Raw genomic sequence first — 67910 nt, forward strand, 5'->3', positions numbered from 1 at the left:
GCGAGTAGGTATATCAAAAACAATTTAAGGGTATTTTAAGGGGTCATGTTATGAGGAATCAAAACTTTCTTCAAAACTTAATCCCCAATGTAATAAAAGCATTTATTGAAACCAAGCTGACAAAACACCCTATTCTCTACTTCCATAATATTGTGATGTCACAAAGGGTTCTCATTAATTCATGACTGCCTCTACAGCAACAACATCAATGCCTACTTTACATCATGGCACCCTTGGCCCCGCCCACTGGGACTCAGTTTGTAGAGAGAGAGAGAGAGCAGGCCAAACAGGCCTAGTGTGACTTAACTGTTCCTGAACCACCCATCTGTGCAATTTTTAATTGTTGGTGTATTTAAACATGCACTAAATGGATGTCTTTGACCCTTTTGATTCGTTTCCATCGATGTGCATTTCAGCACAGGATGATGGTAGAAAATGGATATGTGCATTGGACTATGTGATTGCATCATGTGGATGTGTCTTCAGCACATTTCAGTATGGATTGCATGTTTTGTCGACTCGTATCACAGTGATTGATGTGAACCAGTCATAAAATTATTCAAGATTTGTTAAGGAATTGTTGATGAAGGATGGGGAATTTAAAACACTTATATAAAACATGATTAAAAACATAAGTAAACAGTTCCATTCATGAATATTTCGAATGTCATGACTGTTTGATATTGTCATGTATTACCCTGTCGTGTTTCACCTTGCTCCTTAGTTTTCACTTTTGTCCATTATTTAACTCCATAGTCTCCTTGTTAGCGTTTGTGTTCACTGTCATTGTTCTCACCTGTGTCTTGTTTGTAATCATCCTGCCTTGTGTGTATATAACCCTGCCCGTTCCTCCATTACCTTGTCGTTTGTTGAACGTTCGCTTCCATGCCCGTTCCTAGTTGTTCCTAGTTCCAGTGTTCCAGCGTTTTTGTGTTTTGCTTTCATTTTACCCATCGTGGTTGTTTTGTTTGCTCCTGTTTATCAATAAACCTGCTTTTGGATCCTCAACCTTTGTCAGCCCCCTTCCTCAAGCGTAACAGATAGTTTATGGTGCTGACACACTGTTTCTAGGGGGGGCATCCTTTGCCCCGTCAAATATGGATGAATTTGAGGGGTTGCATGACGTTATTGTCACAGAAATCCAGACTTGATGATGGTGTTGAACCTGAAGGCAGGTGTTTATTGACACACAACACTAATAGTGAAAACAGGTGTGTGGTGAATAAGCAGATCTTTGCAGATGTGATGAACTGAAACCTGATGATGTTCGTGTTGATGCAGGTAGTGATAATCCTTGGGGTGACAAACACCAAATTTAAAAGCATTTCATGATCTCTTTAAATAAAATAAAAGACTCCATCTGCCGAAAATCAATATCTAGAGTCTCAAATAAATAATTTATCATAAGTTGATTTTGTCGATTTCTACGATTGTTTTTAAGTAAAGTGTGCTTTAAGAGACACAGGGGATTGACTTCATTGCTTCAGAGATGTCATTTTATTCACAGCTGATTGGTTCAGTAATTGTTAGTGATCTGTTACCCGGAACAAAACCTGCTACAGAGCGTGTGCTGCTATGGCGATGAACACCTGTAAAGGCTGACCCACTTTCATGGTACCTAAAACCCAGAGTTGATGCAAACTAAATTAAAACATACCTGGCTAGCCACCGTAGCAGGCTTCATGATACAGGCCACAGGGAAGTGCATCACAAGGTTGCAGTAGAGCCACAGGGAAACATAAACATGTTTGAATTGAGGCTAAAATGTACGATAGGGTATTACTTATGTCAGTAGTTCAGCAGAATGGTGTATATCTCAGGGTATGTGAACATTTGAAAGAAAAGATCATGTGTTGAGCACCTTTCAGAATTTAAATGAGAATGTCTTTAAAGTTCAAATGATTTGGTTGCAAACAAAATATAAATAAATATATCATATAAACTCTGCAAGTATAATAATAATAAAAAAACAAAAGAAACGTGCACACATCACACAACATATGGGGTACTTTCAGAAACACTAGAAGATAGTAATAACCAGTGTTTGAAATGTGCATTTAGTTTATACTATACATATTTTATAAATGAATTCTTATAGACCACAGTGGAAGACTTCATTTCCCAGAATGTTCCAATTCACTCATGTGTAATATAATGTAATAGATGAAGTTACTCAGGGCCATTTCTGAGCATAAAGGGACCCTAAGTGAAATCCTACTTGGAGGCCCCCCACAAAATCTGTCTTTGAATAAGTTACTTTCTGCAGTTAAAATAAGTGCAATCTATATTGAATATATGCATACTGAAAATGTTAAATGTCAAATTATATTATGTACTCTATGTGAACCAAAAATGTATGCAATGAAGACTCATATTGCATGTGTCCTGTTAGTTTAAATTTTTAATTTCGTCATTTTTCAGGCAATAGAAATGCCTTTATCATGTGAGGATGTGTATTCATTAACCTGTTACATGTCTGACTAATTCATACAGGAATATTGAACCAAAATAAATCTGGTTTTGACGATAGTTCAAAAAGATCTACATACTGTAGATTATTTTAACTGTAAACCATTAGATATACCTTTATAATAACTTTATTAACATAAACTTTAATGCTTAACATTATTAAAATCACAGCACTGTCCATATCCACCACTGAAAGCTGCTACATTAAAAGAACCCTGAAGCACGGTTGTTGGCTGTGTGACATCATGATACTTTTATCTATCTTTTTTGTTTTCCTGTATGGTGAAATTATATCTGTTTGGATGGCAGTGCTAATTGCTTCAACAGTAATGAATGTGTTCTCTAAACTTTGTTTAGAGAAATATGTCTAATCAGTTGACCACCAAACCCCCTCCAAATATATTAGGCAATAAAGAAGCATAATTAATCAAAACATTAATATTAATTTTGTATATTTAGTCTGAAAACTTGTTTTGAACTAATGTTATACAGTATATTTCTGCTTTGTGACTTTGCAATTGCAATTACAATTAAGTACATTTCTCTTCTTGATATTTTAATGCAAAATTCTTAATCCAATTCAACTTCCTGTGGGACATGGCCAATGCAATTTGAAGTCCAACTCGTAAATTGAAACAAAGCCAGTTCTTAAATGCTGAGATGGAATAACTTTGATAAACCTTACAAAAATCTAGAGTTCTGCCAGACTTGTCACAAACTCTTCATTGTTGCCAAAGGATTGCTGCAGGTTCACCACTACTGGTGAAAAGCTGCAAACTTCTGGCAAACATTTTCGGCAAATAGCAAGCTCATTTGCATGTGAAAATAATGAGTGGAAATGTTGCAGCAAGTTTGTCAGCACTTTAGATTTTTTGTAAGGGAATTTAATGAAACATTCTGCAAATGCATTGTTCAAGCCACGGCAATCTCACATTCATTCCAATTGGAAGTTCTGCAGAGCTTGTCAGAGTGAGCAACAGTAACCAAATGGGGCGGAGCTTAACGAAGGGTCAGCTGCATTCAATTTAGATTTCAATTTTGTCCTCCCAACCAGTAGAGGGCATTGTTCTCACATCTCTGGGTAGCAGACAGAAGGACGGACTCTTCCAAATTTCATGAGAAAGTCATCTTGAGCCCGTACAAGTGCTTCTTCATCTATATAGACTGCCGCCCTCCTGGCGGTGAGGTAGTATTGTACCTTCCTGAGACTCCAGCCTAATACGTATATCAGGAGACCGCACACTACCACAGTGGAACGACCCACACCTGCGTTACAATGAACATAAACTGTGTGATGATTCTCCAGAAGCCCATAGAGCAGGTATACCGCCTGGGGCAGCATCCGTATACGACCTGCAGCGAGAGACATACAACTATTACAATAACCATAATTTGCTATGCAATTTATACACATGTTAACTTGGCAATCTAAACAAGGAAATACAAACATAACTTTTATAAAGCTAATTACGACAGACTAACCCTGAGAGTGGTGGTGGCGTAGTGGGCTAAAGCACATAACTGTTAATCAGAAGGTTGATTGTTTGATCCCCACAGCCACCACCATTGTGTCCTTGAGCAAGGCACTTAACTAAAGGTTGCTCCGGGAGAATTGTCCCTGGAATAAGTGCACTGTAAGTCGCTTTGGATAAATGTGTCTGCCAAATGCATAAATGTAAATGTAACCCAACCCCTATCCTTGCACTACGCTACCCTAATTCTATAGGACGTTTTTGTCAGATTTACCTCACTCGTAGGGACAGTGTTGTCCCCCAAATTATAGGTAAGTAAACCCACACACCCTCTGTGCTCATGTCTGGGGTGGGCATCCAGATGTATGCCAGGTCACAGTCTCTGTAGAGGTGCACCATTGTCTCTGTGGTCATGGGGTGACTGGGGTCACGCCTGCAGCCGTGCGAGTTGTTTACGACATCCCATTCTGTCTGAAAGTTCATCACTGTCGTAATACCCAGTTCGTGTTTCAGCTTCAGGGTCACATGTTCGACCTGACGAGGGCAGCTTCCCAACCAGACTCGTGGCAGAACCCTGAGGAGAAGAGAGAAATGCTTAGCTGAAAGAACAAGGGGGTGTGTGTGTTTTTGTGTCTGCAGTTAAAACCCAGTTAAAAAACAATCACTGTAGAGCTTAATTGGTAAATGATGTATTACTGTATTATACAGTATACTATAGTCACTATTATTTCTCTATGGATAATAAAAGCTTACATTGAAGGAGGGATTCAAGCCATATCTAAAGAAGAATATTTTAATGACATGACCCAGTGCAGTTTTAAAAACCCTGGGTTAATTTTTTTAACCAATAGTTGGGTTCCACATACTGAATTTTTAATACAACCCATTCAGTTGGGTTAAATACAGGTTTTGCTTCAGTGACAGTTTGAATTGTAATGGTCCAGTTTTTACCGAAGCTGCAGCTTGATTGTGAAAGGCATCATAACATTTTATAATGTATATCATTCTTGAAAAGTCAGTTATTATGCATAAATTCATTATATAAGCTAAAATAAGTTATAATGCCACTGTAAGTTTTATTCAGTAATTGTGAGAAGAATATTAATGTAGCGAGATGACTATACCTGCTAGCTAACATCAACGTAACTAACATCAATAAAACATTTATTTTTTTAATTGAATGAAAGATTCGTACAGAGGTGTTTTATATAACGCTGAGAGAAACAAATACCTAAGCTAGTACAAACTCTTATCAATCACCAAAATCAGCCTCTAGCATTAGCTGTGGCTAGCTAATTCCTGTGTTTGTCTCAGGACTTCAAAAAAAGTCCTCGGTGCCATGAATTTACACTATCCATATGAACTTCGTGAGTGAACTTCTCTAGCATTATTGAAGTGTAAAGTAAAGGAATTAGTAAATTTCATATTAACATAATTTATTTAATATATTAAGTCTTTGAATGTTTGTATGTAATAACTCACCATATTAATTAATCTTAGGCCTATTTATGGCGATGTTTGCTTGTGAGTCTGAGCAGTGTTAATTGTTCACTTCTTGATGAGCAATCATTAAAAGTCTCAGTATCATCTACATTCTCCAGAAATCATGAGCGAAGATGTGCGCTGATTGTCACTGATGTCCCTTGATCTTTCCCCCGGCCTCTTCTGTCAAGTGTCGCGTCCGTGTACCAGAGCAACAGTCGATGTGAGGGCTCTCCCACGAAAGTGTCTGTTTCAGCCCTATTTCTCTCAATTTATTTTCCACTCTAATCTGTAATTATAAACAGTGACAACTGTATGTGAAACTGATGCATATGCAAACATATGTATAGCCTAAATATTTCTGTTCGGATAAGGCATTAACATATGGGACAAATTGTGTTCTGTATTGATTTAATATGAAATACAGTTCTGTTCCCTTTAGTAGCCTACTCAATGATTTCATATTTGTGACGGTTTATACAGTATTTTGAAGAATGAAAGAAAATGTTAGTTTCTGATTCGCTATTTGTTGAGCGCTTCTCACAGAATGCACATTTGAAGAATTTCTCTCTTCTGTGTGTCAGTGGTCTGAAAACAGTTTGCAAGAATTTTGTCTTTTTTGTGACAGCTGCAAATAATCTCAGACCATCTTGGGAGGTGCTCGCAATTTAATTAATGTTAAATCCAAAGATTACAATTTTACTGTACATGCATAGCCTAGTGGTATATCATCCACTAAATGTTTGAATCCACAGTTTTCCTGAGCAATTACTGGGCGGTGCCATGATGATTCTAATTGCCTGTTTTCTGTTTCTGGTCTTGAGACGCAATGTAAAAACTACCAAAACAAGTGGTCCAAATGGAGAACAACATCATTTCTTTAAAGAGTAAAAATGTATTTTAGGCTCAACTTGTACAGTTGTTGGCTGTTATATCAACTCAAAGTTGTTAATAATATCAGCATAACCACATAACCAATCTCGTATCATCACTTCATGTCATCTACTCACTCTGTCAATAAAACGGTCAATAAAAAAGTTAATCTCGACTCTTTATTTGGAAAAAAGTGGCTTGTATGTGGGGATTAAAAAGCTGACAGTAGATATCCAAAAATCCAAACGATTTTGTGAGGAACAGACAAGGCAAAAATAATGTGTTCATATCAAAATATAACAAATGAAATAAAACAGAATAACAATAAATAAAACTTTTGTGAATTATTACGTGTACCATTGTGGTATTGTATAAGGTATATAGTGGTATTGTGTAAGGTGTTTTTTGACTGTTATAGACAAAATGCTGAACTTTATTTATCACAAATGTGTAGAAACTAGTGCTGTCAATCAATTAACATTTCATTATGTGACAATAATTAATCAAATTGATTGCATATATAACTATTTGCTGAGAAAGCCCCTAAAATTACAATAACTCAGATAACAATATATAATGATCAAATTATTATAAATTGTAATAATTAAATATTATAAAAATAAGGGAGAAATGTGATGCCATGCGGTGATCGGACATGTGAACGGTGAGCTCTGTGCATTTTGCTAGTTTTAATACCTTTTATGACATAAACCGGTAAGATTTGATACATTCTGTTCCATAACTGTTCTAGGAGGACAATATGTCAAAAAATTCAAAATCCTCAGCCTCTGGAGACATTAAAAGACACTTACGTGCTCAAGCTGACACCCCTGAGCAGGCTGCAGGCCCGGGAGTCGATTTGGTCAGAGAGATGCTGGAAATGCGGCTAGAGATATTGAACATGCCGGCAATGCTGACGAAGGTCATTACTGACTTGCAGGATCTTGCTGTGATTCGTCGATCATCCACTGCCATGGAGGCGAAATTTACTGTTGTGGTCACAAGAGTGGGGGATGTCAAGAAACAGTCTGGAGTCATTGGAGAGGGAATTATCTGCTAATCTGCTAGCTACCAAGGTGGATTTGGAGCATGTCTGGGAGAAATTGGAGGACATTGAAAACCGCAGCCGGTGGAATAACGTCTGTATCATGGGAGTCCTGGAGGGATGGGATATGGTGGAATTCCTTGATGGGCTCTATCCAAGTCTGCTCGACATAGCAGACCATAAGCTGGAAATCGAGCAAGCTCACAGGGTTCCGGCTCAGCGATCCGCTGAGGGAGACAGGCCCCGATCAATTCTGGTCAAATTTCTGAGATCGTCCGATAAAGATCTTGTGTTATGTGAGGCGAGGAGGCAAGGAAGGCTTTCTTGGAATAACCACAGCATTTTCTTGTTCCCAGACATTGCAAACTCGACAAGAGAGAAATTTGATAAATTCAAGGAATGCAAGAAATCTTTACATCAACAGAAGATCGCTTTTGCACTGATATTCCAGGCCAAATTGAAGACAGATGCTAAGGATGGATGTACAACTTTTACATGCCCACAGCAAGCGATGTCCTTCATAAAGTCAATGGAGTGATTAAGTTATCTTGTGGTACTCAAGTTGCAGCCGAATGGACCGGCTAACTGAACATTTGCTTAACTGTTTGAAGATTCTGCGTGCTCTTTTTGTGCTGGTTCTGACTAGCCGCTGGAGTTAATTTTGTAGAGCAACACACCTTCCGGACGGTTATGTGGATGAACCTACACATTTAGAGTTTATTTTATGGAGAATTTCTTGCAAAGTCTTTCGAGTAAGTAATTTGCTTGTACTCATTTTGCAGCTAAGTGGACAGGCTTGCTACACATTCATTTGACTGTTTGAAGAATCTGTGCTTTCTTTTTTGTGCTGTTCCGCCTAGTGGCTGGAGTTTATTTTGTAGAATAACACACCTTCAGGACAGTTTTATGGATGAAGTTATATGCTCTTTGTGTTTATTCTGCCTATTGGCTGGAGTTTGTTTTGTAGCATGGACTGTTTGAGTTTGGAGGGATGGACGCCAGTTGGCACTGTCATGCGTGGGGTTAATGCACATGTTTTGTCTTCTTTCTGTTTTTTTTATTTTTGTTATAGGGGATGTTCGGGGTTTGATTGTTCCCCTAATGTTGGAATGTTGTCTTTATTATCTTATCTTTGACACACAATCTATTTTTACTTATATGTCAAAATGTCAAATGTTAATATGAGTGGATTGTCTCCCTCCACGTGGACTGTGAATGGGTTGGGGCACTCCATAAAAAGAAGGAAGGTAATTTCTATTCTTAAGTGTAAGAAATATGATATAGTGTTTCTTCAAGAAATGCACCTTTCTCCGCAGGAACTTGAAACATTTGGAAATATATGGGATGGAAATGTTTTTTATAATGCTGGCTCAAGTAAGAGCAGGGGAGTCACAACACTGATAAGTGATCATCTACAATTCAAATGTCTCAAATAGAGTTAAATCAAAGATAAATTAGGAAGAGTCATTATTGTTTTAGCTGAAATTCATGGACAAATTCTTATTTTGGCTAATATTTATGCACCTAACATGGATGATCGGGGCTTTTTTATAGATCTTGTAGGGATGTTGCAAGCCGCTGGCACCCCTCATGATATAATATTGGGGTGAGACTTTAATCTTTTGATAGACATAGTGAAACAAATGTGTGCAATCCCCCTAGAGCAACACTGATGCTTCACAGAATGAGTAAAAATCTTGGTCTTACAGATATTAGGAGACTTTTGAACCCATCTAGTAGGGACAATATATTTTTTTCATCAGTCTATAAGATTTACTCTAGAATAGATTTTCTTTTTATATCTAAGTCCCTCATTTCATCTATCATTGATTGCTCAATAGAAACATTTTAGGCTCAGATCACGCCCAGGTGTGTTTAGATGTGTTGCCACATATGGAGGGAAGGAAATCATATAGTTGGCGCTTTAATGTATCCCTCTTGCAAAATCCTGAATTCCAACAAATGCTAAAGACTGAAATCAATGTCTATATGGAGACCAACTGGTCCTCAGTATCCTCTGTGGGTGTGGCTTGGGAGGTACTTTAGGCAGTTCTTAGGGGTGGATCATACAATATGCCGCTTTTACCAAACAATAACAAAACAAAAATACTTGTGGAATTGGAAGGGAAATTAAGAGTGCAGAGGCAAGGCTGAAGCACAGAATGCCGTCTAATGGCCTCAGAGAGTTGACAGATTGAAATACAGATATAACACTATTTTGTCATGGAAGGTAGAGTCTAACATCTGGTTAGATATATAAAACAGAGAGAGTCTTTTTCTACCATTCCCTCAGTGAAATCTGCTAGTGGTGAAATATTTACCTCGGCCACTGATATTAATAATATCAAAGAATTCTATCTGGATCTTTATAGTTCTACATCTTCATCTACTGAAGAGGATATTAGGAAATTTGTGGAACCATTAGAACTTCCTAAAGTGTCGGCTGAGCAAAATAATTCTCTTGATTCTGAGAACTTTAGAGGAGCTTGGTGAGGTAATTAAGTTCTTGCCTACAGGTAAGGCTCCGGGGCCAGATGGCTTTGCTGCTGAATTATTAAGATCTTATGCTACAGAACTAGCTCCACTTTTGCTCGAAGTTTAGACAGAATCATTAAAGAATGGAAAGCTTCCACCAAACATGACACAAGCCCATTCTTAAAAAAGTGAAAAAGAGTGTAAGGGTTTCCATCCAATTAAAATATTGTCAAAATTTTTGGCTAACCGATTAAGTAAAGTTATGACATCTCTTATACATATAGATCAGGTGGGGTTTTTTTCTGTTCCGTAGCTCTTCTGATAACATTAGGCGTTTCATCAATATCATGTGGTTAGTGGCGAATAATCAGACTCTGGTCACTGCCATCTCACTTGGTGCTGAAAAGGCTTTTGATATGGTAGAATGGGATTATCTTTTTAAGATTTTGGAAATGTACACTTTTTTTGGATGGATTAAGTTACTTTATAGGCACCCGGTAGTGGCTGTACAAACAAATGGCGCCTTCCAGCGGCCCAAATACGGCACTAAGTATTTGGGTATTTTATTCCCAGCAAATTTGTGTGATTTAGATTTTGAGCAATGCGGGCAGGTGGGCTCCATTACATTTATCTATGATTGGGAAGGTTAATGCTATTAAAATGAATTATATTCCAAAATTCAACTACCTGCTACAGTCTCTCCCTATAGATATCCCTCTCTCTTATGTCAAGCAATTTGCTAGCATAGCGAAGTCCTTCATTTGGAAAGGTAAATGTCCCCGATTACATTTTAGTAAGTTGCATAGGCCGATTGACAAATGTGGGCTAGGCCTACACAAGATTTAGTTTTATTATTGTGCCTCCAGTCTCAGACATTTGGCTCAGTGGTTCCATCCATCCCGATTTTGTATTGAACAGGAAGTTCTTGCCCCTATTTCGCCATTATCGCCATTTCATTCAGATATTTTTTAAATGTAAGACTGCGCTTTGCCCATATAGCTTGAGTTCCCTTTCATGGAACTCGAGCTGCGTATGATCACTATGGGGACACCGTCCATGTGTCACGTGGTCTGAAGCCCATATACAATCACACCAATTTATTGGATGTTGGCACTTAAGTGACGGAGTTATGTCACAGGCTCCATAAAGGAGCTCACTTTCGGGCCATCGAGTCAGATTTTCTGTTCTTCAGTGCATAAATTGTCTAAGGCTGTGTTTGTTTATAGTGACTCATGTCACATGAGTCTGACGGCACATATCCCTTGTTATTTACCTCTTTATTTAAACCCCTCTCATTTTTCTTGTCCTTGGCTGAATTATTTTGTTTGTTTGTGAGTGTATTGATTGGTCTTGTAGAATATTAGATGCAGAAGAATTGCAGCAATATGACTTGGATCTAGAAAACCCAAACTTTTAATCCTGGAATTCCTCAAAGTCATAAATTAAAAGACTAAGGCACCAACAAGTCTCACATCTGGCCAATAAAACTAAGAAAGAGACTTGTCCAGATCACACATGACTTGAGAACCTCTCGCTAAGAGGCCCTAAGTGCAAAGGTTACGGGCAATAAAACACAGTGAACACACTCCCTGGAATTCCCAAAAAAGATTCAGAACACACTCTGTTTTTTCCTCTGATATAAACCAATTTGCTACACTTAGACTCATCAGATCACGAGACATCGTGATTATTGTACAGAAAATGTACAGAATGTATTTAAACCCACAATGTACACAATACCTAGCCTTGCTAGATCATTCTGAAAATGACTCTATGACCTGTGATCACTGTTATAACTGACAAATTAATGATTAGAGCCTGATGTACCTTTTAAAATATGTGTAATGATTTGTAATCAGTGATTTACATGTTTTGTTACTTTCACGTATAATATGTAAATGCGTGCTTGCTTACAAAGAGAATGTTGATGACAACGAATGTCATGTCTCTTGTACTGTTGTCAAGATATAAAAATAAACATGCACTATTTTTGAGTGGGAGTTTGTAAGAATCCTCCACAAAGGATTGTAAATCAACTCTGAAAAGGGACAGATCAGTCAACCATGTGACTCTGGAAAGTCACTTCTGATTGGCTCAGGACACCTTTAGGGTGTGGCCAATTTCAGTTCAAAACTTTCCTACTCAAGGAAGAACTTTCTTCACTTCTGAACTCTTCTGCTCTTGCAACGGTCTCTTGATCTCCTGTCTTGGGCTCTCTTGCTTCTTCTAGATCCTCAGTGCCATTTAGAGTCCAAGGAAAACCCGGGACACCAAAAGTCCTGAGGAAGCCTCTCACCCTCTGCTCTACGGTTCACACATCCAACGGGAGTCATGAGTCCTCCTTGCAGAAGGCCTTGCTTCATCCAGACAATAACTATCTCTGACAGGGCGGAGAGGGATAAAGGCCGACTGCGGACAGTGTTGCGAGAGAGAGAGAGAGAGAGAGAGAGCATTTACGGGCAGCTGTCCGTCATGTGTTTTTGTGTGGTTTAAGTTCTTAATTAAATATATTTATTTTGTCAAGCCGGTTCTCACCTCTCACACTGGTACCGAAACCCGGGAAGGAGGAGGGATACACCGTAGTGGAGTTCACCGCAATACCATCCAGCCCAACGGAGCGGCCATGGCCATCTGCCGGGGGACGGAGTGGCCCGGCCGCCTGGAAGCAGAGGAATGGCCGCCGACCGCAAGGGGAGAAGGGGCTCCTAGCCGACCGCCTGTAGCGGTCAGGGCCGCTGCCAGGGGCAGTGGGAGACCCCTACCAGCCGCCAAACGCTGCAGGGTTAAGAAAGGACCACCGACCGAGAGCGGGGAGGGCCTCCCGACCGATTGCCTGGAGCGGGAGAACCGCTGCCAGGGGTGGGGGAGACCCCTTCTGTTCCCTAAGAATGCGGCGGGGCGTTCCATCCACCAGGGGCCGGAGGACTGCCTCCGATCTGCCCGGGGAGGCATGGCTGTCATCCGTTAGAGGGTAGAGGAGTGGCCGAGGACCAAGCTGCAGAGTTTTGGAGAACCGGCGAGTAAGTGTTTTTTTTCTCTCTCCACTCTCTCCCACTGCATTGGCCTTTTCCCTCTTTTTTAAATTTTGGTTTTTGGTTGCCAGTATGTCACAATGACCTTTTGATAATGGTAACAGAACTATTAATAATTGTTCAAAATAAATAAATGTTAGCAATTCACAATTGATGTAATTTTAATGTAATTTTGGTAATACTTAATAAAAAGGTTTCATTTCTTTAACATTAGTTAATGCATTAGGTATCATGAACAGACAATGAACAATATATTTTTACAGCATTTGTTAATCATAATGTTAGTTAATAACAATATAATTGTTTATTGTTTTTTCATGTTAGTTCATAGTGCATTAATGTGCATTAACTAATAAAACTTTAGTTTTTGTGGCAAAGGGCATCGGTATTGACCTTCTTAGTGTTAAAAAATCGGAGATTGCTATCGGCCTCAAATTTCCTGATCGGTGCACCACTACTTATAAGTTCAGTTGATATGTTTTCTTTCAAGTTCAAATATTAAAAAATAAATAAAAATAATAATAATAATCACATATTCATAATGTAACGAATGTAGGAGTGAAGGCAGACGAGGAGGTGCGGATCCAAAAGCAGGTTCTTTATTATAAATCAAAGTGAGGGCAAACAAACAGGAACAAAGAAATATCCACGAGGGGGAAAACAACATGAACATGAAAAACATCCACAGGCAGGAGAAACAACCATAACATTCACATACAACAACATTCAATGACCGACAAGTGAATGAAGGAACAAACAGGGTTTAAATACACAAGGACAAGGGTAACAAGGCCAATCAACAAACAGAACTCTGAAACAGGATAACGAGATAATTAACTAAAACCAATGACAAACAAGAACTGAATCAAGGTAATCAACCAATGAACCAATAAAACCCAGATACAAAACATGGAGGGAAAACAGGATGTGACAAAACTAGGAACTGAACAGGAATTTTCAAAATAAAAGTACACAAAAGAACAAAGGACAACAATGAACATGACACATAAAAATTTGTACAAAATTTTGCATCATTAAGAGAGGCTGATGAGATTTAAAATGTACCCCCCTCACTTTACTGCCTGAAACAATAGCTGGTTTTCCACCATCGGGCTGAACAGTTCTCATCGCAAAACCGTACCATTCCGTGCCGATCCAGGCTAGCTGGTGCTGTTAAGGTTTCTTTTTCTGGACTTCCAGTTCCTGTTGCTGACGGCATGCAGCACAAGTGTTTGTAGCCTGCTTTTATCCTTTGTCATTTTACCATGTGTTTCTGTTTTTTCCACTTTTCTACTGTTTCATCTGTGTGTATTTTACCTGTTGCTGCTAGCGCCTAGCTCAAGTCTGTGTTTGTAGCCTGCTAGCTGTTTTAGCACCGCTTATCTATCTGTTTTAAGATTTTAATCCTTAACATTTTTCAGCATGCATCAGGTTTCCCCCGACATCACGATTCAACTGCGTAGCTTTTCCGCATGCATCAGCTTTCTATATTTATTGCAATTAAACGCCACGCATTTTACAGCGCACACACGTTTTTCTCCTCTGTGTTACACAGATTATTGCATCCATCTCAAAGCAAAACTTATCAAGAACAACCATAACAACAAATAATTGCATGTGGGATTCACAATGATCTCAACCCCTCACCGCTCAGGAACAACCAACAACAACAACAAACGATTGCTTAAGTCATGGCATCCACTCATGTTATTTCTTCCTGCATTGCATGTCACATGTTTACTATAGCTTCTTCTGTCAGCAGTAAGGGATTCACATGTGATAAATGTAAGGAATTAGTCAGGCTGACAGAGAAGGTTAATGAGTTAGAGATACGCACCCAAACACTAGTGGAGTTCAGTGAGAAGTGTTAGTGTTAGTGTTAGACCCAATACAAACTAAGCTCTTAAAGAGGTATTCCTTGTAATATCAGAACCTCTTCTTAATATTATAAACTTCTCGCTATCCTTAGGGCATCCTTTAATATGTCAGTAATCAAACTACTTATTAAGAAGTCACAACTTGATCCTAAATATTGTAGCGAGTGTGACGCGCTATGGCGTATGATCGCATATCCCAATGTTTAGAATTGTTTTTTCAGCTGGCTTTACTCTGTTGATCATTTGCTGAGGGCTTGTGTTTGCAACCAGACACGAACATGCATAAAGGGAAAAGACTCGCTAAAAAGGATATTTATTTACAAAGTGTTATAGAATTATTATATGAAAATAGTAGAAAAATAAATGTAGTCGACAATACTAGTTAAACCATCATAATATAATAATGAAGATACACTAAACCCATTGTATCAGGATGGTTGAAAACAGTTGAGTAAGGTTAGCTAACCCAGCCGAGAATTCTGGAATGAGAACCATTTTCTAACGTGCCGTACTGAACCATGCTCTAGTGGAAAGTTACTGTAACCGTGCATCCGTACTGTGCACAGAACCCATTGGCCCTATGGTGGAAAATAAACGTTTGTCTATGTCTGTGTGCATTAATTACTAAGTCTAATTCATGTCAAATAGAAGCCTTTATAATGGTTACACATTATACATAATAAATCCTTTTTTTCACATATCCCAGCTAAACTGGGGTCAGAGTGCAGGGTCAGCCATGATACAGTGCACCTGGAGCAGATAGTGTCAACGGCCTTGCTCAATGGCCCAACAGTGATATCTTGGCGGTGCTGGGGCTTGAACCCCCGACCTTCTGGTAATAACCCACCTTAACCGCTGAGCCACCACTCCCTCAAATGGAGAGTGTAAAATAAATTTGGGCAGCTGAAATAACAAAGTCTGCAGGAACAATACAAGGATCGTGTGTCTCCAGAATCAATTAGACCTTGTAAGATCAGTTGACCACTAGTTAAACAGAAGCTCACAACTCTGTTCAATTAACTATGCACTACAAGTACCTACTTATAACACAGTGCTCAAATACAGACCCACACAAACTCACTTTTCAATGAAGGAGTGCATCACACCTGTTATTATATACAGTGGCCCTAAAATGTATTTGGACACTTCAGTCACACTTGCAAATATATGAATGCCATTGCATTATGTGAAACAATATTAAAACAAGTGGCATATTAAAGATATTTAGCACAAACACACTTTGTATACAAAACATTTCAGAAAAAAGATTGTTGGATTTTACATTATATCAGCTAGATAGATGGACGGACAGACGGATGGATGTTGACACAGCAGCTCTGCAACAGAATCAATGTACCCTCTTTAACACTTTAAATATGTCATTACCATTACCATAATGGATTCCCTTGCGCCAGACCCAATGACCAGATCTCTACATGACTCTTCTCTCTCTCCTCTTCTTCCAGAGTCAGAGGTCAAACAAAACAAGCACTTGGAACTCTATGCTAGAGAAGCCCAACGATCTCTGTTAAAGCCAGACAAACAATTAAAAATAGAGAGAGGAGAATACCCAATCAAATGCTTCTGGGTAATTGGATGTTGTATTTGTTGAATCTGTGCATTTGAGACTTGTACGTTTTTAAATGGCAAATGCTTTGACTTAAATGGAATTTGTACAGTAAATTAATCTTTAGTCTGTTGGTAATTGAGACTTGTCACGATTAATGAGTTCTCCACATTGATGGAGCATTGATAGATTTATGTGTATTTGTAACCTCCCAATATTATGAAGAACCATTTCTTCACATTTAGGATTTAAAAGTAATAACAAGCATGGAAAAACATCAAAAAGGAAATACAAGTGGTGTTAAATGTTTTTCTAAAAGTATGTCGAAGTAACTTACATTGGCTTACAGTGACACCTAGTGGCCTGGATGCTGCATCATTCAAACTCAGTAGTTTTAAATTACCAATGCCATTGTCGAAATTTACTATGCACAGTAAACCAGAATTAATTTAATCCATGAATTAAGCAAGATTAAGCATGTAGTATTCAGCTTGTCATGTGATCCTAAAAGCTTTTATAAGGTTACTGAAATGACTGAACTCTTCATCTCTCATGAGTGGTCATGAATTCATACATATGTTTCATACATACAAAAAAAATTACAGAGTGCACATTTAACCTGTACAAAACTCACTACCTTAATGCTTGGGTGTTGTGGGGTTTCAGGGAATTTCTGTGCATTTGCACAGTGTTTTGAGTAGTGTTGGGTAAATCACTCAAAAAAAGTAATCCACTATAAATTACTAATTACTTTTGAATCCATTTACGCATTACATCAATTAATATGTAATGAGTATAAATAATGCATAATAATTCAAATATTTATAAAGATAATATGTAAGGCCTATAATAAATATATAATAGTGATTGAAATTCAGTTTGAAATTAAAAGCATTATTGTGGCAGATGAAAATATAATTGATTAGACAATACAAATAAAGTGGCTTAAGAACTCAAAATAGTGTTTGTCTTGATCCTCATATCTAGACTACAGTTGACGGCAAACTGTTTTGCATTGAGTTTGTCAATGTGTCCAGTTATCACAGTACATGTTCTTGGATTCCATCTACGCTATTTTTAATTTTCACTACATGTGCATGCCTCAGACTGATGCGTTAAGAGCCCAGCTCTCAGTCCCCGTGTCGAGAGCCCCACAGGAAGCACACGCCCCCGTCTCTCGGACATCTTCGACGACCCGGAAGGCTCCCAAGCATTCCTGAGACGGACGACCCAGGGAACGAGACGTTTGCTCCGGAGCTGGTAAGCAGACCTCTCCGTCTCCCAGTGGAGGGCTGGGAGGAGAATCCTCATTTTCCTTTATTTCTTTTGCCACACCTCCCTTCGGGCTGTGGTACCCACATTCTCAATAAAAGAGCTACTTTCTCGTTTCCTTGGTCACCTGGCCTGCAAATGCCGTTCTCACGGCAACTCGGCGCCAAACATCGGCAGTTCCGGCACCCTGGACGTGGACACCTCGCCTCCGGACCCACAACTGCTGTCCCCTGGCCGGCCGGTTCTGACGAGTCCAGAGGACACATACACAGGACCTCCTCCTCAGTCACAAACCCGCACCCTGCCGGGTGTGCGGAGGTAGGTAAGTGCTTTGAGTCTTTTCTCAGCACCAAAGCCTCGGGACATGCTTTTGCCTCCCGACGCAACACTACATGCTCCGGCCTGCTGCGAAGCCCCACCAGGTACATCGAAAACGATTGTCCCCTCAGTGCCCCTCGCACAGAGCTTGGACACGTGGCTTTCACTTCCCAACCTGTCACATTGGATGGCCAGGACCATCCGACTCGGCTACGTGATTCAGTTTGCCAGGCCCCTGCCCCCTTTCGGCGGTATCCGATTTACCTCAGTGCACTGCAGAGATCGCGACCCTTTTACTCAAAGATGCGATAGAGCCTGTCCCTCCAGCCGAGATGAAAATGGGGTTCTACAGCCCTTACTTCATCGTACCCAAAAAAAGTGGTGGCTTGTGACCGATCCTGGACTTGCGAGTTTTCAACCGGGCCTTGCACAGAACTCCCGTTCAAGATGCTCACGCAGAAACACATTCTAACATGCGTCCAGCATCAGGATTGGTTCACAGCGGTAGACCTGAAGGACACATACTTCCACGTCTCTATCTTGCCTCAACATCGACCCTTCCTACGATTCGCGTTCGATGGCCAGGCGTATCAGTACAAGGTCCTCTCCTTCGGCCTGCCCCTCTCCCCTTGCGTCTTTACGAAGGTCGCAGAGGCAGCTCTTGCCCCGTTAAGGGAAGTGGGCATCCGCATAGTCAACTACCTCAAGGATGGCTCATCCTAGCCCACTCTCGAGAGTTACTGTGCACCCACAGGGACCAGCTGCTCAGGCACCTCAACCGTCTAGAGCTTCAGGAAAAGAGCAAGCTCGCCCCAGTTCTGAGCATCTCTTTTCTCGGAATGGAGTTAGACTCAGTCTCACAGTGACAGTGTGCCTCACCAACGAGCGCACACAGTCGGTGCTGAAATGCCTCACCTTGTTCAAGCTAGGCACAGCGGTTCTTCTAAAACAATTCCAGAGGCTCCTGGGGCATATGTCGCACCACTGGGGTTGATGCATATGAGACCACTTCAGCACTGGCTTCAGACTCGAGTCCCGGGATGGGCATGGCGCCGCGGCACATACCGTGTGTTCATCATCCCCTCCTGCCGCCAGACTTTCAACCCCTGGAAAGACCTCTGTTCTGCGGACAGGAGTCCCCCTACAGCAGGTGTCCCGATGCGTTCTGGTCACCACAGATGCCTCCAAACAGGGTTGCACATAAAATTCCTAGAGTTGCTGGCTGTAATTCTTGCCCTGCGGAGGTATCTCCGGCTACTTCACAGCAAGCATGTCTTGATCTGTTCAGACATCACCATCACGATAGCGTACATAAATCACCAAGGCGCTCTAGTCACATGTCACAACTCGCCCGCCGCCATCTCCTACTTTGGAGTCAGCAGTGACTGTCGCAACAGGGCACACTCAGTGGAGAATGGAGGCTCCAACCCAGGCTGTCCATCTGATTTGGGAGTGGTTCAGCAAAGCACAGGTAGACCTGTTTGCTTCCCAAGAGACCTCCCACTGCCTGCTCTGGTACTCCCTAGCAGAGGCTCTCCTCGGGGCAGATGCGCTAGCACACAGCTGGCCCCGGGGGCTGCGCAAGTATGCATTTCCCCCAGTGTGCCTACTTTCACGGGTGCTGTGCAAGGTCAGGGAGGACGAGGAACAAGTCACTGTAATGGCCCCCTGAGGAAGGACCTTCTTTCTCAGGGATGGGGCACCCTCTGGCATCCGTGCCCAGACCTCTGGAACCTCCACGTCTGGCCCATGGATGGGATGCGGAAGATCTAAATGGCCTACCACCTGCTGTCATAGACATGATCAACCAAGCCAGAGCTCCCTCTACCAGGTAGCTTTACGCCCTGAAGTGGTGTTTGTTTGCGAATTGGTGTTCTTCCTGATCCGAAGACCTGCTGAGATGCGCAGTCGGGTCAGTGTTCTCATTTCTGCAGGAGAGGCTGGAGGGGAGGCTGTCCCCCTCCACCTTGAAGGTTTATGTAGCCCTGATATATTGATGCAGTGGACAGTAAGTCCTTAGGGAAGCACAACCTGATCATCAGGTTCCTTAGAGGCACCCGGAGGCTGAACCCTCCCAGGCCTTGCCTGTTCCCCTCATGGGATCCCCCTTTGAGCCGCTAGAATCAGTTGAGCTCAGAGCCCTCTCCTTGAAGACGGCCCTCCTGAATGCGCTCGATCAAGAGGGTTGGGACCTGCAAGCGTTCTCTGTCAGAGACACTTGCCTGGAATTCGGTCAGGCAGACACCCATGTCGTCCTAAGAGTTTGACCGGGCTACGTGCCCAAGGTTCCTACGACCCCCTCCAGGAACCAGGTAGTGAACCTACAAGCGCTGTCCTGGGAGGAAGCAGACCCAGCCTTTTCGTTGCTGTGTCCGGTGCATGCTTTGCGTACCTATGTGGACCATACGCAGAGAAATCTTCATTCTTCGTACAGTAAATCCGCTCCTGTGTTTATTATGCTTGGGATATATTGTGCACTGCTTCACACAATCAGTTTCTGTGCGAAGATGTGTTGTTGAGTCCAGCGAACATTTTTGTGTCAATGTTAGCCAAACAAAGTGTGGGAAAAAACATTAGTGACGTTTTGCCCATTGAACAAAAGTGCCTGGGTTTGTTCCTGACAGGCAGCAGATGCCCTAACCCCGCCCCCACACTTATCCAAGCCTGTAAGGCTGAGTAGCCTGTTAGGAACAACTTGGGACCTCTTTCTTCTATTGCATGATGTTTCAGGAAGACACTGTATGCATTCATTGTATCGAAAAGAGCAGTGAAGAAATTCTGCAAAATGCCTCCATTTGTGTTCCTCAAAGAAAGAAATTCTTACTATTTCCGAACGACATGAGGGTAAGTAGATGATAACGGTGTTTTCATTTTAGGGTAAACTATCCTATTAACTCCAGGATGATCCATTGAGACTTAGATGTAAAATATGTTATTTAGTGCTGGTGTTTCTACCAGTCTGACTAAAGTTTACAGTCTATAAAGAAAAAGAAAAAAGAAAAACACTAGGAAAAGATGTTTCCATGGCAAGCCAAAATGTCCAATGCCACTTTGACCCTGAACCTTACCCTGGATATTAAGAAATAGAGAAAAATATTGTAGAGCAAGTGTGTGATGTTCTGAGCTCTGTACAATCAAGAGTCATTGACCCTGTAGAGCCAATAAGAGCTCAGCACAACTCTGCCTTGAGAATGCAGTGAGCCAGTACATACTGAATTAAACACATGACCAATGAGAGAGACATGCAGTCACACATACTGAGAAAAGTGCATGGCCTGCTGTCCTGCAACACTGAAGTAGAAGTTAGTAGTGTATTTCATCTCATCTGTATGGCCAGTCTCCTCGATCCAGTGACCAATCGGATGGCAGTATACTCCATCCACCATGTTACTGTCATCATACACGCAGTGACGGTCATGTTGTGGGCCGTTGCCTAGCGAAAGACACACACCACAAACACAACACATAAAAATCAATTAGAATCAAATTTGTGGACTTATGATAATTAAACTAAGAAATTTAAAAAAAAAATCTAGTAAAATACATGTGCCAAGTTCTTAGAAATATAATATTTGATTCATGTTGGTTTCATACATGCACATATGAAATATTTATACTGTTTTCAACAAAGGATTTGGTTTATTGGTGGTGATTTAATCTGCATCAAGCTGCTGTTGTTCTAACAAGCAAATGAGATGTTCCTCTGGCACAGCATTGCACACAAAGAGGATTACAACAGACACATTTTCAATGTTGCACCGATACCTTGTGCCATCACTTTTTGAACAGAATGCAGCTGAATCAGCAGTGTCATAATCAGAAAATTATATTTTTTCAACATGTATTTAAACAGCTTGGCAAAAAGCCCCGCAGCTATGCAATCAACATCATTGTCAAATGTTTCCCAATTTCCACGTAGCAGAAGATTATTGACTGCTAAAAATGTCACAACACCTGCCACGCTTTTTATGTAATATTGATTCTTTTCTATCTGTTTGGGGCTGAGTAAACATGATACGGTCTCCCCTGACACATGTCGGTGGGGCTTATAAATGAGCCTGGCTACAAGGATGTTTTTGAAGACTGCGGTCGTGTTCTAATGCTGCTTTCCAGTTTTGAAAACCTGTTGAAACGAAAGTATCCTTCTTGGAGAAAGCAACGCCAAATACTGGACAGGGAAAACAAAAGCATGGGTCACGTTCTACAGAATATTCAAGCCACGGTCGTGACTGATACAGGGCGTCCGAAAACCATCTCTCCCTCCATCTGAAAAGAGTTCAGGGGTATGATTTCAGAGCCGGCTGATGAGGATTTGCCTTGTTTAAATCATTTGGGACAGAATTGCTGCATTTTTGTGTAGGTGTAATTGTGTTTTTGACACCATCCGAAGATGCCGTTGAACTTGACCCAACTATTTCTCTGACCTCGTTGCCGCAAATGGAAGTGGTTGTAGCTGCGTCCTAGTGAGCAAAAATGCCTTTCTTTTGTCCTTTCAGAATGAGACCTGTTTTAAAATCACTGTAAAAATAATTACAAATAAAACTGGTCATATGGCAGAGTGTGCCAAATGACACACTCTGCTCAACTTGAAATTCACTGCCTGCTTGGTTTCACCTGCTATAACAAATTTACCTGCAACGGTATGCAATCAACAATAATCATTTTAATAAACAAAACCTATCCTGGCACAATTAAAATCTCTGTTGTTGTCAAATGAGAGAGTGTGAATAGACAGGAGGATAGCAGCAAACAATGGCTCAATCAATCCTCAGCCGACAGCCAGCGTGAGCACTGGAACAGATCACATATAAGAAATATGACAGAATGAGAAAAGTGCCATAAAGTCATGTAGAGAACACAGTCTCAGGTTGTCTGACAAAACAGGTCATAAACAAACAGATGAGAGAAGAGGGAGTCAGCGGACATTTGAACTTTGCTCATTAACAATACCTCATCAATTCAAAAGCTCAAAGTTTAATGGTCTCATGCTAAACATGCGAATGTCAATGAGGAGGATTTTTTATACAAGCTGCTATGTGTAGAACTAAACAAGAAGAAGCTAAGACAATTAATACAGACACAGAATTCAACATATAAAGAATACAGGCTAAATACAAAATAATCAGCATACTGAGCAGTATATTATATTGCAAATATAGTAAAATGAATAAATATCTGTACATAAATAATGTTTTATAAAATGTTCCTACCATTCAAGCTTGAAGTCAACAGTGTAGAATTTTAAGCACAGCACATTTGTACACAATTGGCAGCTCCATATAGATTATATATGAACAAGAAACATATGGCAGCACTTTATGTTTGTGAATGGCCAATTTATAAAATCAAAACTAAGCCAGATTTGCATTCCAGGAAATACCAATGCTGGCAAGAAAAAGCAAGATTTGGGTATGACATATTGTTAGTAGCACACTCATTGAATTCAGATATACATTTTGTGAGTTATGTTGTAAATTTAAGTGTCAGATTTCAGTTAAAGAATACTGTACCATCTCTGGCAAAACACTTGTCTTCAGAGGTCAGTATGGTGTAATATTATTGGTGTAATTATAATATATTTAAGCAATATCACACAAGCAAGAGTGTGATATGGCCCTACATCAGCACTGCTGTGATTCGGCCACAGGCACAAGGCCGCAGGCCGAGTGCTGTAGACCTAAGAAAACCAAGACCTAAGAAAGTAAAGTTATTTACTCTGATGAAGCCCCCTTCCGACTGTTTGGGACATTTGGAAAATCAATAGTCCGAAAAAGAAAAGGTGAACGCTACCTGTGTCGTGCCAACAGTGAAGCAAGGTTATACTAAGACCATCCATGTGTGGGGTTGATTATCATCCAAGAGAGTGGGCTCTCTCACAATTCTGCCCAAAAACACTTCCATGAATAAAGAATGGTATCAAAATGTCCTGCATGAGCAGGGGGAGGTTCACGTGATATGAGCGTGAAGTGATCATCTGTGTTCCGCAACTGTTTTAGGGTCCTTGAATAACTTATAACGTGTGAGTAAGGCCTTTCTGGTGCCTTCCTAGGGTAAAATGGTGCCCCCCCTAGGGAGTTGGTGCCCTACGCAGACTGCGTAGTCTGCTTATTAGGAGCGGCGGTACTGTGTATATATATATATATATATATATATATATATATATATATATATATATATATATATATATATATAAATATATTGCATTTATCTATTTATTTGTTGATATAATTGTGTGCATTGTTATGTGTTGACAATAAAAAAAAAAACAATTAAAAAGAAAAGGACAAATTAAATTCAAGGTAGCAGAATGAGGGACCCAGCTGACATAAAATAATGATAATAATTTATTTTACATTTTCAATCTGCTATATTAGGGCATTTAAACAAAAGCTCAACCAGTTTTCAATGAACTTTTTCAGAGAAATAATGGTGGAAATATCCAGTAGTTTTTTTTTATTTTAAGACAAGATTTTAAAGTGCCTATACAGATAATTACTTTCAAAATTAGCCAACACACAGAAATAATAGTATTAGCTACACCGTGTAAACAAGTAATAAAAAGTGCCCTGGTCTCCAGCGTTTCTGAAAATCACAGCCTGCTTCTGATACAACACCACCATCAAGTGATGAAAATAATTTATTACAATTACATTGTATGTATTTATGTTTACCCATGTGACGTACATATTTCACATACCTTCCCAAATGTTGTTTCCTGAGACCTTCTTTATAAATTTAAACCACAGTTTCTCTGTGTACGGTTCGGAAAGATGCACGTCTCCGATCCACAGGCTCGGCTCACTGGCGGTCAGAACCGAGCGGCTGGACTTCATCGGAACGGCACGGTTCGGGTCCCAGTGTCCCATCTCCGGCCGAGAGCCCGACACAAACACCTCGATATCTGAACACTCAGGGGTCAAGATGACGCCAAACCTGAACACAACCATTTCCTGTAAATTCACACTACATGCAAATGTCCTGTAACTGGGTTGATCTGCGTGTGTCTTCTACCTCTGACACTGGAAATGACTGCGCTAAAAATACACGCAGTCCTTTGGACAAATACATAGGCTGTCTGAGATAGGGCAACTTCGTACAGCTGAGAGTTATGTTTGTATGTGTTTCTAGTGTTTAAAAAAAAAATCCATATACTGCATTATATTGTGTTAGTAAATAAAATAGGGACCGTTAAACCCCGCCATTTTTAGACAGGTTTGATAGTGGCCATTCTATCCGCTTTATTTCATTTCTACCAGAGATTGTTTCTATATTGTCCATCTGTATAGAAATTTGAAACGGAACATAAGAGGACACTGACATTTAGTGGCTGGAAGAATAATTAATAAATGGATGGATTTGACAACTATTTTTCTAACGTGAAAGCTTATGACTTTTTAAGATGTATTTCAATTTCATCACATAATTCAATCAAATTGAATTGCATAGTCTTTAAGAGGAATCAATAATGTTTTATTTCAATTTATTTCACTTCAATAAATGTAAGTTTTATAAATGTAACTTGTAAAAGAGTACGCAATTTAATTTGAATTTATTTTTGAATTTTATAATGAAAATAAAATACATAAATATTAAAAAATAAGCTAAAATATGTTTGTGTATGTGACACCTATATGACAGTGTATGTACCTATACTTAATTTAAAGATATTTTAAACCATATTTTTTTCTTGTCAGTATTCATACTTGTAAGGCTATGCAGTTTTATGATATTTTAAGACTAAATGGAATATTTGTACTCTACTATTTGTAAATTCATGTCACACTGGATCATCATTCAGGTGAATTGCAAAAGCTTTAAGATTAAAAAATGGTGAAAACCCTAATGGTGATCAGTTACAGCACCTAGTGGTTCTAATCTCATTTTAAAGCTTTGAGTCAAACTCAAATTATGTAAAAGTGTGTTTTCTCTGGCAGTGGTTTTGTTTGTTAGTTAAAAACCATTTTAACAAGTCAACACTATAAAACCACATTGGCAGCATTATAAGACAAGAGTGATCTATAAAATGAAAGGTAGATTTTAACCAAAAGGTTGAACATGTTCTTAGGACAAGGGAATTTTTTAATAAATATTTGTTAGGGACAATTGTTGTTTAAGATGCTGTAAATGTTTACTATTTATTAATTACCACATTTGTTGCTCAAAACAATGGTTTGTATATTACCAAATTAAATTGTTTTGGCCAACATTAAAGTGAACTACAAAAAGCCAAATATGATTAAACATGCCCTGTACGTATATACATTTTAACCTAAAATCAAGTAATCAATATATCTAATCTGTCTGCCTGCCTATCTATACACCAACTGCATGAAAGATGTAGCCTTTAGATGTGATTTGTGATTTACATGGCCAATGTTTTATTATTTCTTTGTTTGCTCGCAAACTTACAAAAGCTACAGTAAATCATTAATCTCAAAGACCAACATACTCTCAGAGAATGAATCACACAGACACACTTCCCTCAAGTAAACCTGTTAAAAGTTTGGTTTGGATGTGGTCTTTAAGCATATACTTATATATATATATATATACTTATACATAAAAGAGGAAAAACACTGAGCCAGAATAAAGACAATAAAATATATATAATTTTTAATTCATTAAAGTCAAAAAGCAGATGCATTTACAAGCAACAGTTCTGCACAGACAGTTTCTTTCTTTGTTTGTTCCTTTATATTCAAATTAATAATCAGAAAACAGACTTCAATCTTGCTATACAAAGATCAGTAACACAATGTGTGGTTTGAATACAAAAAAACAAACTTAATTTAAATAACATAGACTTGGCTGACACATGTTGAGAAGCCTAAAACAACTCCATAACACATTAACAGTGCATAGCTTTCCATAAACTCACTAAAGATAATGGTGAAAACAAACCCTTCCTTGGCAATTCTACTCATTTGTTAGCATCCATAACACTAATTTCAGGCACAATTATGTTCACATTGCAGACTGCACAATCAAATATTTGCCTTAACAAATTGCTTACAACACATTTATATGCTGACAGGTTATACTGTCACAAATCACATACTGTGTGTCTGTGGTATGGAGCTTTTTTGTGCTCTTCAATTGTAATGTTACCCAAACGTTTCCTGACTCTTAATCAACGGGAAGCACGGTAACGTTCAGAGATGCGAATTTCATTAAAGTGCAACTATTGATGCTAAACGTTGATATATGGTTGGCATGCAAACCTGGCAAACTGATATTTTGTGATACAGTATTGGAAACTGAACCAAAGTGTCCTGTGCTGTACACAAGGTGACTGGTGCCATTTCTAGCTAATTTAATACTGATTATAATTACAGTTGGACAGGAGAGCTTACATTAAGTGTTTTCATTAATAAAGTACTGATCTAGGTTGTTAATGTAAAAAACATCCCTACCCTTTGACAAGGTAATAGAATCATACACCAGGACAGCTCTGTTACAATTTTTAAATACAAGCTCATGGATTGTAAAATGGAGACCTTGAATTCCAACTGGATTCCAAATCAAGACAGCTGCTCTAAGAAAAGGGTGTAGCAAACCTGTTTGCAAAGTCAATCCCGATGAACTGGAGCAATACTGATCCAGAGTTTATTCCAAAAGGTCAGTTACTTCAACCAAATCATGCAAATTTAAAATAGAGCTAATATGTACAGATGGGAATCTGCAGTCACTATCTGCTAACTGTAAAATGTTGCAGAAATTACCTTGGTGTCAAAAAAATAAATCAAGTGCTATTCAACAGATTGAGGTTTATTCAATCCTACCAAATTAAGCTTTGTTTCTCCAAAATTTGCCCTACATTAAACCAATCCTCGCCTTGATCTTGATACAAAGGCATGAGTGTGTGTCAGTAGAACATATTTAGTGGATGAAACATCAGATCACACACACGCACACACACACACACTTTCAGACCAAACTAATCTTTGATATATTAATACAAAAATAATCTTAACAATTAAAAAATATTTTGTTTCCATTTTTATTTACACAGTGATGGTATATGTTAGATAGAAGAGGTTAGATATTGTAGTGTTTTAGTTATGTTTTAAAATAAGTTTCCATTGTGTTATCATACTGGTTTGAGAACAGATCGAAGTGATCTGCCGTCTCGCGTTAGCTCTCTGGTTGTGCACATGCAGGGCAATGGAACAGCCTCCACCTGTCGGAGAACTTCATTGAATGGACAACATTTCAGGTGGTCTGCCATGCTATAGATGTTCGCAAACTCCCATCTATTAACTGGGCTAAAGGCTGTACTAAAACGCCAAACCTGAAGAAAAAAAAATAAATGGGTAGTTACTTAAGCCCAGAGAATACTTAGGTTTTTACATGTACATTAGTGTATATAAGGCCAAGTACCTAATTTCATCATTAACAGGGTATGCGAGCATTGTACACATACAGCCCAATTTTCCGTGCATATTCTGCTCACATAGACAGCATATGTGTCTGGAATTGTTTGTACTATTTAGTGGATCCACAAGGTGGCAACACTCACAGTTGGGCAATTGCTTTTATGAAGCAGTGCAAGCCAATGTCATAAACACAAGTAAACAGCAGGAAATGAAGGTGAATACAACAGTGGATGTGCAAGTCAAGTGTGTGTGTGTGTGTGTGTGTGTGTGAAGAGGTCAGGAGATACCTCCCTTTGTATTAAGCCTGAAAGACTGTTATAAATACATCTTTATTTAAATACATTAGGCATGTAAAGACACGCAAATTTCACGATACAATATGATGCGATGCAGAAGCCTAACGATAAAATCTTAAATGACACAACAGTATCTGACATTGGCAACAAAAAGCAGAGCTCTGTAATAAAAAAATAAAAATATGCATTTATTTTGTTTGATTGTTATGAGGAAAAAAAACGAATGAACTCAACAACAATTTTTTCTCAAGAAAAACATTTTAAGTTATTTTATTTTGAATAACACTTTTCACAATATACATAATTTCAAAGCAGCTTTACGGAATATCATGCCTTAGAGTCTCCAGTGAGCAAGCTAATGGTGACTGTGGCAAGGAAAAAATATATATATTTAATGTTAGTGGAGAAAAAAAAAACAGGAACCTGAACTAAAAAAAAAAAACAATACGTAAGCACACGTAATTTTTTTGCCCTCTTCCCTGTTTTCACTTTGCATATGTATTTTACCCGCAGTCTTACTGGCTTATACTGTGCGTTCAAATGTTGTGCTCATACCTGTTTACATTTCGACATCAAAAGCAGAGAATTACAAGTCTTACGTAATCGCAAGTTTCTTGCATTGTTGGTTTTTTGAATAACCTGTTTTTTAGATAGTTATGAGTGTCTTGTTGCGCATATCACGTTCAAGAGTCGGCTGGGAGAGGCTGGCTTTTAATTGCAACTCGCTGCTGCTGTTTCTGCCTCACAAATCATTTACCATAACATTGTTATGGTGATGTCGGCATAAACACTCCATGTTTGATGTACAGTAGCACTGGGACATGACACCCTTGTTTGGCAAATTCATCCATTGATCTTCAAGCTCTGAACTCACCTATATAGTCTAGATCAGTGGTTCTCAACCTTTTTTGAACAAACGCCCCCCTGACCTCTTCATGATCCTCTTAATGCCCCCCCCAAAAAAAAAACCCCAAAACACTTCAGAAATACTATTACAGCCAAACAATTGCAACACTGATACTTGAAGCCTGAGTTTTTGGTAAAAAAAAAAACTGAAACAGAAGTTTCTTATTGTATTTAAACTACATGTAAAAGCCTCAAGTTGAGTAATATTGTGTTTTGAAAAAATGCAAAAACACATGGATTGTTTGAAAGATATTGCAAATGTATTTAGAAATTCAAACAAATTCAGGCTCACACACAAATTTTTTAAGATGAACCAATCACGTGAACAATAACGTAACTAACCTAAATGGCCAATGAAAAAGCAGCGGTCGTTCACAGCACTCAATTAGGCAATATATACTAGGCTTCAAATTTGAATAGCCTACAAACGGTCATTTGATTTCAAATGACGAACAAAGATCGACAACAGCTCGGCCACCTGAACTGAACCGAAGAAAAACGACGTCAAAAACAGCCACTTTTTTTTTTAATTAATTACGGTCATTAGTGTGAGCCCTGAGCACTAATTATGCTCTAATTATGTATTCAGCGTTATGTACAGAAAAAGCCGGTGAAAGCGCCTCTATTTTGCGCTGAAAATTCTCCGCCTCTTAAAAGCATTTGTAACTTAGGAAGCGGCTCTCCTGGCATATCCTCCTGGTGAAGTGGCAGCAGTAATCCGAGCAAGACGGAGACATAGGCTAAGGAGAAGAGCTGAAAAGATTTTTGCGCAGGCCGCCTGTTGAGTACCTCTGAGTAACGCCCCCATTTGTGCCTGAGCCCCCTCTCTGCTGCCTCGTTCACACCGCCCCCCAACACTGTCCAAACGCCCCCTAGGGGGCGGTACCGCCCCCGTTGAGAAACGCTGGTCTAGATGCTCTGATTTCCTATGAGCTCTAAGCACCGCCTCATCAGAAAGGAGATTGTTTCGCAGCACACTTAAGTATTTATTTATGTATCGTACAATACATATGATATTGAACATTACAATATTTATTTACATCCCTAATCTTTATGGGTCTAAACTTCTGAAGAGAAATCCAGTATCGGGTAGCAGTCGTAGTGTGCTGGATGCTAAAATGTAATACATTTTGAAAGGCTAGAGCGTTCGACTGTACGCATATGCTAGTGTACTAGTAAAAACCAAAAAAAGTAATCTTTTGGATTTATGGAACTGCTTGACACTAAAAATGTTATGGTAAATGTATGTTACCTGCTCAATTTGAAAAAGGAGTAGACTCAAGAAGAAATATGTACATGGTCAGTAAAAACCAGCATGCAGTCATTGTTCAGACATACTGTACCTTGTCTTTTATCTGCCAGCTATGTCTTCCATCTGAATATTGCTTCTTCTCCCATTGCACCACAACCATGCCACGGGTCTGCAGCAGGCTGGCACACACATCCCTCATTGTACGAGACACCATTGACAGCTGACACAGGCTAAAGCCATCCAGAAACCGTGCTACATGTTGAAGTACTTCAAATGGCAATCCACTCAGGTGATCACAATTAGGTTCCGTCACTTGTTTTGACACAAGCTGCACCCCAAATGACCTGAGGTGGCGGTCATGAACAACCTTTGAACCTTGAGTGGATGGGCATAATCTGCGCTGGGAGAATGTACAGCCATAATACGCTAATGGGCAACGGTGTTCCATCCATCCATTGAGTCCAGAATGGATATCTCCATGAACATTTCTGAAATGCGAGAGGAACTCCTCTCTGCGGAAAAGCTGACCACACTCAAAGGTAAACATGGAACCCTCACGTGGAGCCCAGCTTGGACGAGGCACAAGCTGCTCCAGTGTCAGATCAAGCCGCAGAGTGCAAAACGGACTTGGTTGTGAAAGGCGGGGTGCAGCTCTATCACAAGCAGAGGCTGATGCAACCTCTCCAACCATCGTACTTGTTGCCAAAATGGCAGCAGGGAAACTAAAGGTTTGGGTGCCGAAGTCAACACGTGTCCCACCAAATGCATAGACTGTGTCAGATATCCTCCTAGTTCGTGGTGACTCCTCCAGGCAGAAGAGAAGAGCTGCAGCCGTAAAGTCAATTTCGTTAAAGCCCATGGGGTCGTCTTGTGGCTCCTGATTTAAATCTGATGTATCCACGGCTTTGTCTTCCATTTTGCAGCATGAATGTCTATAGGGGATGCCATTAGTGAATGACCCCTTCTGTCCATTAAGTGGAAGTGGCATAAAATTTTGCAGCAACTGAAGGTTTTGGAGTTTCCTCTCAAAAGCCCTGCCTTCAAAGTCTAATGCCATGACAGGTAGCGGACTGTCTCTCTGGACAGTCAGAACCTGAGCATGTATGGTTGGCTGCAGCAATGGTGCTTGTGTCTCCTGGATCAAGAATGAGTGTTGGCCATGTCTGAACTCTGGTCTGTGGGGAATTAAAGGACCAACAAGTTCCCAAGAACCTCGGGACACTGGGCATCGATGATGCTCTTGTGTAGCTTCCATAATGTGATGGTGTGCCTCACATTTACAATCTGCAATACTATGAGAGCCGTTGCAGAAACCCTGCCTTTCCATGTCCCCTAACATAACTGGACAACACTCACCCACTGCCTCATCATGAAGTTCATTACAACAACCTTCTACAAGAAAATCTGAAGATGTTTCTCCATCGATACCCCCCACAGCCCCAAGCTCAACCTCAGATGTAACGTCCTTCATATCAACATCTGCAAACTCCAAAGTTTCTGACTGGTTGTGCTTACCAATCTTCTTAACTTTGGAGACACTAATTGGCTCAGAGCCATTAACAGCATCACCTAGAGTTCCAAGGGCAGAGGCCAAGCTCCTGCCAATCTCCATTAGGGTTTGGTGCTGATGAGGCTGTAACTCCTCCTTTAGGCCAGTGACCCCATTGGCTATTTTGTCAAAGATGAACCCAGTGTCTTGCAGTTCACCATTGCATTCTGGGTGTTCAGCTGATGCATTAGTGGTCGTACAGTCTGTTTCTGAAGAATTTAGGTGAATCAGGATGTTGAGAGCAGCAGCTAGGCTTTTGGATGTCTCTACCGTGGTTTGGTAGAGCTCACTGCAATGTTCTTCATTCAGGCCATTTATCCCATTGGTAATCTTGTCCATTGAGCAGCCAGCAGTACTAGGCTCCATCTCAACTGTCTCCTTGTGCACAGATGGAGCCTGAATAACTGAAACTATGCCAGGCTTTTCACTTTGTCCTGCTGCCAGAGTCTTTTTCTCTGGGCCACTAGTAGGCGCCAGAGAGACAAGCTTGAGTGATGCTAACATGGTGCGCTGGTCCTGAAGACCAAGGGCCATGTCAAGCTGCTCCACCTCGTCTGCTTCCTGACTCAGTCTCTCATATGAACGATAATCCTCATCTTTCACTGGCCACCTGTTCCACTCCATAGTGCAGCACACCACACCTGCGGGACACACCTCAAGGTGCTCTGCCATCTGGCCATGAGCAAGAGTAAAAGGGCATCCTATGCTGTGGTTAAGACATGGTACCCTTTCCAGTGGGCACAGCAGCTTGTGTTCGAAAGCCTTGCAGCCGTGGAAGATGGCACCACATACAAGTGGGCAGGTGATGAGATCACAGGAAGTGCCAGGTTCTGGCTTGACCATGCATCGTCTGCTAATGCAGGAAATGCAGTGAACATGGGGTTCTTCCATTATTTAATAAGACAGTAGCAAGATGAAGACTGGGTCCACAAGGCCTAAAGTCACAATCACTGCAAAACAATGACAGAGAAAAACTGACATTAGACTCTCCTATATGCAGGACATTTAACAAGAAGCCATTGATCCCATTGAGGTAAAGCAGTTAGAAACGCAACTTAATATTGAAAATATAAACTCTATAACTTTATTTCATGGAAGTCCAAGTGGTTAATAGACAATAATATACTAAGGATGTACAAAACTAAATGTTTTCAAAATCAACTAGTCTGTCTTTAGAAAGACCTGCATAATTATGCTGATTTAGTGTCACATGCAACAGACACCAATCAGACACATTTCTAAACGAATCAGGGGTGCGTTTCACAAAAGCATCGTAAGCCAACTGTAGTCACAAGTTCCATCGTTACAAACACAGTTCAACAATTTGGTGTATCCCGAAACCGTAGTTGCAACGAATATTTGCAAACAACATTGCAAAGTTGTATGGTTGAAACTCTCTCCACTTGTGTTTAGAAGCACAATGTCTTGTTAGTTTGCAGTGTTGATGTCATTTGACTTCGCTACGGCTTAATTTCTGTCTTTTCATTTTCTTTCTGTCAAGGCTTTTGACCCCATTTGTATGCACCTAAACATTGTGTGGAGTGGTGGTGGTGTAGTGGCTAAAGCACAGGGCTGTTAATCAGATGGTTGCTGGTTCTAACCCCACGGCCACCACCATTGTGTCCTTAAGCATGGCACTTAACTCCAGGTTGCTCTGGGGGGATTGTCCCTGTAATAATTGCACTGTAAGTCGCTTTGGATAAAAGCATCTGCCAAATGCATAAATGTAAATGTAAAAATACATGTAAATGTGAGCACCGTTTTTGTAATGCATTTAAAGGATTAAGCAAAAGCGGCTCTATGATGTGTCCCCCAGGGAACCCCGAAGTATGATGTAAGAGGAAAACCCCACTATTGCAATGCCGCTGCCACTTACACAGTGCATGTAAATTTGAATGCCACTTTCATGTCTTAAGCAGCTGTCTTGCAATAATTAGCTTTCTGGTGTCCATGTAAATGAGCTATAAACATTTTACATCCATTCGACCTCTGCAGAAGTAACTACTCCACAGCCTGCTTAACATCATTTACGACAGCTTTATATTGTTGAACCAATGTGGTTTTCGGGAAACTGTAGTAACAAGCTAGTTAATTTCTCTAACAATACATAGTACTATGGTGGTTAAGCAGTGAATTTCATTGTTGCACAGTAAACATAACCCAGGTAGTTCAAACAGAATGCATTTCTTTTATTCAATTTTCTCCCCAATTTGGAATGTCCAATTCCCAATGCGCTCTAAGTCCACGTGTGGCATAGTGACTCGCCTCAATCCGGGTGGCAGAGGACGAATCTCAGTTGTCTCTGTGTCTGAGACATAGCGTGTTAGGAGGCTTCACGCTAATCTCTGCGGCATCCACACACAACTCACCACGTGCTCCACTAAGAGCGAGAACCACACATTATAGCAACCACAAGGAGGTTATGTGTATTCCCCATGTGACTCTACCATCCCTAGCAACAGGGCCAATTTGGATGCTTAGGAGACCTGGCTGAAGTCACTCAGCACACCAGCTGTAGGCAATAAAATGGAACACAGGGGCCTTGAGATACTTTCAAAAGTTTAACTATTTTTAAAAACCAAACACTCACAAGACACAATGCATTGTGGAAAGTGTGAATTTATGTCAGAAACAATGCTTTGATTGTTGAGAGGGTATGACATTTAAAGCACAACTTTTTAGAGGATTTTAGCATGCTGAGTCTTCTGACAGTTTTTTTACTGTACTATTGTTAGCACGATAAAGTACTATGCTAATGCTCTCTGAGAAATTGCATGTCTAAATTCATCCCTTTTATATCTACTTAGCTAAAAAGATTAAAGGTAAAAGAAAAAAATATAATTACATTTTACATTAGATTAAATTAGAACTCACTAGTTAAGTTGGTTTTTGGACAACTAGTCTACCAACCTGACCTATCCCTACACTCAACACTGACAACTTTTATCTATGCAATGTCGAAAGCTTTTAGAACAAAACACTGAGATGACTTGCCTTATGACTTGTCATTTGTATATTTGAACAGTGGTACTGTATTAGCCTATTACTTTTTCATATGAATACTTTAAACGAGTTATTTTCAAGTCCGGTAAAAAGACATTCATACAGGGTTAATAAAATCTGTCATTGTATCCTTTAAGCATCTCTTATGGAAACAAAAACATACTACACACCATGAGAGGGGGAAAATAAGAATTTAAGACATTCACAATAAGTGATGATTGTATGTCTGTCGATCAAGGCATCCAAAGTTGTGGTTAGCTATATATGGATATATCAGTCCAGCAAATTAATCGGCCAATATTTAACCTCCAATGTCAGTCCCAAACTCATTCAAAAGCCATGTAAATTAATAATAAGGCTCTCTCACAAATGTTTTATACAAGTATAGTGAATTTTAAATAAATAACGAGTAAAATAAGTTGTGAGGAGGAGGAGGGTGGGGCCGGGCTGTGACTATGCATGCCTGGCCCCAATTGGGCTAATCAGCTGAGAGGCAGTTCGGGAGAGAGTGAGCCACATGCAGCTGCCATGTGTGTGTTTATGTTGCATGTCTTTTTAAGTTTTCATTAAACTATTATTTTGACTGTTCAGCCAGTTCCCGCCTACTCCTTTCTCAACCTTAACCATGTTATATTGATGCCGAAGACCGGGAAGGGGGAGGGATGCGCTGGTGTGGAGTCCTCGCCACTACCAGCCAACCCAAGAGCAGCCGCGGCCATCTGGCCTGGGACGGACACGTCGCTGCCAGCCACCGAGGATCTGAGGCACGCTGCCTTCCCCCACCCCCCATTGATGACCATTTGCATGGGGCCGGAGGACCCACTACTGTCCACCGGGGGTAGAGCAAGCTGTCGTCCGCCAGAGGTTAGGGAGTGGCTGAGGGCCGTGAGAAAGCGTATCAGGGTGCCGGCGAACCAGGCATTTCCTCTCTCTCTCTCTATCCGCTTTGCCCATCCCCCCCGTGGGGTGTACATCATACCGGGGGTGACACATGTCTGGCCCCCAATCAGGCTTATCAGCCGAGAAGAGGGATAAATGCAGCGAGACGCGGCAGTTCCGGAGAGTGAGCCACATGCAACTGCAGTGTGTACATTCATGTTTATGTTTTAATTTCTCATTAAACATTATTTTTATGGTTTTTCCGGTTCCCGCCGCCTCCTTTGCATTTTACCCTTTATTACATAACTGTTCATTGCATTTTAGGAAATTTGCTGTCTTTAAAATGTATTGCATTTGGCAGAAATCGGCCAATCTGCTCTTTAAATAAAGGCCAATAGTTGTCAACAAAGCATTAATCCAAAAGTGTAATTTCCTTTTAGACATTTTTGACACATTCCCTCTGATGAAGTCTTGATTTTATCCAAATAAACAAAATTAATTCAAGTGTGGCTGCTGTCCTACATGTTGTTAAGCAATGACACCAAATTAACCAAAAAGGCACAGATAACATTCAGAGATGTCATTTAACTAGCTGTCAAACTTTAAACACTAAATCCGTTTTTTAATCATTTGTACAGAACAAGTTGTTAAACTGCAGTTGGACAAACCCAAACCACCTTAACAAACACACAACTCATATGATGCTTAATGTAGCAGAGCATACAGTTTTGAGATATTCTGAGAAGTGCCGCAGAGATATTGTAGCATTTATTTTGTACACGTTCAACTTTCTTTGAGGTTAGCCTGCTCGCTAGTTCAACTTTCTGCCTCCAGTGTTTATAAACAAACCGTTCACTCACCCGCGGACTGTGTCAACTCACTCAGGCCGTTCGCGTGTTTTTTCACTTGTCCGCTTTTACGGTGAAACGGGACACTTTGAAACACTGCTGGATATTTGTGTACACAATCACCACCGCTTGTCCTATCCAAAATATGCTTAGTCCGGCCGGGACGCGCGCCGATGACGTCATCAAGCCAAACCCGTGCGTCATGACGATTGGGGGAGGGGGGTTAGTTATGCGATATTTGGACACTCCTGTGATTTCTATTTGAATAATAATAATAATAATAATAAATAGTATAAGAAGGAATTGCCAGGCCAAGTCTATAAATCTGTTACAAGAAATCAAAGAATTCTGCACCCTTTTGGTACAATAGCAAAAAACAATATATTGAGTATTCTGTATATTGATCAAGGTCTGTCTGGCTGATCAGTAGCCTAAAGCTCATATTCATGTATTTTAGCTAGAAAGACAAGAAGTGCACTTGCTTTATTAAATGTAAGTAAAATTTTCAAATGTCTATCCAGAAATCACAAACACAGGGGAAGATCATGGTAAAGCCATGGGAAATTAATTAGTAACAAAGGGTGGGAATGGGGTCCCGATCATCCGATTATTCCATTTAATCTGGCAAACCAAAAACGTAATAACGAATCAATGTTTTGTTTTTCTGTTTTTCTGTATGGCAATCCTGTAACACAATCATAATAATACAATGATGTGACGTGCCTCTAGGCCCGTCCTACTAAGGGATTAATGTGAAACACCTGCAGAGGATTATAAAAGGTAATGGTTCTCTGACCTTAGGGGCTTCGGTTACCCTCTGGTTTTATGTTAGTTTGGGGTTGCTGTTTTATTTATTTATTTATTTATTTATTTATTTATTTATTTATTTGCTTGCTTTGCGTATTAGTTTAGTTTGGAAAGTTATGTTCGCAGGCCTGTGTTTTTGGAGTATGTTTATTGGGTTGACTATGTAGGTTATTCTTTATTGTTAATAAAGATTCTTTGACTGACTTTGTTCTCGTTGCCTCCCTGATTTGTCGCGGCTCAGAGCCGGCCGTGACAAATATGGGGGCTCGTCCAGCCGTTCATTGTAATTAAAAACACTTGTTGGTTATTATCTCCGACTCCGTGAGCGAGTCAGTGTTGCCAGGGTAGCGGTTTTCCCGCACAATTGAGCTATTTTAAAAAAGGAGTCGCGGGTTGCGTTTTTTTGGGCTATATTTATTATGTAATGCGGCCGCAAAAAAAAAAAAAATTTTAGACAAAGAAAAAATTAAAAGGGAACCGTTTATTAGTGGGTATTGATCCCCGGGAATTGGCAACAACTTCTGCGGCGGGCGAGTAGACGCGTCACATGTGTTTTTGACGTAACATCAAACATCACGTCACATGAGAGCGTCATAGAGGTTGTAGAAGCGTCGGTTCGTTTGTCCGTGGAAAAGCAGCATTCAAAAATGTCAGGTAAATGGTGAAAATATGTAAAGAAATATCGCAAAGAATGGGAGACAGAGAAAGGATTAAAGGAGTGGATTCGAAGTGTTCCAAATGATGATAGAAAAGCTTTCTGGAAATATTACAAATGTGAAATCAGAACTCACCACGGTGATTTGGTAGCTCATGCTGCGACTGAAAAACATAAAAAAAATGCGGCTCCTTTCTCAAATGCCAGAACATTTTTGACACAGGCAGTTCCTTTCTAAGAACTAATGTTGCTGTGAAAGAGGCAGAGTTGAAGCTGGCTGCCCACGTTGCTTGTCACTCAAGCACTTAAACTGTTGATCATTTAGGAAGTGTTGTGGAAGAAATTTCCAAGAAAGGTATTAGTTTACATCAAACGAAATGCACATTCTTGTTTGACCTTTATTGTATGAGATTGTGTTTAAAAAAACACAGTGTGTGATATTAAGAATTTGGGTAAGACAAAAGGCCAAAACTTTAAACTTAACATATATATATTTAAGTTTATTTTAAGGTCCTTTGTGGGAATCCAGCTGTTGTCTAATCTGATTGGACACTGGGCAATTGGGCTAGTTTTCATTACATTTGGGCGGGTTTTGAGTTGTCACTGGGTTTGAAATATTTCTGGGACCTGGCAACCCTGGAGCGAGTGTTCAGCGTGTGCTGTTTAGTTTGTTTGGGACGTAAGTATATGTTTTGTTTGTAATTTGAATTTGGGAAACACTGTGGAAATAACTAATATAATTGCCGCTGCGTGCTGATTGGAATGAGCTATCAGGAGACGAATGCGGTAAGTTATAAATTATTTGAATGGTCTGATTGAATGCGTATAAATAGTAGCCTATACATTTATCAGTGTTCGATCATTTATTAATTTGTTAGGGGTAGCAGAAAGGTAAAATATGACTTCCAATATTGATGAGTTTGTTCGTAATCAGTCGGAATATCTTTTAAATGAGTTTTCGAAGGATCAGTTGTTAGCGCTTGCGAATCATTATAATGTTGTGCTTTCTGTTGCTGATAAACGGTTAAAGGAAAGTTTAAAATCGATCTTGATCTGCTTTGATGGAACCGAATATACTTGAAGTTGAACAGACAGTGTCTACTGTTCAGGCTAACAGAATGTCTTTGACTTATGAGCAACAGAAGGATTTACTTTTTGATAGAAATGAAGTCTAAGGAAAAGATTGAGCAGCAAAAAAGTGAAGCAACACTGCAAAAAGAGATGTCAAAAAACAACACATGTGACTGTGTAGATAGCATTTTGACACCTGTTGTGTAGATTTTAGCACACAACGTGTAAAAAAAATTTTTTTTCCCGCTCTGTATAAATTGACACCATACATGTGTTATTTACTGATGGGAAAACATTTGTGTTGGCAGAGGAAATAAATACACATATTTTATCTGGTAGATATGAAACGCTCTACAATTAATAAAAATTGGGCGAGGCTGTTTCTGTCTCGCCCAATCACATCATGCCACTGTCTTTTTGAAACGCTGTTTCCGTCCGCCCTTTTTCGCTCACTTTTTGCGGGAATAACGATGCAGTTAGACTTGGATACCGATGTAAGTATTTTTGTATTGTTTTGTGGCATTTACATTTCTCGGCGAGCTGATAATAATAATAAAAAAATCTTCAGATATGTACAAGTTAAGTTTGTAATGAGTAATGTTAACGGTGTAAGTTAAAGAGCAACATGCAGGTTGAATTTATAACTGAATTAAAACGTTATATTGTCTGCAGAGGTCTTTTAAAACACATATGTTGAAATTACTAATGAAATCTCATTTGATGTAGAGATTTTGATGAAAATGTGCTAGGCTCTGGAATACGCCTTTCCCGCTATAGCAACGCGTCATATGACGTAGGGCGAGGCAAATAAAATAGCTCGCGGTCAGCTCTCTCATTGTTGGGTGTTGATGTAGTTAGAGACAAAGTTTTAGAGAAGCCATAATGGTAAATTATTGTGTTTGTGCTGGTTGCACGAATTCCAGCCTGTCAGGACATCGTGTCCATCATTTTCCTTCTAGGAAAAACAAGGCTTTTCGGTCTTGGGTGCGTTTTGTGCAGGTGAAGAGAGCAGACTTCACTGCCGTGTCTGTTACCACACACTCGGTCGTTTGTGGCGCACATTTCACTCCGGAGAATTATCGACCTGGAGGTTTGTTGGAGTCTCGGATGGGATTTCGGAGTAAGGACCACGTGAGGCTGATTACTGATGCTGTTCCCTCGGTGCACTCGATGGAATCAAGTCCACCGTCAAAGTTTACACCGGATTTTGGCGCGGGCGGGACTGGAGGACCAAGTGCAGACATTCTGTGCAACGAAAACGAGCACTTAGCAGCGTAAGTCTTACTTTTAATTATTTTAACTCTTAATTTGTGTAATTTCGTAATAATAATAGTATAATATTTTTAAATAATATTTATTTAGTATAATAATACAGAGAGAGGGAGAGAGACTGAGCTTTAGGACAGGTTGTCGTAACGTAATTGTCTGCCTTCTGAAATGAATTTAGTAGTTTGCACAATGCTATAGCTATTGGCAGGAAGCTAGCCCAACTCTCCCGTTTCCCCCGCATTTCAATTCAAACTGTTCTCCCGCCTTCCTCCCGTCTGATTTTGTATCCCCGTAGGCTAACGTTATACTTACTCTCCAGTAAATTGCAAGGTCCAAATGTATTACTCAATATGTAGAAATCCCCTAGAGTCCACACCGGAGAACTCGGTTTCTTCATTCGCATCCATTGTAACCTGAACTTGACCAGACTCCCTCGGCCATCGTCACTTCCGGTTAGTGCTTTATAGACGCGGAAGTTATTTTATCACAATTTATCTCAAAATATCGTTAATGGCTAAATATATATTACTCCAGTTCAGAAAATCTAGTTGTTTTATTATCAACATACACTATGCTATATAGGGGTGTCCAACCTGCATGTTGCTAACTTAGTCTCCTAGCTAGCTTGTGTGAACATAGAGATAACTTTAAAGTTACATTAACGTTAACTGTTGGCCTACATCGAGTTTTGAAAAGGAAATGGTGAGGTACAGAACCATATTTCAATATTGAACGTTATTTGGCAATAAATGGCTCTCCGTAAGTTATTTATCTCACATTGCTAGAATTGTTGCATGTTAATGAATGCTAACGTTAGTTTAGCCATAGTTAGTCACCCTAGATATTAACCGAGTGGGAAATGTAAGCTAATGTTAATTAAAAAGTTACATGAATGTCAACATTACTATCTTAAGTTAAAGTTAGCGTTTATGAGGCCAGACAAAATAACAGTACGCCATGCATTTAGTATCCGGTTATTTATAGCCAGTGTTGATGGGCCATAAAGGTAGAAACATTAGCAGATATTTCAACCGTTGCTGCGTCAGCGCCGCCGCCATTGCATAGAGACAGAGGGCCACGCGTCTTAATCTGAAAACAATCCAACCGTATCCATTAACTTTACATTGCGAGAGGCTGCCTCCTTGTTAGAGCTTAGATTCTCTGCCCGAGCCCGAACTTGACCCGATATTTCCCGTCACTATCCTCGGGCCGGGTCGGGCCCTTGATCTAGAGACGCGCACTCCCAAGTGCGGCGCGGCACTAGATTTGATGGCCGGGCGCGGGCGGTAATGCACTCGCTCTGTGTGTGCGGGTTGAGTGAGAATAAAACGGTTCGCTGGACTCACGCAAACTAGAAGTATCTATGAATAAAACATATAAAAACGAATTGGTTTTTCTGCAACAGATGAATAAAAATGTATAAGAACAACTAAAACAAAATAGAAACTATTTACAGGCCAGAGTTTGTTTTTATAACATGTTTGCAGCGTTAAGCGATGTAGCCAATCGCAGACACATGTGTTGATTTCCAGGAACGCAATGGCCAATCAGAAGCATTTAAGAGACTCACCGCTCAAAACTGACTTTTTGTTCAGAGCTGAATTCTGTATGCTGGCAACTCTAATTATAACAAACATAGTGTATACTATATATGAAAGATTAATTGTGCACTGTTCAGTCAGCTTCGTTGATAATAACAGATGTGTGAGATCGCGATGAACTGATGTCAGCTTTTTAGTTATTATTTCGGGAGCGCGCATTCAGTCATGCCACACCATGTACGCAGTAGCCTGCTTGCTTTTATGTTATAACAGTGGTTTGTGTGTTAATGCTCAATAACAAATAATTTATCAGGAGCATTTATGCTGATGTGTATGATGGCGACACGTAGGCTAACTTTAAAGTATTTGGAGGTACAAAAAAAAGTATATTTGCGGGCGGGAGCGAGACAAAACATAAATGTTGCGGGTCGGGTTTAAATCGGGCTCATAATTACAGTTAATGTGTCGGGCCGGGCCGGGCTCGGACACAACGTGCTCTGGTAGGGTCGGGCTTGATTTTTATTTTTGGGCCCGATCTACTTGCTTCTAACAAAAGACAGAATAATGCCTAAAAGCTGCTATGTGACAAGGTGTACAGCAAACAAGCTAAGAAACCCAGAAATACGTTTTCATAAGCCGTCGACCCCAAAAAAACGAGCGTTTGAGGATTGTCAATTTCACTGTTGGTAACGTGGTGAACTGGCTAGTTATCCTCCAGACAGTGACGGACAACATCTTTTTCTTTCTCTTTTTCGCCGGGTGGCACGCGAGCACATCGAGTTTTTGAACTTTGTACAACCAAAGCCTCGTTTTCACGCATAAAATATTGAAAATGGCAAGCGTGTGACATACCTAAGTGTATTGATATCTATTCACACACAGCACACTATTAGGCTACATAAGAGTAAATGGCATTTCCCACCTTTTCTCTTTTTCCCCAGGACATTGCTCTTGAATCTGAACCTGTCAAAGTTCTGGCTACTCTGTTTAAAAATGAAAAAGAGTGCTCAAGAAAAATTTACACTATTAACAGTGCTGAACAAACATCTCATAAATACAGCCATGTCAGAGCAACCAGGTTTTGCATTTGACAGAGTTCAAAAACACAATAGTGATTTCAAAGAATTTGTTGATGTTGACCGAAACGTAGAAATCAAGAACTTTGACAGATTTCAAATCTTCATAACAAGCGCAGAAGCACCACACCAAACAAATGCTGGAGAGGCCTGTCAAATACAGGTATTTTGTTTTGAAACTGTAAATGCATTGTTCTTGTGTGTGTATAGGGCTCTGTTAGGACTGGGCAGTAAGATTTGGAATTCATGTCACTGTGTATTGTTCCATGTACCAAGTAACCTTAAATTAATGCAACTCCAATGCAATAAGTAACATACCATGTTGGCCCTCTGTCAACATGTTTGTCTTTCAACGTATTATTAGTTGCTTTACATTCAATTGAATTAAAGGGGCACAAAACATAAATATCTGGGCTCTATACTGAACATAATAGTATTTTTTATGGTAAAAGTCACCTCCATTTCCTTCTGCTTTCATAAATGTAGCATGTTCCAGTGCCAGATGAACCGGGAGGCCTGCAGTCTTTACTTCAGAGCAAAAAAACCAGAGATACTTGAGGAACACAAAGGAACAGGAACACTTACAATTGAGTCCAGGAGACATCTTGTCAAAGTATGCATAAGTCAGTTGGTGGAGAAGCATGGATTGTAAGTATATAAACTCAGCACTGTGTAAAATTGCCTATATAAACTTAACACTGAAGCTAAAATGGCAACATTTCTGGCCTGATTGGAATTAAGTATCTGTGGATTTTTCTCTTCTTTGTCCCCCTACAGTTACCCACCAAGTGCTGAAAAGCTCGCCCTTGCAAAGGGTATAATCACAACTTTCCCATCCTTGAAGGTTCATATTGACACAATGGAGATGGATTTGTAAGTGTAAGACCAAAACAACAGCCAAATTTGTGTTTTAAACTCTGGAAGTAAATGTTTTGCAGGTGTCTTTTGTCATCCCTTGGCTGTTGTCAAGTAGCATGTAATGTGCCTTGATAAAAAAATGTACTTTGTTATATTTACAGTTATGTAATTAGACTGTTTATGTAGGTGCTCAATTTTGTTCTCATGTCTTCAGGAGCATTTTTATGATCCATCGTCTCATTCTGGCTTCTTGGAGATGAGGCTGCGTAACATTCGGCGAAAGCTTGAAGCAGGTCAGCGGCGTTACACAAAACGCAAGAAAGGGTGTGACACTGGTAGGATGCAACTAACGATTATTTTCATAGTCGATTAATCTCCCCATTATTTTCTCGATTAATTACCGTATTTTCCGCACTATAAGGCGCACTTAAAAGCCTTTAATTTTCTCAAAAAACGACAGTGCGCCTTATAATCCGGAGGGCCTTATATATGGATGGTGAACACACGTTCACCAAGACGGGGAGACAGCGCCGAGCGACTTACGCCACTATCTGCCAATGGATCGTGGATGCCTGGGCTGATATATCAGTCTCAACTGTGATCCGAGCTTTCACGAAGGCAGGAATAATCTCTTTATTCAGCCAGCTCACATACCCGTATTTACTTCCTGTTTTCGGCCGAAGTCCACAGTAGTCGATTGTCGAGTTCGCGCGCGATCAAACCTCCTCCGTGTGTTCAACATCTGATTCGGATGAACTGTCCATTTGAGCTGATTCTCAGAACACCACACAGCACTGTCATCAGCTGACAGTCTTGAGTCTCCACTGTTGCTTAGTTACCAATGATCTCGCGTGCGCACTTGACAATCGCCTACTGTGGACTTCGACCGAAAACAGGAAGAAAATACGGTATGTGAGCTGGCTGAATAAACATAATTTTTATTCATATCTTTCACATTTACTGCAGTCAGATTCACCGTGTTCACTCACATGGCTGTGCACTTGTAATGACACATTAAGGTTGTTAAGAGGCTAAAAGCAGGTTTAAAACTTGTCCCGTTTAAGTCAACAGGGTGCAAATTTTAAAGAGGATAACACTGTGTTGGCAACACCGGTTTTTGTCGTTGTTATCTGTACTGACAGCACTCCAAATTTACAAAAAAATTGAGCTCAATGTTAAAATTGACCGGAGTTTTCCTTTAACGTTTGAACAACGTTACCATGGGAGTGAACGGAGTTGTCAGAACGCTTAATAAAGTTTGACTTTATCTGACTGTTTTGTTGACATTCCCTTTAGCACATCTAGTGGATGCATAACGCAAACCCAGTCAAACGTTTGACTGCAGTATCTTATGCGCCTTATAATCCGGTGCGCCCTATATATGAAAAATTTTCTAAAATAGGTCATTCATTGAAGGTGCGCCTTATAATCCGGTGTGCCTTATAGTGCGGAAAATACGGTAACTAGTTTGATCAATAAAATGGTGAGAATTTATATCATTGTTTGACAAAGCCCAAGATTATGTCCTCAAATACCTTGTTTTGTCCACAGTCCACACACCAAATATTTAGTTTATTGTCTTAGAGGAGTAAGTAAATCTGAAAATATTCATGTTTAGAAGCTACAATCAGAAGTTTTGTATTTTCCTTAAAAAAAATACACAAACCAATTAATCGATTATCAACAAAGTTGGCAATTAATTTACTATTATGGTCAACAACAATCGATTAATCGTTGCAGCCCTAGACACAGGAGCAAGATCGGAGCAGGACCAGGGGGAGAGCAGTGGGACCAGTGAGTGGATCACCCTGATGAAACGACTCAGGCCCTCTGCAGAGAACATTCCTTCAATCAAATCAGCAATGGAGAATACATACACCAGGCGCAGATCATGGATATCAAAGGCAACTCCTACATTGACTGAAATCTTCAACGAATACCCACGCTTCTTGGATATGCCAAGTTTGGTAGGTTTCTCATTGTAAAAGATCTGATACTCTTAGTAACACCGTTGACTTAGAATATATTCTGAAGAAGTCTTTTTATGTAAGATGGATATCGAGTTTGGCAAAATAACAGATGCAAAGTCAGACCAGTTCATCAGAAAATGGGAAGTGACCATCATTCCAAAGCTGAGAGCAGTGGCTGCCTTGGAAAAAGGTGGTGTTGCTTCACTTACGGAGGGGATGGAAGACCAGACAGATGGTATGTGTGTAATGATATGGCATGCAATGTCTCAAAGGTTAAATTCAGAATGTAGGAACCCTTGCTTTATTTCCTACTTACCAGTAATATTAATTAGTCCTTTCTCAGTGTAATCCATGTTGGTAATACACTGATTATGGATAAGCCCATCATACATAGCTTGGTTAAAACCAGACTCATTTACTTTGTAAATATAGTCTGGGGACTCATGATTGGGGAAACATTTCCAACGGTAACATCATGATGGGGGTATACTTAAGGTTAACTTTGAAATTATTGGTTCAGCCTAACCAATCACATTGATCAGGGATTCCGAACGTTACTTCCTACTTTACCTACATTTTACAAACTGACAATATACAGCATCGACGGTCAGTATGTAGACCTACCTTTGCTGTACATAAATGTACACATTCTTTCGACTGCGTTTTCTGATGCATTGCTACAACTGTACTACCAGAGCCTGTCTGGGGTCTGATGGAAACTTAGTGAATAATGGTGTTCCAGAATAGTTTCTCCCTGAAAGGAGATCTAGGTGGGTGTGGCCAGGCTACCTCATACAGCCCCAGTTCTACCCGGTTCAACTCAGTTTTTGAACCCCAGTTTAAAAAATAACATGATCTAATCCTACTAGTAAATATTTGTTGTAGCTTTAATCTGTTTTCATTCACTTTTCAGATGAAAAGTGCTATACTATGCTGGTTCTTCTGACACATCTTCTGCCACCAATGCCCGGGAGTCGCTGCAGTGTGAAGTCAGCAATAACATTCCTGATTGATTTTGTACCGGTATGTTTCGTAATGATGTCTGTAAGAGCCAACGAAGGACTAGGTATGGTGGCCCTGCAATTTATGACAACACATCCAGATAGACTAAACACACGCAACTTAAGAAAACATCTTCATCAATTTGACAACATATGCACAGCATTTAGAAATTGCACTGCAGATTCATGCGTTGTCATAAATTGCAGGTCGTTTGCATCCGACGGCCACTGTAACTAGGTAATTATTAAATAATTTAGTAAAAAAAAGTAATTTTTTTATGATTTTATTACAATTCATAAACTGTGTAAATAGTCTAAAATATATAACACTGTTAATTTGATATTTTTCTACGTACACATTTAAAGAGTTATCTTGTCTTACAAGTGGTAACTTACAGAAGAATAATTACTCCAAAATGTTACCTAATACAGTATAGCATGCACATTTAGACTTCTTTATGCTGCTTTTTCAACTCTTAAATTGCATCTTTTTCATCTTCTCTAAGTCTGGAACCAGTATTGCATCCCTCTGCGACAACTCCGAGATGGCACCAAGGACCCAGCCACAGCTGATCTGCATCGGCAGTCTGAAAAGCCCAACACGACAATATATCATCACTGCAAGGAACGACTAGGTGACCATTCCTGTAAATGATGGCCTGACATGTGCAGTTGACAAGCTATTCAAGCTTTACTGGGTGTGCAACTTGACATATCCACCACAGCTGAGCTCTGTCTTCACCTTTTTTGAATACATCTATGATGTGACCATCTCAACCAAGAGACCCAAGGTACTTGAAGTCCTTTCAAAGCTTCAGGCTGCGCATTAAATAACACAATGTATACGTGTCCAAAGTGCAGACAATTTATATCTACAGAAGTAAGGAGAGTCATTTGGCATCTCCGTGAAATTCATGCCTTATCAGATGGACAGGACATTACCATTATCTGCAGCCAAGATGGTTGCCCAAGAACTTATCATAACTTCAATTCATTCGCCAAACATCTTCATAGAGACCACCAGTCCACAACAACATTCATGGACGATGTGACATTTCAACCTAATGACCACAGTTTATCAGATGCATATGAGACTGGGACATCTAGTACTGTGGAAACATCAGACTATGTTCCAGTTCAAACTGCCATTCCTAGTGAAACTGTTGCCTCTTTTGTGGCAAAGATATACCGTTCATCAAATACAACTTTAATGGATGTAGCAAAAACTATCTCTTGTACGCAAGAGGTATTAGAGAGGACTGTTGATAATCTTAAACAGTCAACAACTACATTGTTGAATAATCTGCAGGTACCACTTGGCAGTGAGTCTGTCCAGTCTTTAATGGGCGAGTTTGAAGCTGCTAAACTAATGTTTAAAGATGTAGACACACCTTACAAAATGAACAAATACTTTGCAGAGAAATTTGATCTTGTGAAGCCGAAGGAAATCTTTATTGGCCATAGGACAGACACAGCAAGAAAACAGGGACAATTAAAACAAGTTTTGGCAGCAGACACGTGTCAATATGTGTCAGTAATTGAGACTATTAAATTTCTGTTCAGTAATGACCAGATGCAAAAAGTTTACCTTCTGGGTAAGAAGCAAACCGAAGGGAAAATGCACAATTATTGTGATGGGACTCATTTTACATCTCACCCATTGTTTGGAACATGTCCTCAAGCACTCCAAATACAGTTGTATTTTGATGATCTGGAAACAACTAACCCTTTAGGCTCCAAAACTAAAATCCATAAAATGGGTGCTGTTTATTTTAGTTTAAAAAAATCTGCCACCGCAATATAGTTCTTCACTTTCAAATATTCACTTATGTCTTTTGTTTAATTCTATGGACAGAGAGGTATATGGATTTGGTAAAATTTTGGAACCACTGCTAGAGGAAGTTAGACTACTTGAAAGGTCGGGTGTAGAAGTAGACATGCAAGGACAAAGACATCAACTTTATGGAACAATCTGCGTTTTGACTGCTGACAATTTAGCTATCCATTCCCTCTGTGGCTATTTGGAAAGCTTTTCAGCCAACAAGTTTTGTCACTTCTGCCTGATTGACAAAACGACTGCGCAGACTGTTTTCGACGAAGATAAAGTAGAAAATCGCACCAGTGAAAACTATGAGCAGCATGTGCTACGTAATGATCCATCTGCAACTGGAGTTAAAGAGGACTCCTGTTTAAACAAGCTGCACTATTTCCATGTCACTGAGAACACATGCGTTGACATTATGCATGATATCCTTGAGGGTGTAGCGCCTTTGGAAATCAGACTAATGTTACGCCACTTCATTTATGAAGAGAGGCTATTTTCTTTAGAACTGTTGAATCATAGAATTTCCAGTTTTGACTATGGGAATGAAAAAAATAAGCCCAGTGTTATACTCAATCTACAGGTGAAACTCGAAAAATTAGAATAAAAAAAACTCATTACAAGCAAAGAAAGATATTTCAAGCCTTTATTTTATATAATTTTTATGATTATGGCTTACAGCTTATGAAAACCCCAAATTCAGAATCTCAGAAAATTAGAATATTGTGAAAAGGTTCAGTATTGTAGGCTCAAAGTGTCACACTCTAATCAGCTAATTAATCCAAAACACCTGCAAAGGGTTCCTGAGCCTTTAAATGGTCTCTCAGTCTGGTTCAGTTGAATTCACAATCATGGGGAAGACTGCTGACCTGACAGTTGTGCAGAAAACCATCATTGACACCCTCCACAAGGAGGGAAAGCCTCAAAAGGTAATTGCAAAAGAAGTTGGATGTTCTCAAAGTGCTGTATCAAAGCACATTAATAGAAAGTTAAGTGGAAGGGAAAAGTGTGGAAGAAAAAGGTGCACAAGCAGCAGGGATGACCGTAGCCTGGAGAGGATTGTCAGGAATAGGCCATTCAAATGTGTGGGGGAGCTTCACAAGGAGTGGACTGAGGCTGGAGTTACTGCATCAAGAGCCACCACACACAGACGGGTCCTGGACATGGGCTTCAAATGTCAAACGTCTTACCTGGGCTAAAGAAAAAAGAACTGGTCTGTTGCTCAGTGGTCCAAAGTCCTCTTTTCTGATGAGAACAAATTTTACATCTCATTTGGAAACCAAGGTCCCAGAGTCTGGAGGAAGAATGGAGAGGCACACAATCCAAGATGCTTGAAGTCCAGTGTGAAGTTTCCACAGTCTGTGTTGGTTTGGGGAGCCATGTCATCGGCTGGTGTTGGTCCACTGTGCTTTATTAAGTCCAGAGTCAACGCAGCCGTCTACCGGGACATTTTAGAGCACTTCATGCTTCCTTCAGCAGACAAGCTTTATGGAGATGCTGACTTCATTTTCCAGCAGGACTTGGCACCTGCCCACACTGCCAAAAGTACCAAAACCTGGTTCAATGACCATGGTATTACTGTGCTTGATTGGCCAGCAAACTCGCCTGACCTGAACCCCATAGAGAATCTATGGGGCATTGCCAAGAGAAAGATGAGAGACATGAGACCAAACAATGCAGAAGAGCTGAAGGCCGCTATTGAAGCATCTTGGTCTTCCATAACACCTCAGCAGTGCCACAGGCTGATAGCATCCATGCCACGCCGCATTGAGGCAGTAATTAATGCAAAAGGGGCCCAAACCAAGTACTGAGTACATATGCATGATTATACTTTTCAGAGGGCCGACATTTCTGTATTTAAAATCCTTTTTTTATTGATTTCATGTAATATTCTAATTTTCTGAGATTCTGAATTTGGGGTTTTCATAAGCTGTAAGCCATAATCATCAAAATTATATCAAATAAAGGCTTGAAATATCTTACTTTGCTTGTAATGAGTCTATATAATATATTAGTTTCACGTTTTAAGTTGAATTACTGAAACTAATGAACTTTTGCACGATATTCTAATTTTTTGAGTTTCACCTGTAAGAACCTCTGACAAAGCAATAAAACAGACAGCATCGCAAATGTGGTGCCTTTTACAGGTATTACCCTTTTTGGTTGGTGATCTTGTTAGTGTAGGAAGTGAACATTGGCACTTATTCATTTTGTTAAGAGAAATATGTAGCATTGTATTTGCACCTGTTGTTACATATGGACTTGCTGTTTTTCTTAAATGGCTCATTATTGAGCATCACACACTATTCAGGAAGCTCTATGACCGAAACTTGATACCCAAACATCATTTTATGACACACTATCCGCGAATGATGGTTATGTTCGGACCTATATCTCAATTGTGGTGTATGAGATTCGAAGCTAAGCATAAACCATTAAAAAGACATGCTAATATAGTTGGAAACTTTAAAAATGTTTCTAAAACACTGAGTTATAAACATCAGGTTCAGCAAATGCATAGCTTCAAGTTAGGTGACCCTTTTTCTGAGAAAATGATTGTTACAAACTCATATCCTGTTACTATTGGCTCTTTGAAGAAAGCAGATGTTGTGCTCAAATCTGAAATCAGCCAAAGACTTTGAATATACTTTGAACAGCACTGTCTATGTCACCCATGCTGTTAGTGTGTTCGGCCAAACTTACAGAACTGGCTCTGTAATGCCTCTTAAAGCAGATGACAAAGAGCCTTTATTTGGAGAAATTATTCACATCATACCTCAGGATAGACATGTCATCAGTCTGATGTTTGTAAGAATTCTAACAGTGAAGTACTTTGATCATTTCTATGCCTATGTTGTACATCAAACTAAAGCAAGGGTCACCAACATGGTGCCCGCAGGCACCAGGTCGCCCCCAAAGACCACATGAGTCGCCCGCAGGCCTGTTCTAAAAATAGCACAACTCAGCTGCGTATAAAATTGAATTTTATTCTGTTGCTATTTTTTTTTTAATCACACTTGCATTTATATAGATTTAAAAAATGACAATATCTTAATGTTTCTTATACATGAAGTTTAGATAAGTTTAGGTGAACTCTGACGTACTCCAGTTCGAAGGTCAGTATTGTGCGTGTGACAATACAGTGCTCGCGGAGAGTAAGCTAGCGGGCGCAGCGAAGATTGGCGCTGAACAGTTTCTTACCCCAAAAACATGGCAGAAAAAAGAAAGAAAACGTATCACTTTCACAACGAATGGGAGTCGGAGTTCTTTTTACGACTGTGGCAGCGGCACAATGTGGAGAGACACTTTACTACGAATCACAAAAACTACAATTCTAACTACCCACCGGGAAGCGCACTACTGGCAGAAAAAGCCCTTGAGCTAAAGACAGCTTTGGGTAAACAACAAGCTTTTTTCACAAGGCCGGCGAAAAAGTCACAAAAAGCAACCGAAGCCTCTTTTAGAGCTACGCATTTCCTGATCAAGAAGGCATTTTCAGACGGAGAAGCTTGAGCCATGTGTATCATTCATTTCCAATCCTTTCATGAATGTGGACACAACAAGCTTTGCTGAGCAACTAAGTACAATGTTCAACTTGGATGCTGGACAGGTGGAGATTGAAATCATAACAATGCAAAATGACCTCCACCTCAAAGCCTTCCAGGCTGCACCAAACTTTTGGTGCCTTGTTGACACAGAGAAGTACAGTGGTGTGTGTACAGCAGCTATGAAGGTTGCCTTCCTGTTTGGTTCTACATATCTATGTGAATCAGCATTTTCTGACATGAACTTCATCAAGAACAAACACAGAACACGCTTCACTGATGCACATGAGTTACTCACAGTTGCATTGTCAAGTTACACACCAGATTACAATACAATGGTAAACAACAGTCTTCCCACTAACAAAGAAAATGATACCAGATGTCAGTGGCAACATGTCAGTGCCATGGCAAAGTTTAATTAAAATATTGAAGAATTGGTCAATTTAAAATGTGTGTTCATGACATGTAACAGTTATTTTATTAAAAATACAGCAGATTTGGTCATTAGTTCAAAATATGACAAGATTTATTTAAAAATAGTTAAGTTTTTTCACTACATTAAAATGTACATAATTGATAACTTTTTGAAACATGGTGCAACATAGTTCATGATTTGTTTAAAAGGTTTGTCAGTGGCTAGTGAAAATGGGACATTTTTCCTAAGAAATGTAATGTAAGTGATCGTCTGAACATTTAACAATTACTGAGATAAATAGAAATAAAGTGCTGAATATTGATATCTGTTTCCCACCTTGTCATTGTTGGTAATTATTGTGAGAAATCATTAACGTGATCAGAATCTTCACATTATTAATAATGTATAAGGCAAACTAAGCAAATTTGTTATTTCAGAAGAGTGTATCAAACTGGTAGCCCTTCGTATGACTCGGTACCCATGAAGTAGCTCTCAGTATCAAAAAGGTTGGTGACCCCTGAACTAAAGAGTATGAAATGATCAGTCTGGCCGATACTGCAGATTTCAGGCCTTTGGACATAATGCAGGGTTTTGATACAGATGAGCTATACTTAAACCCAAGATACAAGATTGTTTAGCTAATCCTTCTCAAGAATGTAAATTGTCAGACTGCAGACTGTCATTGTCATCTTTGAAGTTTTGATTAATAACAATCAGCTACTATATTCAAACTGGGTGATGTAATCTCATAGCCTACTGTTAGAGTTTTACTCTAAATGATTTCAAGTCAATTTCAAGACTAATTATCATTGACAAAAGTTTTATTATTATTATCTCAGTGATCTAAACATGTTTCTTACAAAATGAATTCATGCATCTGTGTTTTATGATATGACTTATATGTTGTTACATGTCATCCATTATTCATAACTGTGATTGATTGTTATATGCAAGTATGGTTTTAATACAGATTAACTATACTTTTAAACAAATGTTTCTTATAAAATTAATTCATGCATCTGTGTTTTATGATATGACTGTTAGGCTATATCTTATGATGTCATCCATTTGTCATAACTGATTTTATCTTTTAATATGTTCATGCTTCTGATATTAGTCTTATCACTGTATATCCTGCTACAGTTAGTGCAGTAGCTTTTGTTGTACTTTGCACTCATTAAATTGCAAATATATTTTGACATTTCACTTTATTTTTTTATGATTACCGTACATATGCTTGGTAATGTTAACACATTATTAGTCGTTTCTGGTCATTTTCAGCTACAATCAGCACGTAATGTTTTGAAATTACATATTTAAGTGTAAAATTGTCTCACACGCTTTGTGTAAAAAGTATTGATATCACACATTTTGTGTGTAAAGTTATCTACACAATTTCTGTGTTAAAATAGCTCACACATCTATTGTGTAAAATGTCACACAACATGTGTAGTCCCTGAACACACTCACCACATGTGTTAAAATTCTACACATGATGTGTAATTTTTAACATCTCTTTTTGCAGTGAAGACATGATATTGAAAGTAAGAGATTGGAGCTTGAGCGTTATAAGTTGGATTTGATAAATGCTGGAAAATGCTCTAGAGAAGCTAGAAGATTGTCTGTTGAGGGTAGTGAGCATGATTTTCTTGAAAGCGTTATTTGACCGTCGTGCAGAGGTTAGAGTTTTTCAGTCTGGTGATCAGGTGCTTGCTTTGGTGCCAGTTGTGGGTTCTCTTTTTCAAGCCAAATTTGTTGGCCCTTATACTGTGTTACGTCAGGTTTCAGAGTTGAACTATTTGATTGAAACTCCTGATAGGAGGAAGAATTCACGTGTTTGCCATGTGAATTTGTTAAAACCCTATTATGTACGTGATACTGTTGAAGATGCTACCCAGGAGGCTGCTAATTCTCTTTTGACTGTTGAAAATCCAGAAGGACCCCAAGTGAAGCCTGTGCTTTTGGTTGGCACAGGGGGTGGGAACATCTTTAAGAGGTGTTCCTGCGGTGCCTGTTTCCGATGATGAGGGTCTGGATCCGGGTGAATCAGTTACACAAGGCTATTTTAAAAATACAGAAGCCCTTGAAAATTTGGGGGTGATGTTGAAGCATCTTCCTGATGTTCAATATTCTGATGTGTTTGCTTTAATAAATCAGTACTTATCTCTTTTTCCAGATACTCCCACACAGACGAATTTAATTGAACATGATATTGATGTGGGGGACGTAAAACCCGTTCACCAGCACTATTACCGTGTTCCGTTGGAGAAAAAGCGACACCTAGAGGCTGAGGTTGAATATTTGTTGGAAAATGGGTTAGCGGAGCCTTCTTATTCCAGCTGGGTGTCTCCGTGTATTCTGGTTAGAAAAGCCAACGCTCATATAGATTTTGTACAGACTACAGGAAGGTAAATGCACTTTAGAACCAAACCTGATTCCTTCCCTTTGCCACGAATTGAAGATTGCATTGACCAAGTTGGGTCTGCTACTTATGTGAGCAAATTTGATTTGCTAAAGGGTTATTGGCAGGTGCCTCTAACAGCTAGAGCCCAAGAAATCTCTGCATTTGTTACTCCGTCAGGCCTATTGTCCTATAAGGTTATGAGTTTTGGCCTGAGAAACGCTCCAGCTACATTTCAACGATTAATGAATCGAGTTATCTCTGGCTTGGAAGGTTGTGCAGTTTACTTAGACGATGTAGTCATCTATAGTGACACTTGGTCAGAACATCAAAGTCGGATTAGAGCTTTGTGGGATCGTCTGGTTGCAGCTAACCTCACTGTTAATTTGAGCAAATGTGAATTTGCTAAGGCCACTGTAATCTATCTTGGAAAAGTTGTAGGTCAGGGTCATGTATGTCCTGTTCGAGCAAAAGTGGCAGCAATTGATCAATTTCCTACCCCTACAACTAAGGAGTTAATGAGGTTTCTTGGGATGGTTGGTTTTTATAGGGGATTCTGTCAGAATTTTTCTACTGTGGCAGCTCCTCTTACCAACCTGCTTCGAGATAAAATCAAATTCGAGTGGACTTCTGTCTGTCAGAGAGCATTTGAGGATGTTAAGTCTCTTCTCACTGTGTCTCCAATTTTGGTTGCACCTAGACTGGATAAATCTTTTAAATTGCAAGTTGACGCTAGTAATGTGGGAGCTGGAGCTGTTTTACTGCAGACCTCAGAAGATGGTGTAGACTGTGTGGTGGGGTACTTCTCTAGAAAGTTTAATGCTTATCAACTTAACTATTCAGTTATTGAGAAAGAAGCGTTAGCTCTACTTTGGTCACTTATCCATTTTGAGGTTTATGTGGGTTCAGGAGGAGGACCATTGGTGGTTTTTACAGATCACAATCCTCTAACTTTTCTTCATTCTTTGCAGAACCCAAACCAGCGACTCACGAGATGGTGGATCTTTCTACAAGGGTATCATCTTGATATAAGGCACATCAAAGGAACAGAAAATGTGATTGCGGATGCTTTATCACAAGTATGATGTGTTACCACAATGTTGTGTTCTGTTTTTTTCTGTTTCTCTCTTAAGCTTGTCTCTTATGTGCCGAGATCGATGAGTATTATGGTGGGAGGAGATGAGTGTGTTCTGGAAGATGCTGTCACATTGTTGTTGTGGGAGTTCTGTAGTCTTGTAGAGATTTGTCAAGTTATTTATTTTTGTTTGTTTGTTTGTTTTGTGTGTGTGTACATCCCAGTTTAGGTGAGGTGAGGTGAGGTGAGGTGGGGGGGTTTGTTTTGGGTGGTAATCCTGAGTGGGGGTACACTTCAGTGTTCTTCGGCAGCCCTGGTTATGGGATTGTTGAGGATGCTGAGTTCAGTGTTTAAAGTCGCCCTGAGCTCGGCAAGCCACTGAAGACTAGATAGGCTTTAGGAAGTTTGGGATGTTAGTTAGGAGGTTGGGATGTACCCTGTTGGAATTATATATTGATTTTTTTTTTTTTTTTTTTTTTTTTTGTGTGTGTTGTATGTGGGTTTATCTTTTAAGGGGGTGTGACGTGCCTCTAGGCCCGTCCTACTAAGGGATTAATGTGAAACACCTGCAGAGGATTATAAAAGGTAATGGTTCTCTGACCTTAGGGGCTTCGGTTACCCTCTGGTTTTCTGTTAGTTTGGGGTTGCTGTTTTCATTGTTATTTGTTTGCTTTGCTTTGTGTATTAGTTTAGTTTGGAAAGTTATGTTCGCAGGCCTGTGTTTGTGGAGTATGTTTATTGGGTTGATTATGTAGTTTATTCTTTATTGTTAATAAAGATTCTTTGACTGACTTTGTTCTCGTTGCCTCCCTGATTTGTCGCGGCTCAGAGCCGGCCGTGACAATGAGAACAATGTGCTAAATTGTCATGAAAATAATGTCACAATTAAAAAATCCTGAAACAGGCATAATTTTACTTATTCTAAGAAAAGTACACTTTTATTTTTGGGGTGAAATGAAACCAGCAAAAGTTTTTGTGAGATTCACCCATCTTAAACTTTATGAAAATGTAAAAGTTTAAAGCTTTATATACCTTTATACTTATTAATTCACACACATTGTTAAAATACGTCCCTACTGCTCCATGCATGCAAATGTATTTTGACCTGTTGATAATTTTTCTCATGAAAGAATGTAGTATATCTCACCAGGGGTCAATCCTGCAAAGATTTTGGCTACTCTCAAGTCTCTTATACAACGGATGGAGGTTTAACCGGTAAAAGCTATGCATTAATCAACCTTGCATTTTGCTCGTGCCAAGGTTAAAATATACTTAAAGGAATTTTCCAGGTAAAATACCACTTTAATACCATAGAAAATAATTCAAACTCGTTCCACAATTTGTTTTGTTTTCGGCTTACAATGGCCGTCAACATGGAAATATTCAACTATTGACACTAGACTTTCATTGTCTATTTTCTTTGTCTCAGAATATTCCTTTAAGAGAATCAGGGTGACAATAGGACCATGCCTCTACAACCCACACATCCTTATTGTCTTACCAGTAATTACTCTAAGAGGCAATGCTCTCTCTCTTGCACTGTTCCTAGCTGTCACACCAACGCTGGAGCCCTGCAGCACAGAGGCCTGACAGCTGAGGTTTGTATTAATGACACAGGAATTACATGATGATTAAGCTGTTCCTTTCAGCAGGGAATGTGGTGTGCCTACCTGTGAAAATACTGAATGGAGCTCTCACACTGAGAACCCTGGGCTGTCCTGTACACACTATATGTCTGACCACACTGTAGGACATACAGGGAACAGTTTCCAGTGGAAGAGCTGCAGGTGGCAGTGTGTCCCAGTTTAGCATTCACACGGACTCTAGGAGAATCCTGGTCATTCGCCCAAGACACCAGCGCAGGCCCGGACTGGCGACTAAGTTGGCCTTCTGCCAGCCAGCGGTTTCTTTTAAAAAATTTTTTATTATTATTATTTTATATTACTACCTTTACCAGTGATCATTTTTGAATTCGTCATTCAATAAAATTATTATTAATATTAATAACAATAAAAATAATAATAATGAATCTGTTAGTCTTGACTGCAGGGCTACAATTCGACTTTATGCCTCAGACAAACCGAACGGTTAAACAGAAAATGCGAGCAGCACCCGATGATGGAGAGAAAACGGCCAGGTGGAGCAGAGAGGGAAAGGACAAAAAAAGAAAAAGAAAGCACTCAAGAAGAAGCAGCAAAGTGTTGCAAAATTAGCCTACTGACCTGTTCAGGGCTTGAAGTGCAGGTCAGTTTCATCTGTAAATACTGTACTTTTTTCTTCGTTAACTTAGTATTGAACTGCTAACAAATGTAAGCGGTAGCGCCCGTCTAACGTTATATTCGTGGAGAAATCAAAACAAATGAGTGCACACAGAAAACTCACAGAAGAAATGTACTGAGGTAAAAATTCTAATTGTTGTTTTTTTTTATTTATAACATATGATTTAGTTTAACATAACACAACTAAGGGAGCTGTTTTGCTGAATATTATCACGATTGAAACTGTTACATTGAATTTATTGTTCAATAAACAAGTAGCGTAGTTAATATTTATTATTAAGTTACTTACATTTTAGACACAAACCATATTAACTGTTTTTGTTCTATTTCACCGACTAAAATAGTTCCAAAGGAAAGCTAAAGCAGCGTTTTGTTACTGAATGATTCAGCGTTTTGAACGAATCTTTTGTATGAATGACTCACTAATTAAGACGGTCACTTGCCGCCACCTATTGGCGGTTTAAAGTATTGCATTTTATTTTTATTTTTTATTTTTTCAAACATTTATTTAAAACATCAATCTCATAACATTATTTATTGCAGTTATAATTGCAGTGCACATTTTTTAATTTGATGGGTAATAGCCCTATAGTGTCTTATTATTATAACTGAATTTATTGATCAAATGTAAGAATTTGACATGAAAGATGATGCATACATTTAATAAGGTAATACAAATTTCCTTTTTTATATACACTTATGAGTGAGAAGTAGAGAGGTAGAAACAGCTTTGAACTTCTAGAGTAAATGTTTGTATGTAGGCTACGTTATGTGCAGACCCATTTGATATTAGGACTGCTTTACTTCTAGGTTGGTTGTTTATGTTTTTATGTTATGGTCATACTGTGAAATAAATGTAATTTAGGCAGGGAAAAAACAAGGTTGTCCGTGTTTCTAATTTTTATTTGGGTGCATAGGATGGCCTGGATGGGTGTAGGATTTCCCGGTCCCAGTCCGGCCCTGCACCAGGGCCAAATTACTGCTGCAGTTTAGTGATGGAAAAGATGGAGTAACGGAGCACATGGTGCTGAGACATTAGACAGAGAGAGAAATAGGAATTAAAGTCATATTACACTAAACCAATCCAATTTAGAGTGAACTAAATGAAACATAAAAATTCAAAATGTTTATACTTTCTGAAAAAAATAAATGCTAGCTTGTGCAAAACGTGCCACTACACTTGTGTACTGTACTTGCGCATTACAATTGGCACAGTTTCTCTTCTTTCAGAACCATCACCAAAACACAATGCAATCTAACGTCAAGGTGTGTTTACTGGTGTTTAATTGTGATGAAAATGTACTGACATGGGTGGGAAAAAAATATCATGTATCATGTCTAATGTTATGTTTTAGACAAAATACTGATTTAATTCTCGATTGTTACAGAAAATACGACAGAACACGTGCACTGATTGTCAGTGATCTTCCTTGATATTTCCCCTGCTATTGCCTAAAGCCCAGCATCTGTACAACATAGTAACAACAGCCCAACACACCAATATTGGCTCTACAAATGATGCGAGTATAGGATGGGACTATCTATTTGTCTGACCAATGACATATGGGGGATGTATTCCTGAAATCTGTTATTTTTGCAATTCTATTTGATCCTTTTTGCGGAAAGGAAATTATTCACTTCAGCTTTAACTAAGCTAAATTATGCAAAACCCATTGTCTTCCCATACCAGTCACCAGTGTAGTGCTGGCATGTGCTGAGCTGTTGCAGGTTCCATCATCAGCAAGAACTGTGACATTAAAAATCTCCCCACACTGGAGCTGTGGGAGGTCACAGGAAGTGGCCATGGTGCAACAGGAAGAGAAAGGAATGCTCTGATTCTGTATGTGTGCTAGGAAAGTGTACAGACTGGCACTGGCGCTAGCTTTCCAAGTGAATCTAGCCACTTGTGAGCAGGGCTGGACTGGTAATCTGGCATACCGGGCATTTTCCCAGTGGGCCGACACACTTTGGGGCTGATCAGGGGCGGACTGGCCATCAGGAGAACCGAACAGGCCAGTGGGTCGGACATGAAATGGCCCACGATAAGCTAAATTCAGTTGCCGCGTTACGTAAAATGGACCACAAAACAGCTTTGAGATATGCAGAAACCCCACCCCACCGCCCGCTCAACTGTTGGGCCAGTTGCTATGTAAAATCCTGGACCGATTTCTCTTCCCATTCCAGCCCTGCTTGTGTCACACTGCAGAACTGCAGACACACTCTCAAGGTCACAGGGAGCTGGGAAGGTTAGACCAAAACTCTGTTCTAAAACCTATTCAGCTGCCTAGCAAGAGAACAATAAAACTATTATACTGAAAGTCATGAAAAGTAATAACATTTTATGTACACACAATAAAATATTTTCACACATTTGGCATAATTTGGCAAAATCTCATCTTGATTGAAAATGATAAAAATCAAACCCTGAGACATGAAATTACAACAAAATGGAGAAAAACACTTACACGACACAAGTCAACTTGATGCAACGGCCAAAGATGTCTGTCTGACGCATATGTGTGTACTAGAAAAGTATGAAAGAATGCATCCTGTATGAAAGGCCCCTTAGAAGGTACAGTAGGTACCTATGTAGACAGTAGACAGTGAGGTAGCTCACAAGGTTTTGTATAAGAGCTAATGTCAAGGTAAAAACAATAAAGATAAAGTTAGAGGATACAGATCTTGAAAAATTTACCCAAAATGATAATTCAAAAATGTATTCACTGTCATGCACACAAGAAGAGATAGTCACAATGTCGGGTAAAACTGCTTTATTGGCAGAATGGCAAAAGTACAAAGGGGCAAATCCAGAGAAGCGTAGTAAGGGGAAGCGTAAGGTCGAAGCCGGGAGATCAGAATATACGAAGACGAACAAGAGTGTAGAATAAACAGGGGAAAGCTAGCGAAATACTAGAGCTGGCAAAGCGAAGGGGTAAACTAAACAATAACCAACAACTGTGGGGAGAAAGGGCAGGGTATAAATAGAGGAATTGAACAGTGCAGGTGAAACTAATATTCCGGTGATTGGGAGCGAGTGTGAGAGCTAGAAGGGGCGGAGTGAACTTGGGGATTAGAGTTTGTTACATTCACCTATATGCAGTAACAAACTTGTACAATTTTCTTTCATCTGTGGAACACAAACAAAGATATTTAAGATAATTTGGAGATACGATATGAGTATATCCATACAATAGGCCTCATGAAACACGAGCAGAGCAAATTTGTGTGTAAATTGTTTGTAAAGATGTTCTGATGTAAATTCTCATATTCATGAAAGTTTCAAACTTCAAAATGTTAGTTAGCTCGAACAAAATGTACACCTGCTCCTGACCATGTGTAAATCGTGTGCAAGACATATGAACGGTTTGTGTTCTTTCAGGAAAACTGCAATGACTTTATTTCGACAAAAGTACAATTAAATAAGCAATAAAAAAAATCTAATAATAATTAGGGCTGTCAATCGATTACAATTTTCAGTCAAATTAATTGTATGTCATGCCGATTAATTCGTTAATTGATTGCAATTAAATCGCATACATCATTATTTGCTGAGAGAGGCCCTCAAATAAAGATAATTCATATAAATAATGCATAATACTTCAAATATTTATAAACATAATATGTTGAGTCTATTGAAATTCAGTTTGAAATAAATGCAATTATTGTGGGAGATGAATAAATCATTGATTAGACAATACCAAAAATGTCTTAAGAACTCAATATATTTCTGATATAGCACTGAGTTCGTCATGTGTCCCGTTCTTAAAGTATGCACTCTTGCCTTCCATCTGTGCCATTTTAAATTGTCCCTCTATGTACTGTACATCTACATGACTCAGACACAGGGGCGTTACTAGACATAAAGCTCTACTGGGCCACATGCCCCCCATTATTCATATCTTGAAAGCCTGCTGCGTGCAAGAATGTGCAAATTAGTGCACTATACAAACTTCCCTTGCTTAACCTATTCCTACACTGCAAAAAACACTGGAAAGGTAAACAAGTAGAGATATTAATCTTTATGAATATATTTAAGTATCTTCAACATGTTTAACGGCACAAAATGCATACACTGTATATGCACATAACAAAACCAGAGAAAACTTTCTTGCACAATCTTTTAGATATGAAATGTAATTTAATTCGCTAGCGCTAGCCATAACTATGGCTGCTCTGTGCTAATTATCTAGCGACTAAAAAGGACTATAGTTTGGCTTGTTTTGAGTTGTTGTTGCAAGTAAACTTAATTAGTTTCAAATGTCAGTTTAAACTTACACTAATTATGTTAGCTAGCTAGTTATTAATTTATAGAAACGACACTTCAGTATTTATAAAGTTAGAGATAGCTCAGCTAGTTTCGCAAGCTAGCAACCAAACTCCGCCAGTTTAGCGACCAACTCTGCCTAGCGACCAATGCTTACCTAGCAACCAACTCTCTGCTCATTCTGAGACCTTTTTGTCTAAAGCCGTTTCATCTGAGGCGTTTTGCCTGACGTTGGATAATGCAATTCCATAGACTTACTTTTCCTGATGTGTAATATAAAAGAATGCAAATGTGTGATTATCAATCTAAATGGATGCACTGACAAATAAAGTAAATGGTTAAACCTCAAACTTGAGATTTTACTGGGGCACAGCAGATATATATACTGGGGCACGTGCCCCAGTAAAAGGGGTCTAGTGACGCGACTGCTCAGACGGACGCGTTTGGAGCATCTCACTTGTATTCACCTTCACAAACGCCACATTTTTAGGACGCTGTGTCAAGTAAAAGAAGATTCCTGTATTCTGTTGTGTGTCCTCCTAATGAGTTGTTCTCATTCTGTGGCTGCGCTGCTTGTGAGGTTTGTTAATGCTCATAAAACAGATGCACTTTAAGCTTGAATTGCTCGTCTGGTAGGAAAAATCATAATGTTATTACAGAATTAATAACCTAGTTATGTTATCTTTTAGCAAAAGATTTTTGTTGTTTTCATTTTAAAATGTGTACACAATATTTGTATATATACAGTATATACTGTATATACTTAATTTAAATGTTTCTTTGATGCTTTTATTTTACTTCTTCAAAGTATAGTTTATTCCCAACTATGCTTCATACATTTTATATTTTATATGTTTTTCTAGCAGCAGTAATTGGCATGGGGTGAAAAAGTTGGGGAAAGATGGAGGTTGTGTTTTGATTTTCATGAAATAATGAATGCCCTCTAACATGACTGGTTGGACAGTTTCTTCTTATGAAATGAGCTATATAATTTAGGTTTCACTAATTCAGTATAGGCATTGATAAATCGTGTTCAGTTGATAATATATGGTCAATGCTGCGCTGTTAAACCCATCAATAAACACATCGTGGCCAGGTCCGTACAAAATACATTGGACAAAATTATAGAAAAAACATGCACACTGTCGTAACTTTCTAATCTTTATTAGTTTACAGTGTTTCTGTCAAATACCTACTATAGGCATTCATTAATTTCTCTGAAGGTTCTTCCAGTTGCAAGGGAAATATCACTCTTACATCACGATTTACCCGAGAAGTTTCACCAATGATTCAAGCAGGTTAATGAGGGTGGACATCCTTCCGGCGTGGACTGAACATTTTTTCTACTAAAGCTTCATGTCAACATATTTTCATTGACCTCTTGGGCTGATTGATTCACAATCAATCCGCCAATGACTGCAAAAATATGCGCTGACAGTAAGTTCCAAACTATTTTGAGATGCTATTGTGTTTGCTAAATCAAAAAGTTATTTTAATTTTGAAGTGAATGCACTTCATTCATAAAAATGATTCCATAGCTGTTCCACATAGATTTTAAATTATGATATGTGAATGAACGTTCACTTGCCTCCTTTTTACACATTTAACTGACAAATGTGGGGTGTATGCACCATTTGTGAATTCAGAAGGTATTGTTTTCAGGAAGGTCCATTTTACATGTAATTACTCCCAATTTCCTCATATATTTAAAAAAGTTCCATGAATGAGGCCCAATGCAAGTTAATGGGGTTGTAAGATAATTGGTATACGACATTTAGGAGGGAAACGTTAAATTGCCCTCATTCTCACACCATTATATGTAAGGATATTTGGTATGCTAAATTTAGAAGGGAATTTAGGTTCTCGAAATATGTGAGCTATGAACTAAATTAAAATGTCCTTGTTGTACATTATTAGGTAATGAAATGTATAATGGAATCAGTCACGTTCGACAACCATTAAAAATGAGATAAATGACAAATAACTAGATTATTTGTTTTAAGAGATAGTCCACCATTAAAATCATAATACAACGTTTTGTTGTATCCGCTCACAATTTCTACTGTAAGGAATTTGCTTTAATAAGTGAAATATGATTAATTCACTTATTGCAGTGATATTATTCTCATGGCTTATTGAAAATAATATCACATGTATTTAGGTACAGCTTTGAAGTGAAATATTTTAGAAACAGGGATGAGATTATTTATCAAAATATACCACAGTCACGTCGTCTTTGAACACAGACAAACTTTATTACTATTCTAAACATAAATCTAATCTAACACATATATACATAAGACAGGTTGGTGAAAAGAGTGATATAATATGAAATAAATGATCAGTACAGTGAAAATGAACTTTATGGAGTCTGTTGACAATACCGTAAGAACCGTTTATCCTTCTTTGAGTCTACATCGATTTGCTATCGGATTACCCAAATTATTAAGCAAATACACCAGCACTTTGAGCACAATATTGGAGATGTACTTGCCTGTAGTGGTGTTTCCTTGTGTTCCTTGTGTTGCTTAGTTCTTGGTTGAAAATTCGTTCTGTCGATGCTTTGAACCTCTGTAAGATCGAAAAGTTATTAACAGAAGTGAGTTTTCAGAGTCACATGGTCAACTGTGCGGTCTTTTCTGACAGTTGATTTATGGTCCTTTGTTTCAGATACTTTTATAAAATTCCTGCTCATAATAGTGCATGTTTAATCATTAACTTTATATCTTGCAAATGGTACAAGAGGCATTCGTTGCCATCAGCTTTCTCTGCATACGCCAGCGAATGCTTACATACTAAACATGACATTTTTTTAATGGATATTATACGTGTAGGTAACAAAACCTGACAATCCCTGGTTACAAATCATACTGGTTAATTAATTGGTTATACAACATGGATAAAACATTACACACATTTTAAAGAGGTATATCAGGCTATAATCATTAATTTGTCAGTTATACAAGTTACCACAGTTCAAAGCATTTATCAGAATTAGCTAGCAAGCCTAGGTATTGTATAAATTGTGGATTTAAATGCTTTCTGTACATTTTAGAAGGTTAAGTCGGTAAAGTACTGTAACTTTGTGTAGAATGTTCCTGGATTAAGATGAAATGTCCTTTTTAAGATGCTGTATGCAGAACAATGATCACGATGTGGTGATCTGATGAGTCTAAGTGTAGCAAACTGGTTTATATTGGAAGACAGGATCTTGTGTGTCCCGAGACTCTCGGGAACTTTAAGAGTGTGTGTTCTGTCTTTTATTGCTTCAACCTTTGAATTTAGGGCATCTTTGCAGAGAAGTTTTCAAGTCATATGATATCTAGACAAGTCTCTTTGTTAGTTTTATTGGCCAGATGTAAGACTTAATGGCACTAAAGTCTTTCCATTTATGACGTTGTGGAATTCCAGGATTAAGATTGGGTAAATCCTAGATTCAAATCATGTCATTTCAATTCTTCAGCATGTATAACACTACAATGTACATATTAAAATAATAATAAAAAAAATTATGACAAACCAATTTCTTGCAGACAAAGTATAAAGTAAATACATTTGTGATTATTTTTAAATGTTTGTTGTAATGTACCATAATTTAATTGTCATTAATCACAGAAAACTTTGATCGATTTACAGCCCTATTATTAATTTTAAATAATATTCTTCAAATTATTTTCATAAAGTTTCATCAAACTGAATTAAAGGGATAGTTCACCCGAAAATGTAAATTCTCTTATTATTTACTCATCTTCATGCCATCCCAAATGTGTGACGCAAATTAAGATTTTTTGATTTTGTGGTGACCAGAAATCCAGTGGTTAAATCCATATCTTTAGAAGCGATATGATAGACGAGGGAGAGAAACAGAGCAATAGTTAAGTCCTTTTTTGCTATGAATTCTCCTCCCTACCCAGTAGGTGGCGATATGCACAAAGAATGCTAATCGCTAAAAACACAAGAAGAAGAATGTGAAAGTGGAGATTGATAGTATAACAACATAATAATAAATATAATAATAATTCAATTATTTTATTATTTTGTATTATTATTATTTATTATTATAGAAACTCATATACAAGCTGTGCAGTATTTTCTTTTCTAGAGGCAAGAGGCCTCCGAGTGAGAAAAAATTTAATATAATAAATTAAATAAATAATAATAAAATATATTAAGATCCCCAATATTTATTATATAGGCCATGCTGAGGTAAAATGTAGCACCATAAGGAGGACATTTTAATTTTGCTTCTTTATTAAAGGTGCACTAATTGCCCTTGTGGTCTTGGACTATAATATCCACTTATACATTCACACATTCTTCTTCTTTGTATTTGGTGATTGGCATTCTTCTTGCATATCACCACTTATGTGCAAATGGATCTTCAAACTTCTGGCCACCATTCACTTGCATTGTGTGGGTCCACAGAGCTATTCTTCAAAAAATCTTCATTTGTGATCAGCAGAAGAAAGAAACTCATACACATCTGGGATGGCATGAGGGTGAGTAAATTATGAGATTAAAAATTTTGGGTGAACTATCCCTTCAAAGATGCCATTGTAGAAAATCACAATTGGTAGTCAGCCATGATTAATTTAATCCATGAGTGAACGTGTTCAAAAACAGGGTGTTACTGACGAGTTGTATTCCAGAGCAATTCTTCCAGGGGAGCCACAAGTTTAGCTTAAAATAGCATAACAATGCGCTCACGTAGACGTTCTATGGTGGTACTCTGGCAAGGAGACCAGAGGACGTTCTTTTTGAATGGATTTCTGTGGAGGTGATGCTTGAGTGTGCTGAATAAACTATGATACAATTGCTGTTTTTAAAGAGAGTAACTGACGATTTTGCGACAGGTAAATGTCGGTTACGG

General features: G+C 39.2%; 3 protein-coding genes across 7 annotated transcripts; 1 reads left to right on the forward strand and 2 right to left on the reverse strand.

Annotated features, from left to right (window-relative positions):
- Nucleotides 1-2291: 2291 nt before the first annotated feature.
- Nucleotides 2292-25200, reverse strand: epm2a (EPM2A glucan phosphatase, laforin). Of its 2 annotated transcripts, none has more exons than XM_052105447.1 (4): nt 24580-25200; nt 21141-21315; nt 4271-4515; nt 2292-3822 (listed from the first exon to the last, which is right to left on the reverse strand). In XM_052105447.1, exons 1-4 carry the CDS (start codon nt 24827-24829, stop codon nt 3539-3541), a joined length of 954 nt encoding a protein of 317 aa, XP_051961407.1. In that variant the 5' UTR covers nt 24830-25200; the 3' UTR covers nt 2292-3538. The 2 variants fall into 2 exon arrangements, with proteins under 2 accessions (XP_051961407.1, XP_051961408.1); XM_052105448.1 differs by having other exon boundaries at nt 3608-3822; nt 4216-4515.
- A 1330-nt stretch (nt 25201-26530) lies between these two features.
- LOC127628651 (F-box only protein 30-like) lies at nt 26531-42034 on the reverse strand. Of its 4 annotated transcripts, none has more exons than XM_052105427.1 (3): nt 41917-42034; nt 30804-33211; nt 26531-28173 (listed from the first exon to the last, which is right to left on the reverse strand). In XM_052105427.1, the coding sequence occupies exons 2-3, from the start codon at nt 33150-33152 to the stop codon at nt 27973-27975; spliced, it is 2550 nt and encodes an 849-aa protein (XP_051961387.1). In that variant the 5' UTR covers nt 33153-33211; nt 41917-42034; the 3' UTR covers nt 26531-27972. The 4 variants fall into 4 exon arrangements, with proteins under 4 accessions (XP_051961387.1, XP_051961384.1, XP_051961386.1 ...); XM_052105424.1 differs by lacking the exon at nt 41917-42034 and adding an exon at nt 41106-41222; XM_052105426.1 differs by lacking the exon at nt 41917-42034 and adding an exon at nt 38590-38676.
- Nucleotides 42035-44209: 2175 nt separating this feature from the next.
- On the forward strand, nt 44210-49136 carry LOC127628663 (uncharacterized). The gene is made up of 6 exons (XM_052105445.1): nt 44210-44283; nt 44483-44603; nt 46009-46235; nt 46320-46473; nt 47152-47261; nt 47746-49136. The coding sequence occupies exons 2-6, from the start codon at nt 44525-44527 to the stop codon at nt 47872-47874; spliced, it is 699 nt and encodes a 232-aa protein (XP_051961405.1). The 5' UTR covers nt 44210-44283; nt 44483-44524; the 3' UTR covers nt 47875-49136.
- Nucleotides 49137-67910: the final 18774 nt, after the last annotated feature.

Source organism: Xyrauchen texanus, chromosome 35 (genome assembly GCF_025860055.1).
Source record: "Xyrauchen texanus isolate HMW12.3.18 chromosome 35, RBS_HiC_50CHRs, whole genome shotgun sequence".
Taxonomy (NCBI): Eukaryota; Metazoa; Chordata; class Actinopteri; order Cypriniformes; family Catostomidae; genus Xyrauchen; species Xyrauchen texanus.

Coding starts and splice junctions, on each gene's coding strand:
- epm2a (XM_052105447.1), bottom strand. CDS start 24,829: ATGGTTGTGTTCAGGTTTGGCGTCATCTTGACCCCTGAGTGTTCAGAT. Junction 4,516..21,140: donor CAGGCCATGCACTTTTCTCA/GTATGTGTGACT, acceptor TCTTCTCCTCAG/GGTTCTGCCACGAGTCTGGT. Junction 3,823..4,270: donor CCCAGACATGAGCACAGAGG/GTGTGTGGGTTT, acceptor CTCTCGCTGCAG/GTCGTATACGGATGCTGCCC.
- LOC127628651 (XM_052105427.1), bottom strand. CDS start 33,152: ATGGAAGAACCCCATGTTCACTGCATTTCCTGCATTAGCAGACGATGC. Junction 28,174..30,803: donor GCTGGCAGATAAAAGACAAG/GTACAGTATGTC, acceptor TTTTTTCTTCAG/GTTTGGCGTTTTAGTACAGC.
- LOC127628663 (XM_052105445.1), top strand. CDS start 44,525: ATGAGGCTGCGTAACATTCGGCGAAAGCTTGAAGCAGGTCAGCGGCGT. Junction 46,236..46,319: donor TCTTGGATATGCCAAGTTTG/GTAGGTTTCTCA, acceptor TTTTTATGTAAG/ATGGATATCGAGTTTGGCAA. Junction 46,474..47,151: donor GATGGAAGACCAGACAGATG/GTATGTGTGTAA, acceptor TTCACTTTTCAG/ATGAAAAGTGCTATACTATG.